The 72089-nt window shown below is 31.7% G+C and overlaps 5 protein-coding genes and 1 pseudogene across 12 annotated transcripts; 2 read left to right on the forward strand and 4 right to left on the reverse strand.

Moving 5' to 3' along the window:
- Nucleotides 1-1862: 1862 nt before the first annotated feature.
- Nucleotides 1863-7375, reverse strand: LOC123920394 (helicase sen1-like). The gene is made up of 7 exons (XM_045972657.1): nucleotides 6866-7375; nucleotides 5696-6271; nucleotides 4429-5499; nucleotides 4018-4342; nucleotides 3673-3931; nucleotides 3349-3591; nucleotides 1863-2114 (listed from the first exon to the last, which is right to left on the reverse strand). The coding sequence occupies exons 1-7, from the start codon at nucleotides 6977-6979 to the stop codon at nucleotides 2075-2077; spliced, it is 2628 nt and encodes an 875-aa protein (XP_045828613.1). The 5' UTR covers nucleotides 6980-7375; the 3' UTR covers nucleotides 1863-2074.
- A 13892-nt stretch (nucleotides 7376-21267) lies between these two features.
- Nucleotides 21268-29476, forward strand: LOC123920395 (annotated as a pseudogene).
- A 1773-nt stretch (nucleotides 29477-31249) lies between these two features.
- Nucleotides 31250-36702, reverse strand: LOC123923959 (helicase sen1-like). The gene is made up of 7 exons (XM_045976707.1): nucleotides 36610-36702; nucleotides 35418-35981; nucleotides 33620-34909; nucleotides 32808-33132; nucleotides 32081-32336; nucleotides 31627-31863; nucleotides 31250-31419 (listed from the first exon to the last, which is right to left on the reverse strand). Exons 1-7 carry the CDS (start codon nucleotides 36700-36702, stop codon nucleotides 31392-31394), a joined length of 2793 nt encoding a protein of 930 aa, XP_045832663.1. The 3' UTR covers nucleotides 31250-31391.
- A 1180-nt stretch (nucleotides 36703-37882) lies between these two features.
- Nucleotides 37883-47035, reverse strand: LOC123922564. Its single transcript, XM_045975269.1, has 6 exons — nucleotides 46646-47035; nucleotides 40285-41574; nucleotides 39649-39973; nucleotides 38784-39039; nucleotides 38370-38603; nucleotides 37883-38117 (listed from the first exon to the last, which is right to left on the reverse strand). The coding sequence occupies exons 1-6, from the start codon at nucleotides 47033-47035 to the stop codon at nucleotides 38090-38092; spliced, it is 2523 nt and encodes an 840-aa protein (XP_045831225.1). The 3' UTR covers nucleotides 37883-38089.
- Nucleotides 42351-46355, reverse strand: LOC123924727 (putative 12-oxophytodienoate reductase 4). Of its 8 annotated transcripts, XR_006814826.1 has the most exons (8): nucleotides 46006-46355; nucleotides 45363-45452; nucleotides 44722-44785; nucleotides 44497-44594; nucleotides 43870-44014; nucleotides 43211-43360; nucleotides 42677-42793; nucleotides 42521-42564 (listed from the first exon to the last, which is right to left on the reverse strand). XR_006814826.1 is itself a non-coding variant. In XM_045977692.1 (6 exons), exons 2-6 carry the CDS (start codon nucleotides 45410-45412, stop codon nucleotides 42514-42516), a joined length of 408 nt encoding a protein of 135 aa, XP_045833648.1. In that variant the 5' UTR covers nucleotides 45413-45452; nucleotides 46006-46355; the 3' UTR covers nucleotides 42351-42513. The 8 variants fall into 8 exon arrangements, 2 of the variants coding, with proteins under 2 accessions (XP_045833648.1, XP_045833649.1); XR_006814827.1 differs by lacking the exon at nucleotides 42677-42793 and having other exon boundaries at nucleotides 42351-42564; nucleotides 43211-43351; XR_006814825.1 differs by lacking the exon at nucleotides 42677-42793 and having other exon boundaries at nucleotides 42351-42564.
- Nucleotides 47036-66977: 19942 nt separating the features above from the next.
- LOC123922565 lies at nucleotides 66978-69318 on the forward strand. Its single transcript, XM_045975270.1, has 3 exons — nucleotides 66978-67368; nucleotides 67486-69194; nucleotides 69265-69318. Exons 1-3 carry the CDS (start codon nucleotides 66978-66980, stop codon nucleotides 69316-69318), a joined length of 2154 nt encoding a protein of 717 aa, XP_045831226.1.
- Nucleotides 69319-72089: the final 2771 nt, after the last annotated feature.

Genomic DNA, 72089 nt, shown 5'->3' on the forward strand with positions numbered 1-72089 from the left:
ACTGGTCGATTGGCTATCAGTATTTTCAAGTGTTTTGATTAGTGAATAGTTATCTTATATCAGTGTAATCAATTTATATCATTGAAACACATTGTTGCATGATAATATAATAATATTTAATACAAAACATAGTTACAATGTCAAAATATATGGTTAACTCTAAACTATTACTTCAACCACTTAGTTATATATATATATATATATATATATATATATATATATATATATATATATATATATATATAGGGGGCTGCTAACTTAGACCCAGTTGGGTCTAAATTAGCAAAGTGCACCTTTTCAGTTGGACCAAAATACCCATTCTTTTTAATTAATTAACCAAATTACCATCAATGGACGCGGATCCAGTGACGCGCGCGTACCGCAGGACCATGGTTACAGGCCGTTGATTTCCATCAGACAGCCAAGATCTGATCTCATCAAGACTGTCTGATCAATCAGACAGCCCAGATCATCCGAATCCATCAGATTCCAGCACGTGCACCACACTGGATTACACCCTGGAGAGAGAAGAATCTACTTTTTAAAAGCAGGACACGTGTCGCTGTCTGATTGACTGGGCGTGATTTTTTTCCATTTAATACTTTGAACTCAATTATTTCGTTGTAAATTAATTTTTTATTTTTATACCAAAATTCATAATTTTTTTTTCTCTACAAATAGAGACTTGGTTCGTTTGATTTGGACACAGAAAAAAAAAAACCCAATTTTTCACTACCTTAATCTCATTTTTCACTACCTTACATCAACTCACTGAAACCATTCTACCAGGAAAATGGTTTCAGATTACAACTCTCTGAAACCATTGTACCAGATAAATGGTTTCAGAAGCAAACACAATTAATAAATTACTCACTGAAACCATTCTACCAGTAAAATGGTTTCAGAATACAACTATGTGCAACCATTCTACAAGCTAAATGGTTTCAGAAGCAAATAACTAATAATCAACTTACTGAAACCATTCTACCAGCAAAATGATTTTAGATTACAACTCTCTGAAACCATTGTACCAGATAAATGGTTTCAGAAGCAAACACAATTAATAAATTACTCATTGAAACCATTCTACCAGTAAAATGGTTTCAGAATACAACTATGTGCAACCATTCTACCAGTAAAATGGTTTCAGAAGCAAACATTAGTTTTTAATTACCGTTTTATCTCATTTAATTAACTAAAAATAGTTTCAGGTCTCCAAAAATTTCATAAAATATACCAAAAGTTCCAGAATATTATCTACTATTTTCCTGGTATAATGGTTTCAGTGAGTTGGTTGAGTGGTGCGTGTTAAATTACAACACACAAGTAACGTATTTAGTAGACAAAAAATGAGATTAAGGTAGTGAAAAATTGCATTTTTTTTTCGGTGTCCAAATCAAACGAACCAAGTCTCTATTTGTAGACAAAAAAAAATTATGAATTTTGGTATAAAAATAAAAAATTAATTTACAACGAAATAATTGAGTTCAAAGTATTAAATGAACAAAAATCACGTCCAGCCAACCATTGTGTGACACGTGTCCTACTTATAAAAAGCAAATTTTTCTCTCTCCAGGGTGTAATCCAGTGTGGCGCACGCGCTGGAATCTGATGGATCAGGATGATCTGGGTTGTCGGATTGATCAGACAGTCTTGATGAGATCAGATCTTGGCTGTCTGATGGGAATCAACGGTCTGTAACCATGGTCCTTCGGTACGCGCGCGACACTGGATCCGCGTCTATTAATGGGTATTTTGGTTAATTAATTAAAAAGAATGGATATTTTGGTCCAATTAAAAAGGTGCACCTTGCTAACTTAGACCTAACTAGGGTCTAAGTTAGAAAACCCTATATATATATATATATATATAGAAAAGACACTAGTATTACAGTATTATTACTTGAAAGGTTCAATTACCATCTCAAAAAAGTTAACATAACAAATTTGTCAACCAAACACCTCTAAGTATGATAAAACAAAATCATAAGCTAGTTATATAAGCTAGTCATCTCTTCAAGAATTAAGTTTTTTTAGACAATTATTATGGCCAAACCCTTCAAAAGTAATTCCGTTCAATATTTCTCACGCTTCACCCACCTCGGTTTCCTTCGCCTTGCAACAAAAACAGCAAAGAAAATTCTGGGTGAGTCATTAAAATAATTTATAATATATAAATTAAATAAAAAAATTATATTGCATATTAAATTGAAGCCGTAACAAAGCGTAAAGAGTTGGTCATCAGAAAATTAAACCGCGTGTCTTAAAATAATATTTAAATTTTTCACGACTAGATCAAATTTATTGGCTTATACATTTTTTAATATATGTGATCTTTTTTTGTAAATGCTGCTATATTATTATTTTTTTTATAACAAATGCTCCAATATTAAGGAACATAAGAAGTATAACAATTCCAGAAATCAGTCATAAAAATAAAATAAAATTTATATATACTGTCTGTGTAAAATTAATTTACATATGGATCCAATAATATATTGACACATAATGTGTTTTAAAACAGAGAAAAATGAATATGTACCGACATGTTCCTTAATATTGGAGCATTTTTTCCTTAAAGGAATATGGTAGTTGTTTATTGGACGATCGTGTAAAAATATTTTACATCATCGGTGCATATCCATTAAAATCTTTAAAACACATGACGTGTCACATTCATCAAATAAATGATGTAACAACACATTATTAAATATGTGTGTAAAAGAACTTTACACTTGCACAACAATTAAACTACTCAAAAATACTAGAGACCGAATGAATGATAATTGATAGATAGACCAATAAAACCAATTAGACTAGAAAAGCCCCAAAATCTAAAACCCTAATGAACCAAACAGTGAGTTCTCCCAACCATTCCCAGCTACGTCGGTCTTGAGAATGATGGCAGAGCAGGCAGAGGAGATGGATCATACGAGCCACAGATGCGGCGAATTGAGGTGATTGGATGAAATTTTTCTAAATGTTTGCTTAAAGTGTAATTTAAAATTGCAGAGTGTTTTGTTTAAAATTGTGCTAAAATGTCATTTTGATTATTACCTAGATTAAAATTGTGGGTCAACATTATTGTAAAACTTAAGTTTGATATTGCAAGGACACAAGTTAACAAGTTTATGTTCATCAATTTAGCCTATGTTTTGTATTACGGTAGATATGTCACAATCACATGATGCACCGTGATTTTCCAAAAGTTACACACCGTAACTTTTGCAAACTTCCCATTAGTCACCGTGATTCTTGCATTCTCGCAACAAATATGATCAAACATACACTCAAAAGATTGCCCCACATTTGTAACAATAAACATAGCTATTAAATTGGTTCTACTCACCTAGAGCTAGAGGAAGTAGTTGGTGTTTCTGATTTTTCACCAATGCTTAGTTTCTTAAATGGAGATTCTATTTCTTCAAGTAGTTCGATTTCAAACAAGACATCCTTAATTGCCCTGGCTAGTTTCTTGTTTTCATTGGCATTATGGAAACAATCTCTTCTCTTAGCATCAAGAACTACATTTCTCCAAACAGAGTCACTGTTGATTAGAGTAGCCGCATTTCCTAATATCCAAAGACAATACCTGCACAAAATGAACTCAGTTTAATGTCTATCTACACAAACATTGAAACAGCATATAACAAAGTAAAAATAATGTGCATACCTAGCTCGAGTCATAGCCACATTTGCTCTTTTTCTATTTGAAAGAAAACCGACATTACCACTCTGATTAGATCTCACTGTAGATATTATTATAATGTCTTCTTCACCGCCTTGAAAGCCGTCAACAGAACGGACACTAACGGAGAAGTCAGAGTTAGAAACCTGAGTGTACTGCTTAATTTTTTCCTGGATTTCATAAACTTGAGCGTTATATGGCGATATTATTCCTATGCTAACTTTCTTCTTTGTCCTCATGAACACTGTCAGAACAAAACGAAAATACATTATTACACATATAAATGCAGCATAGTTCATACCATGTTCTTAAGAGAAAATAGAAATTAACCTTTATTGAGGCTTTTGATTATCTCAGAAATAACTCCAACCTCAACCATGTTCTTCATGCTTTGTCCATCTCCAAGTTTCTCTTTACCCTTGGTTATGTTAATGAAAGAATAAGAAGAATACATTTTTCCTTCAAGGAAAAGCCTGTTATAGCTTTTTTTCCTGACAACAAGTGCATCAGAAAGCTTTCCATCGTAGAACTCTTTGCACGGGAATAAGCTAATCGAAGGATGCATTCTGTACTGAACATTCAGCATATGCCGTTTGTATCCTAATATTACCAACCTCTCAAACATGCTTCGTCCAAATTCACACCTATCTGCAATCTACAAATGTATAATAGTTTTCAGCATATTATGCAAAATATTCAATTAATGAGAAAAATCAATAATTAAATGCAATGATCAAGTACCTTGCTTTTTACCAATGCAGGAAGTTGTCTCTCATCTCCGATTAGGATGCAATGTCGGAGACCAGACAGTTGCAACGGAATTGCTGATTCACATTCTTTAAGCTGAGCGGCTTCATCGATTACTAAAAATTGAATTGGGCTCACTTCTACTGTGTTTAGTTTAACTGAACTTGATGCTGTACACAAAATTAGGCACGCATTCGACAAGCAAAAATTTCCTACTTTAACTCTCATGTTATCTCTCTCGTCAAATACAGGAATCAAAACTGTGCCAGAAAGTGAACTTAGTATGCTAATGCACTCATCTCGTTTGACGTATAACGGTTGGAAATACGTAGGAATGCGAGATTTTGGCTTGAGTTTGACTTGCCACAAGGAAATTCCAATCGACCTTAGCAAATCAAAAGATTGAAGCATTTTCTTCACTGTTTCAAGTGAAATGAGAGATTTTGGCATGTGAGTGTATAAGGTTTTCATTAAGAACTCCAGCTTCTCTCTTTGTTCACAAAATTTGTGCCTGTATGCAAATACTGCCTTACGGGTTTTTTTCTTAGCGGATTCCTCCATTGAATTGAGCAACTGTATCATGGACTGCAAGCTATGCTTCCATCCAAATTTCGGATCAAAACACGCCATTAGATCCTGTACGCGATAATCAAGAAAGACATCTTCAAGCCCAGGATAACAATCTACTTTCATTCTCTTACCATTTCCAAACAGCACAATGTCACCTAAACCATATGTAACAAGCTCGGGTGAATCCATAACTAACTTATGCAACCGAATTGCCACTTGCAACACTGCAGTATTTGTTGGAGCACAAGTCAAAGTTCTCGTTTTTAGCTTGAGTAAAGAAAATAGCAAGCATGCTACTGTCTTTGTTTTCCCTGTCCCTGGAGGTCCCCATATAAGTTTCATATCAGCGTGATCGCAATTCATCATATCTACACCGCTCAGAACAGCATCTAATTGGGATTCATTTAGTTTCTGAGAACGAATTATCGAGTCCTCTTTGATGAAAGAAGCTTGACTATTTTCTTCCGAAAGACAATTTTGACAGTTTTCTCCACTCTGAAATGCAAAGCATTAAACAGGTTACATATTTAACTGCAAAATTATTTTGCAGGACAGAATGCACGTGTATTTCGCAGTAATTTTCTGTGCAGGAAAGGTAAACTTCGTTGATTTATTGTGTGTGTTAACATTCCATAGTATGCTATATATTAAATGAAGAAGAAACTCATTTAGAACATAAGATTATTCTTACAGTTAGATGTGGGCCCAACACTGTTTTAATTATGTTCAGGTGTTCACCCTCCGAGCGTGAATTCAGTGCATCTGAAATACGAACATTTGTTGTCAAGTTGATAAGGAAAACTGCATACAATTTCAGCTCGTTGTTCCTCCCCAAGTCATGTTCAATATCCATATTCATGGATTTGGATGACAGAACTTTGATTTTATCCGAAAATTGATTTTTTGCCCGATCAACATATGCGATATGGTAGGGACTTTTGCGCGTGTTCAAGTCATCTAAGCTTTTAGGTCTGATGTTTGTGAAAGCAATGAGATCACCAGTTGCAGGTTCATAGTTTTCACCATCTTCCACACTATCAAATGTACTCTTCAACCTTATTGTATGCTGGAACAGTTTGAATTGCTTTTGAGCTTTCATAAGTTTCAATTGCCTGCTTTTTTCAACTTTCTTGATTTCACAAAAAGGAGCTTTAGACACACCAGATAAGCTTGAAGATAAATCGGTGCGTGTTTCTTCAAACAATAGAGGAATAAAAGATGTCTTGTATTCTGTTACTGACTTAAATGTGTCTGGAATCTTATGAACCTGGGAGTACATAGGTTTATCAAATGTAAGAAGTTAGAACAATTAATGCAATAGCAGCATAATTAAACATTGAATAGAATCCATAAGTGGAAGAGATGAAAATGGTAGAACTAGAACATAGCAATTTTCAGTTCATGCAATACTAATGTACTCACTCAGGTTTTGAATATAAACAAAAAAAGAAGTTTTTGTAAGTTCATCGAAAAAGTTCCAGATACATATTTTATCCAATGAACCTAGAAAACCTTTTTGTTGCTTATATTTTAAACCGGAGGGATTACATGGCAATTTTCATATTTATAACTAGTAAGTGCATTAAATTGTCAAAAATCCAGTCAATACTATTTTCACATAGACACAAAGTAACAATATTTTGTGTACAGCCTAATTATTAAACAAAAGATAAACATACTTTAAGTAGTAGCTTAAACAAAGGCGTAAGTGGTTAGTTGCAGGATTAGTCAGTCCTTGGATAGGATACCGAATTTTCGAAAAATGTAAGAACAAGGTAGGAGTGATCTAGCATTTTTATAAAAACCATACTAGCATATGAACACTTTTTAAATTGAGTGATAAAAAGGGTGTAAAATAAACCTTGTCTTTGAAAAGATTTTCGTTGAGAACATCCTCAAGGGGCCATGAGAGTACAACATCCAAGAGCCTTCTAGGTTTATGATCATCTTCACTTGCACTAGTAAACTTCTCCATCCTTTGCTCTTTCTCAACTCTAAAGCAATCATTAAGCAAAATAACTTAGCATATATGTAAGGTAACAAAACAAAATGAAAAGAAAAAAAATGAGAGAAAAAGGTAAAGTGTATGTCTTGTTAAACAATTCAAGAACATAGTACATAATCAAAGTCAAAAGAAAAAGACTATAGAAAAAGTTAAAGGAGAAACAAACAAGATGACCAAAGTCCAAAGTGTAAAGTAACCATAAGCTAGAATACTATGAGAGGTTGGATCTTCAAGTAGTACAGTTTAGAAATTTTGGTGATGTATCTAAAGATTTAATTTTAGTGATGTGGGAAAGGGGAGAGAAATTTACTAGTAGAACATTTATGTAATTAATTAATGGTGTTTAATTATTTTAGGAAGAGGAATGGAGTACTAGTTTTAATATGGCGTTTGATTATTTGAAGGTGCTTATGTCTTCTCGACTTCTACACTCCTTTTCATTTCCATGCATGAACATATACGGGATCCTCTTGTATTTTTATTTTGTGTTTTAATGTGACGTTTTTGCATTTATATTTCCAAAAATATAGTTTTTAAAATATAAATGCAAAAACATAACATTAAATATGTCAAAATCTCTCTTATATCCCCCAATATATTAAAAAAAAAATCGATAATAGAAGAAATGAAAATCATAAAAAATAGAGAGGATCTTTACTCCATATACTTTTTCCGTGACACTTTATAAACATAATTAACATTTTAGGGTCATTACATATTTAATATATTTGGTCTAAAATTATTTATTATTATATAAATTACCAACTTAATTTGCTCTTTCTTATATAAAAGAGAAGAAAAGTTGTGAATTTAATTTTTGAATCACTTAAATATATAGTACTCATTATTAATATTATTATTTTTATGGGCCAATTACAAGAGAGAAAGGCGGACTCAGTTTTTTGGACCAGATTTGCGGTATAAAAAGCACGGAGTTACACGTTGTAACTGATCTCAGCCATTGATTTTACATCAGACAGTTGGTATTATATATAGGAGAATGTTAACTTGTGCCCTTAAGGGCACATGTTAAGAAGATAAATGTGGAAAAAATTTAATGAACTTGTAGTGTATTCAATTCTCTAAACATTAAATGTTTTCTATCATTAAATGCTCTATTTCTATTTTTAGGTAGCTTAACATGTGCCCTTAGGGCACAAGTTAACATAACCCTTATATATATACTAAAATAATCTTGGCGATTGATTATAATTGGACGATTGCTGCTCTAATTGCGTTATATGTTTCCCAGTTTCTTGACTAATTATAACTCAAAGGACAACTTATACATAGAAGTACCTTACAACTTAAGAACTCAACTCAAAGGACAACTTATACATAGAAGTATCTTACAACCGAAGGAAACAAAAAAAAGGGTTTGTCTTTTACAATGGCAGTACAAATTGAAAAGGCAATTATTGGAAAATCAAAGAGAGAAAGAAAAAGGGAACAAGTGCTGGATTAAAAGAGAGAAAGGAAAGGAAACACAAGTGCTGGAGGCGGTACAGATTAAAAGAAAGGCTTAATGCATAAGGAAATTGGTCTCATGTAATAACAATCAAAGAGTTTAATTTTGTCAATCTACCGGTTTTTTGCGCGCCTTATGCATTTCCCGTTTTACGTTTCTGCTACTTAAGTAGCGGACATTATAAACATTATATTTTTTGAAAAATGGTGTCCGCTGCTTAAGTAGCGGATGTTATAAACATAGAGTGTTTTTGGGGTGCCCGCTACCTAAGTAGCGGACGAAAGTAGCGGACGAATGTATTTTGGTAAGTTCGTAGGGCGCGCGAAAAAATGTGTAAGAAGGCAAAAGTAAATCTCATAATCAAAAGGCAACACAATGGTGCGGTGCAGTGGAGAATTCAAAACTACTTGGTCCCAACATGACTAAGTACACTTATTATTGTTTTTGACAAAGTGATCTCTTACTCCTAAGTGTTTTTTGGTGCGATGGAGAATTCAAAACTACTTAGTTTAGCGGTAGAAAAAGTCTGTGCGTTGGATATTTTCATATTAAATTTTCGTGTTATTGTAAATGCGGGTAAAAAAGAAGAGGACATATATTGAGTGCTAGAAGTTGATTGTGATGAGTTGATTATGTTTTAAAAGTGAATTTGAGAATGATTAATTTGTACAACTTGTATCTAATAACTTGAGGATTAAGATGTACATCTAATTAATCATTATTTTACTTTAGTTATCGAACATACGAACTCTACCATAATTTAGTTAAAGACGAGTTTTAAAACTACACATTGTCACAACTTATACACGCAAAGATAAAAAAAATTAACATCAAACTAAACAAGTGAAAAATGCCGTTAGACCTAAATCCAAAGTCTAAACAAGTGAAAAATGGCCATTAGACCTATAAATCTAAACAAATAAATTTTGGTGATGTATCTAAAGATTTAATTTTAGTGATGTGGGAAAGGGGAGAGAAATTTACTAGCAGAACATTTATGTAATTAATTAATGGTGTTTAATTATTTTAGCGGAAGAGGAATGAAGTACTAGTTTTAAGGGTCTTGTTAACATGTGCATATAGGGCACATGATAAAGTATCTTAATATAGAAATTTAACATTTAATGATACAAGGCATTTAATGCTTGAAAAGTTAAAATACACAAATTCTAAGACATAATTTCTATTTTTACTAACTTAACATGTGTCATATATATATATGTTAACATTCTCCTAGTTTTAATATTGCGTTTGATTATTTGAAGGTGCTTATGTTTTCCTAGGAAAAGACAAGATGCATGATGTATTGTCTTCTCGACTTCTACACTCCTTTTCATTTCCATGCATGACCATATACGGGATCCTCTTGTATTTTTATTTTCTGTATTTTAATGTGACGTTTTTGCATTTATATTTCTGAAAATATATATTATATATTTTTTATTTTTTTATTGTAAAAAAAAAAGGGTTTATCTAACATGTGCAATATTACACATGTTAAAGTAACCAAAAATAGTAACTATATAATGAAAAACAACGATTATTTATTAAAAAATCAAACATTTAATATGAAATGTGCAAGTTTCAATGCAAACTTACTATTTTTAATTTATTAACATGTGCAAAGTTGCACAAGATAGAAAAACACAAAAAAATATAGTTTTTGAAATATAAATGCAAAAGCATGACATTAAATATGTCAAAATCTCTCTTATATCCCCCAATACTCCCTCCGGTCCTATATATAAGAAACACATTAAGAAAAACACACATACCAAAGAGACTTATTTTTTTTATTAAAAATTCTAAAATGTTATGTGTTATTCCAAAACTAACCTTGGGAATGTGTTGTGTAATTAATACACAATATTGGAATATGTTGCATTTTATACAATTTAATAAGGGTATATAAGGGATTATCTATTTAATAAAGAATAAATTTAAAGAGAGTTTCTTATAAAAAGGACTAAAAAATATTTCCAAAGTGTTTCTTATATATAGGACCGGAGGGAGTATATTACAAAAAATTAATAATAGAAGAAATGAAAATCATAGAAAATAAAGAGGATTTTTACTCCATATACTTTTTTCGTGACACTTTATAAACATAATTAACATTTTAGGGTCATTATATATTTAATATATTTGGTCTAAATTTATTTATTATTATATAAATTACCAACTTAATTTGCTCTTTCTTATATAAAAGAGAAGAAAAGTTGTGAATTTAATTTTTGAATCACTTAAATATATAGTACTCATTATTAATATTATTATTTTTATGGGCCAATTACAAGAGAGAAAGGTGGACTCAGTTTTTTGGACCAGATTTGCGGTATAAAAAGCACGGAGTTACACGTTGTAACTGATCTCAGCTATTGATTTTACATCAGACAGTTGGTATTATATATATACTAAAATAATCTTGGCGATTGATTATAATTGGACGATTGCTGCTCTAATTGCGTTATATGTTTCCCTGTTTCTTGACTAATTATAACTCAAAGGACAACTTATACATAGAAGTACCTTACAACTTAAGAACTCAACTCAAAGGACAACTTATACATAGACTGATAGAAGTATCTTACAACCGAAGGAAACAAAAAAAAGGGTTTTGTCTTTTACAATGGCAGTACAAATTGAAAAGGCAATTATTGGAAAATCAAAGAGAGAAAGAAAAAGGGAACAAGTGCTGGATTAAAAGAGAGAAAGGAAAGGAAACACAAGTGCTGGAGGCGGTACAGATTAAAAGAAAGGCTTAATGCATAAGGAAATTGGTCTAATGTAATAACAATCAAAGAGTTTTCCTTTTGTCACTCTACCGGTTTTTTGCGCGCCTTATGTATTTCCCGTTTTATCTTTCTGCTACTTAAGTAGCGGACATTATAAACATTATATTTTTTGATAAATGGTGTCCGCTACTTAAGTAGCGGATGTTATAAACATAGAGTGTTTTTGGGGTGCCCGCTACCTAAGTAGCAGACGAGTGTATTTTGGTAAGTTCGTAAGGCGCGCGAAAAAATGTGTAAGAAGGCAAAAGTAAATCTCATAATAAAAAGGCAGCACAACGGTGCGGTGCAGTGGAGAATTCAAAACTACTTGGTCCCAACATGACTAAGTACACTTATTATTGTTTTTGACAAAGTGATCTCTTACTCCTAAGTGTTTTTTGGTGCGATGGAGAATTCAAAACTACTTAGTTTAGCGGTAGAAAAAGTCTGTGCGTTGGATATTTTCATATTAAATTTTCGTGTTATGGTAAATGCGGGTAAAAAAGAAGAGGGCATATATTGAGTGCTAGAAGTTGATTGTGATGAGTTGATTATGTTTTAAAAGTGAACTAGCAGGACACCCGTGCGTCCGCACGGGAGTCGCGGCGTTGCCGCTCCTCACTTGGTAAGATGAAAGGATATAATATTTGGTAAAAAAAAAATAGAAAAAGAACAATGGTAAAACAATCACAAAAAAACTTTAGGTCTCCGTATTAATTTAGGAATATAAATATAGATAATGTAAAAATTATGAAGAAAAAAAATAGGCTACCTTATTAATATATTAGTAAAAACATAGGTGTTGAAAAATCACAAAAAAAAAACTTATGTCCATGTATTAATATATGAGTATAAATATAGTCCCGTAAAAATTATTAAAAAATAGACAATCATATTAAAATGTTAGTGAAAATATAGGATAAGTCTCGCAACAGTCATCAAAATAATTAGGTCATCGTATTAAATATGAGTATAACCAGAAAAATTGTAAAAAAAATAGACAACTAAATTTTTATTTTATTTTTGTTTCAAACAACTTAATTAATATATAATTAAAAGTATAAGTCCCGTAGAAACCATACAAACAAAAAAATTTCCATATTAATATATGAGTTTAAATATAGGTCCCGCAGATGTTATAAAAGAATGGGCAAACTTATTAATATGAGTAAAACACATAGGTTCCCATGTACCAAAAAAAACCACATAGGTCCCCAGAAATCACACAAAAGATTAGGATCTCGTATTAATATATAATTATAAATATAGGTCTAAAAAAAATAGTAAAAAATTGAAAACTTCACTTAATAACATAAAATAGTAATTTATTGGGAAGTAGATTAAAAGATTAAAAAAATAGAAAGATATAATATTTGGTAAAAAAAACAGAAAAAGAACAATGGTAAAACTATCACAAAAAAACCTTATGTCTCCGTATTAATATTTGAATATAAATGATAATGTAGAAATTATGGAAAAATAGGTTACCTTATTAATATATTAGTAAAAATACAGGCCTTGTAAAAACCACAAAAAAATTAGGTCCCTGTATTAAATATATGAGTATAAATATATCCTTTTAAAATTATTAAAAAATAGGTAACCTTGTTAATATGTTAGTGAAAATATAGGTCTCACAAAAATCATCAAAATAATTAGGTCACCGTATTAAATATGAGTATAACCCGTAAAATTGTAAAACAAAATAGGCAACTTAATTAATATATAAATAAAAGTATAAGCTCCGTAGAAATCACAAAAAAAAAGTTTCCATATTAATATATGAGTATTTTATAGGTTCCGTATATGTTATAAAAAGAACGGACAAACGTATTAATCGTATTAATATGAGTAAAAAACATAGGTCCCGCATAAACCACACAGAAGATCAGGTTATCGTATATTAATATATGAGTATAAATATAAGCTCACAAAAAATAGTTAAAAACTGTAAATTTTATTAATAAGAGTAAAAACATAAGCCCTGCGTACGTGTATGATATAAACTGTTGTTGTTTTGTTTGGCACACCTTGTGCCAATCAGGACTCATTATTAATAATAAAATTCATTTTAGTATGTTAAAAAAAAATACAGGCACCGCAGAAATCACACAAAAAATTAGATCCTTCTGTTAATGCATGAGTATAAATATATGTCAAGAATGAGCAACCTTATTAATATATTAATAAAAAAAATATATGGCTCGTAAAAATGAACAAAATAATTAGGTCCTTGTATTAATATTTGATCTAGTATAACCCGTAAAATTATAAAAAAAATAAACAACTTTATTAATATATGATTAAAATTATAAGTCTCGTACAAATAAAAAAATAAAAGGTTATCTTATTAATTGATGAGTATAAATATATATAATCCTACATAAATTATTGAAGAACATGAAATCTTATTAATAAGAGAAAAAACATATGCCACTTTTTGTTTTTTCATAGCCGCCCCACAACAACAACATAGTAAACCCTACTTTTTACTTTTTATTCTTGTTCATCTTTCAAAGAGGGGTGATTTTGGATCAATTTTGATCTAAAATCACCCCTTTTTGATTGTTTTATATTTTTATTTATTTAAAGGCTTTAATGCAGTTTTGGTCTCCTTATTTTCAATTCCTTGAAGTTTTGATCCCCTATTTTAAAAACCAACCTTTTAGTCCCCCTATTTTAATTTTTCTTGAGTTTTGATCCCCACTCCATTTTAGGGTCAATTTTGATGACATGTCAAGGTCATTAATGACATGACATTGCACACTTGGCAAAAACATTATCCATGTTATCAATTTGGTATTTATCTTGTTTTATGGATTAATGTTTGTTCTTCATTTATTTTCTGCAACTCAATATTAAAAATATGATCTTCCACTCTTTGGGTTTTAGGGTTTGTTGTTGTGGATGAAACTTATTTTGAAGGAAGGGTTAATAGTAATGGAGTGAATGATGGTGTTGATAGAAACATATGACGAAGGATAGCGATGGCGTTGAAGATATGATTAAAGAGAGGGATAAAAAATATCAATCACTAATTAATATATTTAACTTTTTTTTATAGATTCTTTTAATTTTCTTAATATTTAAAATATATTTATTGAAATGGAAGAAAAAGTTTAATGACATGAATATTGTTTTGGCCAAGTATGTCATGTCATTAATAATCTTGACATGTCATCAAAATTGACCATAAAATGGAGTGGGAGACTAAAACTCAAGAAAAATTAAAATAGGGAGACCAAAACTCCATTTAAGCCTTATTTAAATAAGTGATTTTTCACACATTCTTATGTTTCATTTGAGTTTTCTTTTGTTGTTCTTGTCTGATGTTGTTTTAATCACGTCTTAGTGCAGAGTTTTTTTGTCTTGAGTTCGCGTCTTGGTACGGTGTCCGGTTTAATTCCATTGTAGTACAATGTTTGTTTTGTTCAGATTTGCTCCGATTCAGATTCAGTGCAGATTCACACGTACTCTACTTACTTGAATAAATGAATATTGTTTGTTGTTAGTCTAAAAAAAAAGAAAAACATAGGTCCCGTAGAATTCACACGAAAGATTATGTCCCCATATTAATATATGACTATAACTCGTAAAATTATAAAAAAAAAATAAACAACTTTACTAATATATGAGTAAAAATATAAGACTCGTAGATATATCCATAAAAATTAGGTTCCCGTATTAATTTGAATATAAGCCGTAAAATTATTTAAAAAAAATAGGCAACATAATATTTTAGTCCTTTTTTTTCTCCAATAATTTTCTTCCGCATAGAAAAATCTCATAAGAACGAAAGTCATATCCTTCTTATTATATCTTTCTTGTGTGATTTATTTATGGTTTTGTTTCTCTGACTCTTTGTAAACTTTTGTAGTCTACCTCGGTACGTCTTGTGTTGGAGAGGTTTTCTATGTTACTATATCTCATTTTGGTTTGTTAAAAAAAATATTAGTCCTTATATCAAAAACAAAAAATCTTTAAAAAAAAAAACTTCTAAAAAATGTCATTTATTTTTCAACTATTTTCAACTTTGTATTTAATTTTTACTGTTTTTTTTTTAAACTAAATGTATCATTCACGCGCAACTGTAGAGAATAATCCTCTTGAGGTAACTGACAATTTTTATTGTTTTTGTCTCACCATTTTTTTACGGGAGTTTTTCAGTTTTTCTCCCACCATATTCTTGTATTAAATTAATTAAATTTATTGAGTTGAACTACAAATTGAAAATTAACTTAATTAAATATTGGATTGAAGTCCATAAATCAAGTTGAGTGAATCTAAAATAATGAAACATAAACAATAAATGATAAAATTACACTAAAGAAAGGGTTGGACTCAAATAAAATATCATAAATAAATGGAAACAACACCATATACCTCTATATTGTAAAAAAAAAAAAAACCATACATTTGTTGTCTTATTTGGTATAATGCACTTATGACGTTGAAATAAAAAATTTCATTGAATCTCTCATTTTATTTGTACATGAATTTTACTCTCTTATTATAAAAAAGAAAAAATAAATAATTCATTTGTTGGTTCCAAAAATATAACAAATTAATTCATATGGCTTAGTGGTAAATTTAATAAAAAGTGTAATTAAAAGGTTAAAGGTTCGATTCCTACTAAGAAATTTTTTAGCATTTTTCTACTAACTTTTTTTAATAAAGACACAAAATAACCCTAAATTGATTATGTGTCAAAAAATGAAAAAGGGGCAAATTAGGGATTTCATATGTACCTTCTTTTCTTATATAGTAGAATTTTTAGCATTTTTCTACTAACTTTTTTTAATAAAGACACAAAATAACCCTAAATTGATTATGTGTCAAAAAATGAAAAAGGGGCAAATTAGGGATTTCATATGTACCTTCTTTTCTTATATAGTAGAATTTTACTCTCTTATTATAAAAAAGAAAAAATAAATAATTCATTTGTTGATTATATGTTGGTTCCAAAAATATAACAAATTAATTCATATGGCTTAGTGGTAAATTTAATAAAAAGTGTAACTAAAAGGTTAAAGGTTCGATTCCTACTAAGAAATTTTTTAGCATTTTTCTACTAACTTTTTTTAATAAAGACACAAAATAACCCTAAATTGATTATGTGTCAAAAAATGAAAAAGGGGCAAATTAGAGATTTCATATGTACCTTCTTTTCTTATATAGTAGATTTGAGAATGATTAATTTGTACAACTTGTATACCGGTAGAACAAGTTGCTCAACAACAAAAACTTTGTTTTTTTTTTTTGAAAAAATAATAATAATAATAATAAACTGCAAATTGTCGGTTCTTCTTCTCTACATGGTTCCATGGCTTCTTCCCTTTCGATTAGTCCATGGCTCTTTGACTCTTTCTGATTTGTATTGTGCAAGCTCATCGTCTTTCTCGCAAGGTTCAACTTAACCCATCGCGTTTTTGTTACCGCCATCGTATCGTCATTTTGTAAGCTCCGATGACCATCAATGTCTTGGTCGAGAGTTCCTGTAGTCATTTGATGAGATGGGTTCTGTATTTGTAGCAATATTTTTCAGATCTAGTTACAGATTCATCATAACTTGCATGTTTTGGAAAGTAATCTTATGTTTCAGTCAATAATGGAAATGGCAGAGAAGAAAGGAATTGAGGAGTGTATGCACAAAATCTAAACAAGGAATAATACTTTCGATCTGAATGCAACAAGTTGCATCACTTTGTGTTCCATTTGATTCAATTTTGCTGAACATGAGAGAACATGAACAATCATCGTTGAAGAAGATGAAGTTAAAATCAAAATTAAAAATTAAAAAAAAAATAGATGGTGTCCAAAATGAACAGGTAACCGGTAAAAGGAAATTAAAATGGGATGACATGGCTAATTGTGATTGGTGTGTGTTAAACGGGTGTGTTAAAGAGTGTGTCCTTAGAATAAAACATAAAACATACTCCCTCTAATGCTAAACTCTAAAAATAAAACATAAATAAAATGCTAAACAAACCCTCTAATGCTACAACATACTCCCTACTATCTTAAATATAACTACAAGTGAAAACGTATTTGACTTAAATTTAGACTAAATATATTTTCACTTTTGGTTATATTAAGACCGGAGGGATTATTAATAGGACCGATGATAGAAGTAGAAGTGGTGATGAATTTGGCTCTCAAGTAGTCTACATTTTTACTGATTTTTCTATTCTCCTTCTCTTAGTTCGGTTCAGCTGCCTCCTCTGTTTTTCCCTCCTTTCTTTCTGATTTTTTGTTCTCAATGAGAGTAATATTGTAAGCTGGATTTGTTGTTGCTTTGGCAGAAAATTGAATTTGTAGAGATAAAGAATGAATCAAGTGATTGAACCTTTTGATGGAGTAAAAAATTGGAGAAGAATTAGAAGAAATGAGGAAGTGAAAACAGGGGAAGTGAATGCAGCACTGTAGCTAGTGTAATAGGTTTTGACTCCAAATGAGAATGAAAAGAAAATAGGGTAAATAGTGTTATACCCCCTGCAAAATAGGCGAGTTTTGTGTTACCCCTGTAAAATGTTTTTTTGAGATTCCCCCTGCAATGTCAAGATTCCTTGCGTTACCCCCCGGCTCAACAAGTGGACATATGACATGGACAAATCTTGACGTGGCAGCACACGTGGAAATTAATTAATTTTTTTATTTATTTTTAAATGCCAACTCAGTAATTTTGCAGGGGTATAACACTATTTACCCAAAGAAAATAAAGATCACTGCCATAGAAAAGTAAAATTGCTATTTCACTCAATATTAAGTGTTTACATTACGTGTAAATGGAAAATAAATAAACTTGGACCTATGTCGGTATCCGGTATGGGTACTGGTACGCGGTACGATATTTTTAAAAAATTTAAGATACGTGTACGTTAATATAAAATATTAGAAAAATTATCTTTAAGTGAATTATTATTATCATGCTTTGAAGATTTAATTTTTTTTGTTCATCGTCTCAACTATTTTCATAAAAAATGAGAGATAATTGAAATATAATAAAAAATTATAACATTTTAAGAGATTTAAGAGATTTTTAAGAGATAATTGAGATTTTAAGAGATAATTGAAATTTTTTTTTGTTCATCGTCTCAACTATTTTTGTAATGGAACCACGGGGTAATAGCATGATGTGCACAACATAAAAATTTATCATTTTTTGCTTACAATTTTTTTTGTAATTTTTTAGCTAAAGATTGAAACAAGGGGTCCTTCTAATATGGACCCATCAAAAGTATTGGTCCATTATGAACATTTTTCTTTTTAGGGTCTTGTTAACATGTGCCCTAAGGGCACATGTTAAGATATACCAAAATAGAAATTCAACATTTAATGATACAAGAAATTTAATGCTTCAAAAGTCAAAATGCACAAATTAACATTTAATAATTTCTATTTTTGCTTCCTTAACATGTGCCTTAAGGGCACAAGTTAACATTCTCCTTCTTTTTAATCATTAGATTAGGTTATCCTACCAAACTTTATTATGGTCTATCAACACCAAATAAAACTCATCAACTCTATTTCATTTTGTCTTTTCTTTCCCAACCATTCTCTCGCTTTTGATGCTTCTTTCTTCAACCTATGGATTCATAGTTTTTGTTCTTCTTTTTCTTTCTCTAAACTCATGATTCATGGTTACCCAAAGGTCAATCAGAAAATAAAATATCCTGAAGATCTCCAAAAATGGTACAATTTCTTATTATTGATTTTTTATTTATTTGGGATTAAACAAAAATTAAGGTCTCTATAAACAACATTATAAACAACATTGAACATAAATTTACTAAACTAATAAGCCAAAATTTGGGGAAAATCCACAAGAAATAGTTTACTAAAACCATTGACTATGTTTGTACTCTAAATTTTGTGATTGTGTTATTGACAACACCCCCTCTTAGAAACTTCTAGGATTAGCATGTCATATCACGTAGACAATGACTCATATAACACGTTAGCATGACTTGTCACATATGCTAACGTGACATATGATTCATTGTCCACATGACAAGACATGCTGGCGTGACATGTAAGTCACTTGTCACATCTATGTTGACTTAGTTCGAGACCAAAATTGCAAGTTTTTGAAAGTTAGAGGACCCAAAGTGCTATTATGAAAGTTAAATGGTAATATCATCAATTATTTATTATCTCGTTTCACATTTTTCTCACTCTGTGGTAAATAATTGGGGATAATTTTTACAAAATAGTAAATTAATAATACTATGAAATTTTAAAAAGATAATTTTATTTTGTTATTGTTTAATAATTACTTTATCACATTAATTATAAAAAATGTGTTTTTTAATTTTATTATTTAATATAAAACGTGGGAGTTGATGTTAGAAAACCTGACCCCTATAGAGGGAGGAGATGTGGATACAAATTGCAAGCTCGTTAGGAAGTGAGTTTTTCAGAGAGGAGATCCTTTCCGGTTAATTAAATTTACCTCATGTTGAATCTCAACATTTCATTTATTTTTTGTTGTCTACCAATCATTCAAATAAATTTTTTTGGAAGGTGTGGATTAAACTTTAACCCCCTCCAATAGAATTTAAACAGGAGAAGATCCAGTCTCAATTTTTTAAAGGGATACAGGTAGGGTGGGAGAGACAAAACCCGCCCTACCCGTTTTATTACCATACATCAATTGAAGTTTAGTGTAGGTGGTGGGTGCGTCTTGTAATAATTATGTTATCCCATTAATGGTAAGAAATGTGGTTTTTTAATTTTAATATTTAATATATAATATGGGGACATCCGGAATTTTTATTTTAAAATAAATTGGATTATTATAAGAGTTTTATTTTAATGTTATATAAGAGTTAGACTAGAACTCATTTAAGTATACATCATTAAAGAGTTATTGACCGGATTTTTGTGAGTATAACTTACTTAGTAGAGACACATATTTTATATGTAGAAATTGAAGGTAATTTTTTTTGTAATCAAACTAAGAGGCTACTTAAAAAAATAAAATGTCGCGACTGTTTTATAATATAATACTATAGAATACTCTCATAACAATGATTATTAAAATAAAAAGGGAAATAAAAGTAAATATTTTAAGTAGAAAAAAATTCATTTTTAAAATTTAATTCATCGAATATATACTATACTTTTAAATTATTATTTTTTGAGTAGCATACTACTTTTAAAATTATATTAGCATGTTTGGTTTTTTTGGTTAAATATGTTTTTGGTCCGTATAGTTTCCCATAATTTTTATTTTAGTCTTTGAAGATTTTTTTAATAATTTTTAGTCTATGAAGTTTTTTTCGTCAATATTTTTACTCCTTACTTTTCATTCAGCTCGTATAAACCATTTATAACAAAACAGAGATTCATATAATGTACTAAATATGACCGCAGAAAAATTTAAAATTTCATATAATGGTATGCACGAGTTGAATGAAAAGTGTGGACTAAAAATATTGACTGAAAAAATTTTAGGGACTAAAAAGTGTGAAAAAAATCTTCATGAACTAAAATTAAAATTCTGAGAAACCATAGGGACCAATAATATATTTAACCGTTGTTTTTTTAACCATTACACACTAGACATTTTAATATTTTCAATTTTATGTATTATTATAAACACGAATACAAAAAATCATTCAATAATATAAAAATACACACGAGTTGAATGAAAAATAGAGACTAAAAATATTGACGGAAAAAATTTCAGAGACTAAAAAATATGAAAAAAATCTTCAGAAATTAAAAGAAAAATTTCGAGAAGCTATAGGGATCAAAAACATATTTAACCCTTATTTTTTTAACCATTACATCATACTTATTTTTGGTGTAAACTGAATATCCTCTACGTGCAGTTACAAAGACTAATCCTCCAGCTTTATGAGATCTAATTGTGTGGCAAGCTCCCACTAAAAGTTTTAACAATGCTGCATTATTTAAACTTGGTGACCAAGTAGTTTTTTTGAATTATTTAATTGAAAAAGAAAATAAAGTACCCTTCCCTCCCTCCCCTTTTTCTTTTACACAAAACTTAGTCTCTATAGTCTGTCCCATCACAACAACAAAAACTTAGTTTTTTTTTCTTTCAACTTTCTTTAAAATAAAGAAAGGGAGAAAGCTCATTTTGGGTTGGATCAGGAAATAATCTGGATTCTTGAGAAATGATCTTCTAGCAAGAAGCTTAGCCTCAATCTTGTAGTGTTTTTGATTCAAGTATAGTGGTAACTGGTAAGAAAATCATTCATTCCCTTTTTCCTCTTTTAGCCATGTTTTTAGTATTTTCTTTCTTTAAATTTTGTTTAAAACCGTGCTTTTTCTTAAGAGGAAAATAATATTGTTGTATATGATATTGATGAAGTTGAGATGATGTAAGAATTTTTTTTGTTAGATAGTACGATGGTTAAGAATATGAAATGTGATGTTTTTATTTTATTATTTTATGAAAGTGAATATTGATTTTGAACGTTTTACAAAAAATTGTAATTTTGAGAAAACCTCGAAATGATATTTTTTATTTATTTTTTTTATATGAGTTGTATCGATTGTATTGCATTGAACAGATCTATGATCTATCAATGTGTCGATTTTGTTCTTTTGAAAAAAATGGTTTTACTGTATATTTTTATTGTAAAAACACCTCGATTTTTTTTTTTACTGAAAAAAAAAGGTTTTTATTTTCTTGTGGAACTTTACTATTGGCCGAACTTTAAAGGATATTTTCGTCATTTTCAAAATTTGAATTTTTTCTTAAAATGTGAATTATTGGTTACGCGTTGAGACTAGCAAAAGCGCGTTCAAAAGGGCCAAACGCAGGTTTTTCATTTTTTAAGGTGTTTGGGTATTTGATGCAAAATCACTTCTAACCATCCAAAATCGATTCCAAGTGAAGCCAGGATTTCTAGCTTCCACGTTGAAGTAAATTGATTCTGTGGGTACTGTTGGATGACAGTTATAGATTTTCACTTTATTCCCGTATTACCCTTAATAATAATAGCCATAAACAAGCAAATCAAGCTTCCTCCTTCTTTCACCTCATCACCTGCAACTTGACAAATATATTTTGTTTTCCTCAAGATTCAATTTTTTTTTTAATTCTTTGGAACACACTCTCCTTAGATTTGCATATTTGGTAAAAGAGAAAGTGGGGGAGGAAGAATGGTGAACAAGCAAATCTAAGCTTCAACCAAACAACAACAAAAACACAAATGAAAAATTACAAATTTTGGCAACTTAAAAATTGAATTAAAGGGAAGAAAAATTGATGTCATCCATGGAATTAAACATCTTGCGAGAGGCGAACATTGCAAAAATATTGAGAGATGAATGTTTGCAAAAGAAATTTAGAGCAGATGGTGTGTTCTCATGAAAAAAAATTAATCACTTTCTATTTTTTTATATTAATTAAATGAGAAGTTCCAGAGAATTCTAATTTTATTTTAAAAAATTATTTTAACCGGTGAAATATTATGAAAGATGGGTCATGTCACTATATATTAAAACCCAAATTGGTAATTATACTTCTAAAAGTCATTTTAAATTAAATTATCCAAACAACATCAAATATTTAGAATCACTTTTAGTTGATGCATCCAAACATAAACCAATTCACACTCAACTCACTTTTAACTAAAATCAATTCTGTGAAACTCAATTCTACCAGAATCAATTCTTTTTACCGCAGAACCAAACACATACTAAAGTCATTAAATCGGAGTACTATGGTATGTACAAAAAAAAACTGGAATATATTTTGCGACAATTGGACAACAATTCATTGAGTTAGTCGTTTTAATTTTTTTTTTTTGGTAAGCGTCATTTTAATTTTTTGATTATCTTACCCTAGCTAGTTTTTTTTTTTTTACAAGTCTTACCCTATTTTTTTTTTTTTGACTAATGTCTTGCCCTAGTTTTTTTGACAACATCTCTTACCCTAAAAAAAATTGTGAGGGACTTGAGTAATTGAAAAGATATTCCGTAAAAAAAAAAAAAATCTTAAATATGATTTTGATTCGGACAAAAATAGGTTATTTTGATTTTATTCCCTAATGTATCTATATATATAAATCCTAGATAGTTGTGGAATTGCTTATCTAAACCTTAATCCACAAACCAATGAAAACCTTTCATTTAGCCACATCATCCACTTACATCCATTTAATGTGGGGTACTAATTGTAATTATTATTATTATTATTATTATTATTATTATTATTATTTTTTTGACAAAATTATTATTATTATTATTATTATTATTATTATTATTTTGGGTTATTATTCATTTTAAATTTTTTTGTTCATTTTATTATTTTGTGTATTTTATTGTCTTTTTTTTAAAAAAAAGTTAATGTTTTTGCTAATAATCTTTTGTCCAATCTTTGTAAATATAAGAAGTTGGTTGATTGTCAGAACTACTTTCTAATGTTAGTAAAAAAGACAAATAAAATAAAATTTACTAATGGTTGTTATGCCATGTAAGATTTTTATCATATTCGATATTTAAGTATGAGTTAAGTTTGTTTTATCTTTGCTCCAATAAGTTTCAATTTAATATAAATGTCAAATTTGATAATACAATAGTTTTTTGGTAAGAGATAATGAAATAGTTTATCCAACTCAGAATCCTCCAATGAGATTTATAATATAAATAAAAACTTATGTTTCAACATCGATTATTTTCCATGATTAATTATATGTTGTCATTTCCATAGTTATTTTGAAGAATGAGTTAAAGATATTGATAATCAATGTTAATGAAGAAGATACCAAAGTAACTTCAAATGTGATGTATAAATAAGTTTTTTAAATGTATAAACATCTATATATAAGGAACATTTGCCATACACATTTGCCATGCACATTACACTACTACAAATAATTCTAGTCACCCATATTCAAGACATTTAATACTCCCTCCGGTCCTATATAAGGAACACTTTGGAATTTTTTTTTGTCTTTTTTATAAGAAATATTTTTTAAATATATTTTTTATTAAATCGATAATGCCTTGTATACCCTTATTAAATTGTATAAAATGTAACTTATTTCAATGTTATGCATTAATTACACAGACACATTCTCAAGGTTAATTTTGGAATAACACATAACATTTTAAAAATTTTAATAAAAAAAAAGCCTCCTTGATATGTGTGTTTTTCTCAATGTGTTCCTTATATATAGGACCGGAGGAGTATAAACTTCAGTTAGGGGTATGTTGGTAAAAAAAATTATGTCATTATAAATTTGAAAAGAATCTTATAAAAATGGACAAAGAAAAAATTAAAAAAGATCTTATATTTAAGGTTGGATGTAGCGTACGTAGTATTAAGATGAGTTAGGATCCTTTTCATTTCTTATTCTTTTCATTTTCTTCATTATTATATAGCTTTGGGAATATAAATCCCAAAACATTTAAAAAATTTGGTAATGGAATAAATAGAAAGAATATAAAATAGAAATGATCCCAACTCGTATTAAGATACCCTCTCTAATCTTTATTATAAGAGAAATTTTACTTTTAAAATTTATTAAAACTAATGTATACTCCCTCCATTCTTAATTATAAGCAAGAGTTCGCTTTTTATATTCATTGAATAATTTATGTATCTGGACTATAATGTAGACCAAATAGTGAACTTTTGCTTATAATTAAGAAGGGAGGAAATGAACTAGTGCAATATAGTCCAAATAGTAGTTTTTCATTGAAACTAAAAAGTAAAATTTGTCTCGTAAAACACGAGGATAAACAAAAAGGTCTCTTTAATTTCCTTTGAGTATCCACGATTATGTGCCTCCATAATTACCTATCCTAATCATTATTACTAGCCATAGTTTAGTTCATGCATGAAAAGGAGTTATAGGAGTCGAGAAGACAATGCATCACGCATTTGTCATTTCCTATGAGCTTTCATATTTAAACACAACTTCCATTAACTATAGTTATATTTTTTGGGATAAATCACCAAAGTTAGTTAACTGTGTACTAGTCTTTAACCTTTCATATTCTGCGATAAGATTATTTTACACTTTCAGAGTCCTTATGTTCTCACTCCTCCAAGTTGCAACTAGTGATTCAAGTGACGAGGATGTTAAACGTAACAAGGTTTCTTTTATTTCCTTTCTGTTTCTTAAAAAACTGATTTAACCCTACCAAATTGGGTTATGTTATGTATATGGGACCAAAAATCGCAATAATGGTTTACTGTTTTGTTAATTAGGTGCATTTATACTGATTTTTTTTTTTTTTTTACTTAATGTTTTTGCTTTAAGGTTGAGAATTGAGATAGATCAGAAGATGGAGAAGACTAGTGATACAAGTGAAAAGGATGAACTTGACAGGCTTTTAAATATTGTACTCTCATGGTCTCTAGAGGATGTTCTGAATGAAAATCTTTACAAAAACCAGGTTTCTATCTTTTCTAACACTTACAGTCACATTAACAGGGTTCTGTTCTATAGGGAGCGGATTCTCTCCCGTGAGAGTCCCTCCACGGATGTAATCTCATTCGAGCACTGTCTGACATGGGGAGTGGATTCACTCCCGCGATAGTCCCTCTTGTTATATAATTGCAAGATAAGGCAAATAAAAGACATGCCAATTTTTCTTGTTTTTTATAGTTTTCCTCCACAAATGTAATCTCATTTGAGCACTATCTAACACTAAATGTAGACATGTCTCTGGATGGGAACTCAAAACTGTTAGCCACATTATGAGAAAATGAATTATCATTTTAAGTGTTCATAAGCATGTTACATGTACACAAAAAAAATTGTGTTGCAATGTGCAAAAAAATAGAATTTTATGGAATTGCTTGTTCCATAAAAGTACTTGGCATTTGCTAATTAGTGCAACCATTTTGTTTATATTAGTTGGCAATGGTTGTCTATCTCATGACATTTATTAGGTATACCATATGGACTACATTTTTGACAATGTAATGCACTTAGATACAAATAAATAAAAGTTATCATGTATACTGCATGAAATGAATATATAGGAGTACTTCTCTGTTCTATATGCCACTATGTTCTAACTTCTAACATTGGAAAAAACCTATTGTCTCTCAGGTTCATAAGATTCCAGAGTCGTTTCAGTCAGCAACAGATTACAAGAACTCTTTTATTCCTCTATTGTTTGAGGAAACGCGTGCTGATTTATCTTCAAGCTTGTATGGTGTGTCTCATGCTCCTTTTTGTGAAATCGCGGATGTCAATGAAAGTAGGCAGCTGACTATTCCCATTCCTGAAGCTCAGAATCAATTCATACAGTTCCATCATGTCATACGGTTGAAGAGTGAAACTGAATCTGACGAAGTTGAAAATATTGGAAATTATATCCCTGTGTCAGGAGATCTTATTGCTTTTACACACATTAGGCCTAAAGGCTTAAGTGAATTGAACACACTCAAGAGTCCCTATCGTATCGCCTATGTTAAAGAAGCAAAGAAGGCATGGAAAGAACTTCCTGATAGAATCTCAGTTCTGACATCCAAATGCATGAATATGGATGTTGAAAATGACTTGGGGAACAACAAAGAGTTATCATCCAAATGCATGAAGATGGATATTGGATATGACTTGTGGAACAACAAAGAGCTGAAACTGTATGCTGTTTACCTTATGAACATGACAACAAATGTTCGCATTTGGAATGCCTTGAATTCAATCTCAAGCGTGAAGATCATGAAAAGAATGATGGGACCAAGTCAAATTGTAAGAATAATATTTTGATCTGAATGAGTTTCTTCTTCATTTAACATAGCATACACAATAAATCAATGATGTTTACTTTTCTTACATGGGAAATTACTGCGAAATACACATGCATTATGTAACTTGTTTAGTGTTTAATGCTTTTTTGCATTTCAGAGTGGAGAACACCGTCAACTTTGCCTGTCTGAATCAGATAGTGAATCATCAGATAGTGAATCTTCTTTCATCAACGAAGAAGACATGATAATTCATTCTCAGAATCTGAATGAATCCCAACAAGATGTTGTTTCAAGCTGTGTTAGTATGATAAATTGTTCTCATGCCAGTACCAAACTTATATGGGGACCACCAGGGACAGGGAAAACAAAGACAGTTGCATGTTTGCTATTCTCTCTACTCAAGTTAAAAACCAGAACATTGACTTGTGCTCCAACTAATACTGCAATTATGCAGGTGGCAATTCGGTTGCATAGGTTAGTTATGGATTCACTTGAGCATGATACATATGGTTTGGGTGACATTGTGCTATTTGGCCATGATAAGAGGATGAAATTAAGCTCTCATACAGGCCTTGTCAATGTCTTTCTCGATAACCGTGTAGAGAATCTCATGAAATGCTTTCATCCAACCACTGGATGGAAGACTAACTTGGCAAACATGATAGTGTTGCTCGAGTCCATGGAGGAATTTGCTTGTACTAAAACATCTGATTACAAGGAGGAATTTGGTAAACAAAGAGAGAATCTAAAGTTATTGATGCAAACCTTATACACGCATATGCCAACATCTCACATTTCACCGGAAAAATTGAAAGAAATGCTTCAAGCTCTTGATTTGCTAAGATGTCTTGGAATTTCCTTGTCGCAAGCCAAATTCAAGATTCCTGCCAACTTTCAACTGTTATATGCAAAAAGAGATGAGTGCCTTAGCATACTAAGTTCGCTTTCTGAGACAATTTACCTTCCTAACTTTTACAATACAGATAACATGAGAGTTGATGTAGAATATTTTTGCTTGTCAACTGCATGTCTAATTTTGTGCACTGCATCAAGTTCTATTAAACTAAACAAAGCATGGATGAAACCAATAAAATTTTTAGTAATCGATGAAGCTGCACAGCTAAAAGAATGTGAATCAACAATTCCATTACAGTTGTCAGGTCTCTGCCATTGCATCCTAATTGGAGATGAAAGACAACTTCCTGCATTGGTAAAAAGCAAGGTACTTTATCATTGCATTTAATTGTTGATTTTTCTACGTAATTGAAGTTTTTCTCTAATAAGTTTAAAACTATTCTATATGTAGATTGCAGATCAGTGTGGTTTTGGACGAAGTCTGTTTGAAAGGCTTGTAATGTTGGGATACGAAAGGAAAATGCTTAATGTTCAGTATAGAATGCATCCTTCCATTAGCTTGTTCCCAAACAAAGAGTTCTATGATGGAAAGCTATTTGATGCTTCTGTTGTCGGGAAAGAAAGCTATAATAAGAGTTTCCTTGAAGGAGAAATGTATTCTTCTTATTCTTTTATCAACATAGCTAAGGGTAAAGAGCAATTTGGACATGGACAAAGTTTGAAGAACATGGTTGAGGTTGCTGTTATATCTGAGATAATTAAAAACCTTAATGAAGGTCAATTTCTCTTTTCTTATGAACTTTTATTTGTATTGAATTGAAGAAGAAATCTTTAGCCTGAGCATAAATTATCCACTTATATGTCTGACAATGTATTTTGTTTTGTTCTGACAGTATTTAAGAGGACAAAGAAGAAAGTTAGCATAGGAATCATATCTCCATATAATGCTCAAGTTTATGAAATCCAGGAGAAAGTTAAGCAGTACACTCGGTTTTCTTATTCCGGATTCTCTGTTAATGTTCGTTCAGTTGATGGTGTCCAAGGTGGTGAGGAAGATATTATAATAATATCTACAGTGAGATCTAATCGGAGTGGTAATGTCGGTTTTCTTTCAAATAGACAAAGAGCAAATGTAGCTATGACAAGGGCTAGGTATGTTAAATATTATTTTCATAGTTATATATATGACGCTTCTACATCTGCAGTTTATTGAAAACAAACTGAGTTGATTTTTTTGCAGATATTGCCTTTGGATATTAGGAAATGCATCTACTCTAATCAAGAGTGACTCTGTTTGGAGTAATGTAGTTCTTGATGCTAAGAAAAGGGAGTGTTTCCATAATGCTGAAGAGGACGAGAAATTGGCTCGAGTTATTAAGAAATGTCTTGTTCAATTACCGTCTAGTTGAAGAATTTGAGCCGCCATTTAAGAAACGGAATTTAGGAGGGAAAATGGGAAATCGGTAATGTCAAGTCAACTACTTCCTCCAGTTGGTTGGAACCAAATTAATCTAGTGCGATTTTGCTAATCTTTGTGTCTGTGAATTCAAACATGCACTATAATTGCAGTGTTAAGTTTCAAGTTTTAAACATTCAGTATAATTTTGCTAATCTCTCTGGTTATGTTTATCCATCTTGGTGTTGTATTATTTGTTCTTGTTGTGAACACATTTTTTGTTTAAGATTCCAAACTTAAGTTTTATCAATAATTTCCATCCAGATTTTTACATTTACATTAGGTAATAGTTTTATGCCACACATTTAAATAAGAACAATCATGAACAATTTTAAATTACAAATTAAGCAAACATTTAGAAAATTTTCATTGAATCACCTCAATTCGTCTCATCAGCAACGCATACGATCTGTCTCTTCCCACTGTCTAGACTGCCACCATTGTCAAAATCGGCGATGTAGCTGGGTCAAATTAATCACTACTATTATTTTTAAATTCTTGTGATTTATTTAAAAACCGGACCGGACGGTCCGACCGTGAACCGGTGGGGTCTCCAAGTTGGTTCGCTGATGAACCGGACATACAATTGAACCGGTCAAAACCAAAAAACCAGCAGCGGTTTTGAAAAAACCAGCCGGTCGGTCGTGTTTGGCCTAGCTTTTTTTCCTCTTCTTTTGAGCTTATGCAAACAGCTTGTGCAATATAAATTAGGTTTTATAGTATTTTATAAGTTCATACTAGTCAAAATTGTATTTTTATAAGCTATTTTATTATAAACTATCTTGAAAAACTTATAATAATACATAAAAATTAATCTAGCTGCGTTGTAACTAAAATTCCCAATCATGTTGAATTAGCAGTTATGTTCACTAACCTATATGCTTGCATCTAAACCTTTACTCACATAGGATTTTAGAATAATGCTGAAATTTCCTAGTTTAACAGCATGAGAAGCAAGGAAATTTCCTAGTTTATGCAGGCTTCAAACAAAAGGTCCAGAGAGAAACAAGAGCCAGGGACCTTTGGTTTTGGAATAATTTTAGAGCGAAAGATATTAGAACGTTCTTCAAGCTCCTCTTCTTTGAATCCAGTTGCTAACAAACCATAACATAAAAATAAAAAATAAAAAGTGAGAAAAGTAAGTTTAATAAACAAAAGAACTCTTCTATACAACATAAAACACTCACCTAACTTGACAATACTTTGAAATTCTTCGTTCTTTTTGTCATAGCAAGCAACGAGAAAAGCACCATACACTCCTAAGGTCATTCTTTATCCTCTTTAATTTCAATTTATTACTTCTAAGGTCTTTTAATTTAAGTATATTAAAAACAGGTTTTCTAAGTATAGAACATATGCAAGCCTCTTAAAGTTAATGGTTTAAGTTTTGGCTCAATCTATTTGTTTCTTAAATCTAATTAGTAAATCAATGAGACTAGAAACGATTCTATCTGTTTCTTATATAGCTACTTTCTGCACATTTTTAGTTTGTCAATATCGTATGAAAATTACAGCTACTTTCTATTTGTCAATCAGACTTGGCAGTGTTCAGATCAGATTTGGGTTAGTGCTGGAATAGTTTATATGTGATGTGTGTTCAATCAGACTTGGGATTTTTGTAATTATTAGCTCAATGGTGCTTCTAATCATATGGCTTTTTGTGGTGTAAATTATGAGTGCATGCATGCTAGCAGCTAGCTTTGCATCCATCTTCACTATCCTGCATCTAACAACACATATCGTTTGCTAAGAAGTATTTGATAGATAAACTCTTGCTGAATCTAGTATCTGTATCGTATAAGTGCCGTATGAAATATCATGGCTTCATAGCAAATTATATTCAACGTGTTTTAATATTTTGAAATTGTTGTATGATTTACCAATTTAGGTGGTCCAATTTAAGGATTTTGTTCAAATTCTTCAAGAATTTAGATTCGAATTTCGCAGGAGATATGAGAACATTGTTAATGCGTAATATGTAATTACCTTCGATCAATTTGATAGTTTCAAGTCTAAAATATGGAACACAAACATGTTAAGATACATATAATCTCAAAGGACAAAATAAACCACCATGATTGCATCATCACTACTATCTCTAGAGTTGCTTCAGAGTTCTTCACTTTTCCAGGATTATTTGTTCATCCTCGCCACAATGTCAATGGTTTCCTATGAAATACAATCATGCAAGTATTAGTTTCTGTCTTTGCCCTATAAGTTATAAAAAATATTTTGATGTAAGGACTAGATTGAATGAAGTTCTTGAAAGACCAAGTTGTTCGACGTTTACAATTTTGAGTATCAAAATGTTGATTTACTTGTTCATTATTATACAATTAATATGAATATATGAAAAGATATAATGACTTCATTTACCTAGAGAAAGTAGTTCTTTCTGGCATGTCCCTTATGCTTAGTTTATTAAATGCTGATGCAGAATCATCTAGCAGTTCAAACTCAAACAAAGCATCCTCAATAACTTGATCTAATTTCTTGTCCTCATCAGCAGCATTATGAAAGCAATTTCTTTCCTTAGCATCAAGAACAACCTTTCTCCACACAGAGTTACTATTTGTTAAAGTTGTAGCATTTCCTACAATCCAGAGGCAATATCTGCAGGAAAATAATATCAGTTTTAGATCAACATGTGCATATATAAGTTCATTGAGAATTTACAGCGAAACTTACTTAACCTAACAATTGCGGTATTCCATATTAGAACCTCCGTCACAGTTGGTGTAAGCAGAAAGTCTAACCATTTGTGTCAACCGCAATTGGTAAATTTGCATCTACGTTCATAGAACATGGAATCAACATAACAATAACATACCTAGCTCTAGTGATTGCAACATTAGCTCTTTGTCTATTGGAAAGAAAACCAACTTTTCCACTCAAATTTGATCTAACAGTGGATATTATTATGATGTCTTCTTCACCACCTTGAAAGCCATCAACAGAACGAACATTAACAGAAAAGTTAGGATTTGAAACCATGTACTGCTTCACTTTCTCTTGGATTTCATACACTTGTGCCTTGTATGGAGATATGATCCCTATGCTAACTTTGTTCTTTGTCCTCACAAACTCTGCCACACAAAAAAAGGTTACATAAATGTATGGACTTGTTAGGAAAAACAGCTTAATCATGCGAGATAAGCGCTTATCATATATGAGTGCTTATGTATTCAATTAAGTCAAGCCAAATGGACACTACATATCATATTATGGGCCTGTTTGGATTAACTTATTTCAATTTATCAATAAACATAAACATTTGTGAGACGGTTTGGTAAAACTTATAGAAATATGACATGTCCATAAGTTGGTTTCAGATTATTTTCATCACCTCGTCAAGATAGCTTATGAAATATGCTTATAGCTAGGTTGAAACTATTTTGATATTGAAACAACTTATGCATAAGCACTTATATGATAAGTATTTATGTAATAAGCGCTTAATAAAATCCTTTATAAAAAAAGGACTTGTATCATACTCTATTGCTAAAAGATTTATTAACAAACTTATTGACAGAAGAAAAAGGGAAAGAGAAAGCAACCCTTCTTAAGTCTTCCAATAATCTCAGAGATAGCAGCAGCTTCAATCACATTCTTCAAACTATGATCATGATTAGACTGCTCTTTACCCTTAGATATGTTAATGAAGGAGTAGGAGCCATACATTGTTCCTTCAAGGAAACGTTTGTTATAGCTTATTTTTGTTACAATCTGAGCATCAGAAAGTTGGTTATCATAGAACTCTTTACATGGGAACATGCTTATTGATGGATGCATCCTATATTGAACATTAAGCATATGCTTCTTGTATCCCAACATCACTAGCCTCTCAAATAAGCTTCTTCCAAATTCAGCCCTGTCAGCAATCTGACACAAAAAACATCATAATCACAAGCCTTAATAAAAATCTTGTCCAATTTAGGTGGTCATAAATAGTAATAAAGACATTTTCTCCGGATAAACGTGTATTGTACAAGTGCTTATGTTATGAACTATTTCTATAACAAAAAATAAAGAGTCAAACAAGTTGAAAATAAGCTATAGGCTGTGTTCATAAGCTTTCTCGGATAGCTTATGAAAATAACTTGAAAATACCTTATGCACAGGTGCTTATATTATATCAGTAGGAAAGCTCAAATAAGGAATTTGAATTGTATTCAGCCACAACCCCATGACTGCATCAAAACTGTCCAATCAAGGTCGGATAGTTAATGTGGCCATATGATGGTTCAAATGGAGCCAAATGCATGTAGCCATTTCAAACTGGCCCTTCATGTAAAACATTTAATTTTACCATGAAAAGAAGTACAACTACTAATCTTCAAGTAAAATGAGAAAATAATTTTCGAAGTACCTTGCTTTTGACCATTGCAGGAAGTTGTCTCTCATCACCAATGAGAATACAACGTCTGAGACCATTTAACTGCAATGGAATAGCTGATTCACATTCTTTAAGTTGAGCAGCTTCATCAATCACTAGAAACTGCACTTGTTTCATTCCTTCTTTGTACAACTTAGAAGAACTTGATGCAGTACAAAAAAGAAGGCATGCATTCTTCAAGCAAAATTGCGATATTTCATATTTTGTTGTAATATGCGGAAGATCAATAGTGTCACAAAGAAAACGAAGTGTTTGAAGAAACTCTTGTTTTTCAATGCTTAACCATCCAAACCGAGCGAAAATTCTTTCTCCGTCTTCACAATTATCATCGAAAGCTTGTTTTTGTTTGCTTTGACTCAAGGAAACTTCAAGAGATTTTAACAACTCGAGAACTCGAAATATTTTCATCGCCACCTTAATTGAAAGGAAACATGTTGGTAAATGAGTACACAACGTTGTCGCGAATGACTTCAACTTTGCTCCAAATAAACAGAATTTTTGTCTTAAAAATTGCTCCATGCTCATACCAACACTTATCTTTTTTTCATCTTTATATATATCATATTGCTCAACAATGTAACCATATTTCTTCTTCTCAAACTCCTCCAATGTCATAGGACAAAGATACTTAAAACGTCTCTTGTATGAAAAATATGCAGGCTTTACATGACCATAATTTTTATTGGCAAATTCTTCTAATGACATAACATTTTCATCATCTTTTTTGTTCTTATACAAAGCATATTGATCTTCAGGATACTTTAGTAATTTGATCATTGATTCCAAACTATTTTTCCATCCAGTCATTCGAGAAAAACATTTTAACAAATCATCAACTCTATTATCCAAAAACACTTCACCAAGACCCTTATAAGAATCTATTTTCATTCTTTTACTATTTCCAAATAGTACTATGTCACCAAGACCATATGAACCATGCTCAAGTGAATCCTTAGCTATGGTGTGAAGGCGCGACACCACCGCCAAAACTGCAGTGTTTGTTGGAGCACATGTCACTGTTCTGATTCTTAACTTGAGGAGACAGAATAGCATTGTAGCAACTGTCTTTGTTTTGCCAGTTCCTGGTGGACCCCATATGAGTTTAATAGGATCATTGTGATGACATTTCTTCATATGAACACAATTTAGAATACCATCTTTTTGAGATTCATTCAGATTCTGAGCTTTGATTATGTTTTGTACTCGGGCATAGGATTGACCGAGAATTTCCTCCGACAAGCAAGTATGACAGGTTTCTTCCCTCTGTTATATATAATAATTAAAACATGTTGCTTTTTATGATAATATCTATAGTAATAATATCATAGAAAAAGAAGTAGTAACGTTGCAATCGCTATTGTTGATATTGCGAAAAATATGTTTAATACAGCAACAATTACAGTTGCAAAAACTTCAAAAACATCACAAAGACTGAAAATAAAGACAAATAGCATACTATCAATGGCTAGTTCTATGGTGCACAAGTGGGATAAATTTGATATAGTACACAAGTTACTTTCTATCATTGAATCAAATGAGATATGACGGGACTTATTGATCCAACGGCGAAAAACCTATTTGTGCATGGTGCAAGACTAATTTACTTCCGCACATTAGACAAAATCATTATCAATTGAAGAAATCTATGCATGAATATTTCAAATTTGACAGTAAATTGATTAATACAAAAGACTATGATGAACATATAATTTCATTATTTTCTTGAGTGTAACAGAAGTCTATGGTAAAACAATAACTTGGCAATTCTTACCGCCGAATAAGGCTGCAACACTTTTTTGATTATATTCATGTTGGATCCTTCCATCTCCGAATTCAATGCTTTCCAAATACGAACATTAGTGGTCATGTTAATGAGATAAACTGCATAAAGTTTCTGTGCATTGTTCCTCCTCGAATCAAATTTACCATGCATCTCCATCTCCATGTACTTTGATAACCGTATAGGAATCTCATCAGTAAATTCATCTTTCGATCCATGAATATAAGCTATATGACAGTAATCCATTATCCTGCTCAAGTCATGCACGCTTCTCGGTCGAATATTTGTGAATGCAATGAGATCACCAACTTCAGGTTCATATTTTCCTACACCGTACACTTCATCAGTGATGTTCTTCACTGTAATGTTATAGTACAAGCTATAGGGAGGATTGAAGTCCTTGGATGTTTCCATTGTTCTGATTTCACAAAAAGAAGCTTGAGGCACACTCATCAAGCTTGAGTAAAGATCACTATGTGTTTCCTCAATCAATGCAGGAAAGAATGAATTCATGTAACCTTTTGTGGACAAGAATGTCTGTGGAATCTTCGGTACCTGCGCGAAATTGAGCATCATTTCAAGCTACCTTTACTAAGACAATGATACTTCATGATTCTGTTTGAAGAAATTTGAGGACTAGAAATATATTTGTCATATCACAACCCATTTGGTCCTGGCTTAATTTTGAGCTTATGAAAATATTTTATGCAAATAAATAAACTTTTATATTAATTCATAACAAAAATTGTATTTTTATAAGTTATTTTTTCATAAACTATCTTGAAAAGCATATAACAATACATAAAACCTTATTCAAATGACGGAGATTTCAATGGAGAAGTCGAAGAGACAGCAGAGTATCCAGCATTCAAACAATAAAAACTACAATACATTTCAATTCTACTAGATAATTTCTTAATGTATTTTCCTCAAATAGAAAAAATAATGAGCTTCTAAAACTACTGCCTCTAGTCCTAAATTTATGAAAAAATCGGGTCAACATAAATCAATGTAACTGGTCCAAAAAAATTTATTTAAATGAAAATGGGAAAAAAGTTGATAAGTTGTTAAAAAGTTGAGGCATGAAATCAAAAGAAAATTATAAAAAAAAATTTGTCTACAAATATAAGCTTTTGTCTCTTAAAAGTCTAATGTATTTTTCATTGAAAAGTGAAGAACGAACCTGGTTTTTGAAAAGATATTCATTGAGAAGATCCTCTAAAGTCCAAGAGAATACAATACTTATTAAGCTCGGATGATGAAGACATTCCTCCATTGTATTACTACAAGTTAGACCTCAAATTAAGAGTAGGAGTATTTGGAGAAGTACTCAAGATAGTGTAACAAACTAGTGTAGCCAAATCAAACTCTCTTTACTACAACAACAAACTTGTGTAGCTAGAAAGAGACTCTTTACAGAAAGTTGAACCGGCTACACTGATAGTACTCATCAAATAGAGGTAAAGAAAATTGAATTAATAGGGATTCATTTCATAGGAAATGACAAGATGCATTGTCTTCTCGACTTCTTCAACTCCTTTTCATGCATGAACTCAAATAAAATAAATGGGGCATTTAATCATAGGAAATTAGATAAAAATAAATATTAGCATATAATATGTTGTTGAATTCGTCTCGATAAGTATTTTTAAAATATCATATTTTTATAATTTTTACTATAATATAATTAAAAATATTAATCGTCAAAGTTATGCATCGGCATGCGTGAAACAGTCAACTGTGTCACTCAATTTGGGACGGAGGGAGTAGCCCGATAAGTTTAATTTCTAGCGGATAAACTTTGTAGTGCATATTTGAATTTGTAGTGTTCGGTAAAATTACCAGTTGAATAAATTTATAAAATGAATAGAAAACCATATTTTTAATGGGTCGGGATCAAATCACACTAACATGTCAAACTTAAAAATATGACACCTCCTATAATTCTTTACCGGATAATCATTTTACAAAATTGACCGTTGGATTGAAAAATATTATAACATGGATCATGAATATAAAATATAACATTAACCGGAAATCATCTGATATGTCAATGAGATACATCAAAATTAACTCATTCTTTGAATGTTCGTAAGACGTTAATTTTGATGTATCTCATTGACATATCAAATGATTTCCGATTAATGTTATATGATTTATGTTATAATATATTTTCAATCCAACGGTCGATTTTATAATACGATTAATTATCCGGTAAATAATTATCAGAGGTGTCATATAAAAAATTTGACACTTTGATGTCATTTGATTCTTACCCATTTTTAATATTAAAATATTTTTACTAAGATAAAAGAGAAAATCGGGAGAAAAAAATAAGTTATAAATTAACTTACAAAATAAACTATAAATTCGTGATTTACTATATCTTTCTTTACTCATATAAACTTAAAAACTATAAACTCAAAGTTTGACATAGTCAACATCAAGCCCCAAATAAATTAAGCGATCGGAATTTTACCCTCTCTATTTTACAATTCAGAATTTTGAATTTGGCTATTTTGAACTCTCTTATTTCTTTGTTTGTAAAGGCAGTTGCGTTTATATTTTGCGTCAAAAAAAAAAATGCTTTAGTGGTGGCATTAATTCCTAGTGCATAATAGTGTTTCAGAGTCTTCTGTCTTCACTTTTCCAATATTACATGTTCATCCTCGCCACAATGTCAATGGTTTCCTATGAAATACAATCATGCAAGTATTAGTTTCTGTCTTTGTTGCTCTATAACTTATAAAAAAATATTTTGATGTAAGGACTAGAATATTGAATGAACTTCTTTAATTTAAGAGACTAATTTACTATTTTGTAAATTTAAAAGACCAAATCGTTCGACGTTTACAATTTTGAGCATCGAAATGCTAATTTACTTGTTCATCATTATACAATTAACACGAATATATGAAGATGTAATGTAATGGTTTCATTTACCTAGAGAAAGTAGTTCTTTCTGGCATGTCCCTTATGCTTAGTTTATTAAATGCTGATGCAGAATCATCTAGTAGTTCAAACTCAAAGCATGCATCATCAATAACTTGACCTAATTTCTTGTCCTCATCAGCATTATGAAAGCAATTTCTTCCCTTAGCATCAAGAACAACCTTTCTCCACACAGAGTTACTATTAGTTAAAGTTGTAGCATTTCCTACAATCCAAAGGCAATATCTGCAAGAAAGAAATATAATCAGTTTTAAACCAACATTGGGAATTTACAGCGTAACTTATGTAGCCTACCAATTGCAGTATTACATATTAGAACCTCCGTCACAGTTGGTGTAAGCAGAAAGTCTAACCATTTGTGTCAACCGCAATTGGTAAATTTGCATATATGTTCATAGTACATACCTAGCCCTGGTGATTGCAACATTAGCTCTTTGTCTATTGGAAAGAAATCCAACTTTTCCACTCAAATTTGATCTAACAGTGGATATTATTATAATGTCTTCTTCACCACCTTGAAAGCCATCAACAGAACGAACATTAACCGAAAAGTTAGGATTTGAGACCATGTACTGCTTCACTTTCTCTTGGATTTCATACACTTGTGCCTTGTATGGAGATATGATCCCTATGCTAACTTTTTTCTTTGTCCTCACAAACTCTGCCACACAAAAAAAGGTTACATAAATGTATCGACATGTTAGGAAAAACAGCTTAATCATGCGAGATAAGCGCTTATCATGTAAGAGTGCTTATGTATAAACAATTTCTATAATAAAAGATAAACTAAAGTCAAATTGTTTTCATATAAGATGTTTTTATAGGCTGTCTTGGAGAAATTGTGGAATTATGCTGGATAAAACAGACACATATGTCATAAGCTATTTTTCATAAATGTTTATTCAAATAAGTCAATCCAAATGCACACTACATTTGTGAGACGGTTTGGTAAAGCTTATGGAAATATGTCATGTCCATAAGTTGTTTCAGCTTATTTTCATAAGCTCATGAAGATAGCTTATGAAATTTGCTTGTAGCTAGGTTTAAAAATATTTGATTTTATTTTAGCTTTTGTTATTGAAATAACAAATACATAACCACCTATATGATAAGTATTGAAATAACAAATACAAAAGCATGTATATGATAAGTATTTATATAATAAGCGCTTAATAAAATCCTTTATAAAAAAGGGCTTATATCATACTCTATTGTTAAAAATTTGATTAACAAACTTATTGACAGAAGAAAAATGGAAACAGAAAGTAACCCTTTTTAAGTCTTCCAATAATCTCAGAGATAGCAGCAGCTTCAATCACATTCTTCAAACTATGATCATGATTAGACTGCTCTTTACCCTTAGATATGTTAATGAAGGAGTAGGAGCCATACATTGTTCCTTCAAGGAAACGTTTGTTATAGCTTATTTCTGTTACAATCTGAGCATCAGAAAGTTGGTTATCATAGAACTCTTTACTTGGGAACATGCTTATAGATGGATGCATCCTATATTGAACATTAAGCATATGCTTCTTGTATCCCAACAACACTAGCCTCTCAAATAAGCTTCTTCCAAATTCAGCCCTGTCAGCAATCTGACACCAAAAATCATAATCACAAGCCTTAATAAAAATCTCACAAAAAGTTAATCTCTTGTCCCAATTTATCTGTCATGTTTGAAATATGGCATTATCGCGAAATAGAAAGTCCGATCAAGGTCGGATGGTTAATGCAGCTGTATGATGGTTCAAATGGAGGCGAATGCATGTAGTGATACTACGCACAATCCATATTCCTCAAACAAGCCATTTCAAACTGACACTTCATGAAAAACATTTTATTTTAACTAGAAAAGAAGTACAGCTACTAATCTTCAAGTAAAATAAGACAATAACTTTCTAAGTACCTTGCTTTTGACCATTGCAGGAAGTTGTCTCTCATCACCAATAAGAATACAACGTCTGAGACCATTTAATTGCAATGGAATAGTTGATTCACATTCTTTAAGTTGAGCAGCTTCATCAATCACTAGAAACTGCACTTGTTTCATTCCTTCTGTGTACAACTTAGAAGAACTTGATGCAGTACAAAAAAGAAGGCATGCATTCTTCAAGCAAAATCGTGATATGCCATATTTTGATGTAATTTGTGGAAGCTTGATAGTGTTACAAAGAAAACAAAGTGTGTGAAGAAACTCTTGTTTTTCAATGCTTAACCAACCAAACCGAGCGAAAATTCTTTCTCCGTCCTCACAATTACCATGGAAAGTTTGTGTTTGTTTGCTTTGATTCATGGAGACTTCAAGAGATTTTAACAACTCAAGAACTCTAAATATTTTCATCGCCACCTTAATCGGAAGGAAACATGTTGGTAAGTGAGTACACAACGTTTTCGCGAATGACTTCAACTTCCCTCCAAATACACAGAACTTTTGTCTTAAAAACTGCTCCATGCTCATACCAACACCTAACTTGTTTTCATCTTTATATATATCATATTGCTCAACAATATAACCATATTTCTTATTCACAAACTCCTCCAATGTCATAGGACAACGATACTTAAAACGTCTCTTGTATGAAAAATATGCAGGCTTTACATGACCATAATTTTTATTGGCAAATTCTTCTAATGACATAACATTTTCATCATCATTTTTGTTCTGATACAAAGCATATTGTTCTTCAGGATACTTTAGTAATTTGATCATTGATTCCAAACTATTTTTCCATCCAGTCATTCGAGAAAAACATTTTAACAAATCATCAACTCTGTTATCCAAAAAGACTTCACCAAGACCTTTATAAGAATCAATTTTCATTCTTTTATTATTTCCAAATAGTACTATGTCACCAAGACCATATGAACCATTCTCAAGTGAATCCTTAGCTATGATATGAAGACGTGACGCCACTGCCAAAACTGCAGTGTTTGTTGGAGCACATGTCACTGTTCTCATTCTTAACTTGAGTAGACAAAATAGCATTGAAGCAACTGTCTTTGTTTTGCCAGTTCCTGGTGGACCCCATATGAGTTTAATAGGATCATTGTGATGACACTTTTTCATATGAAGACAACTTAGAATACCATCTTTTTGAGATTCATTCAGATTCTGAGCTTTGGTTATGTTTTGTACTCGGGCATAGGATCGACCGAGAATGTCCCCCGACAAGCAAGTATGACAGTTTTCTTCCCTCTGTTATATATAATGAAAACATGTTACTTTTTATGAGAATGTCTATAGTAATAATATCATAGAACAAGAAGTAGCATGATTGCAATTGCGAAAAATATGTTTGATACAGCCACAATTACAGTTCCAAAAACATCACCAAGACTGAAAATAAAGACAAATAGTATATTATCGATTGCTAGTTCTATGGTGTACAAGTGGGATAAATTTGGCATTGTGCACAAGTTACTTTCTGCCATTGAATCAAATGAGATATGACGGGACTTATTGATCCAACTGTGAAAAGAATATTTGTGCATGGTGCAAGACTAATTTACTTCTGCACATTAGACAAAATCATTATCAATTGAAGAAGTTCCATCACTAGTACAGAAAACACTTTTTACATCTGGCCAAAACCCCATTTTACATCTGACCCCGGTCAGAGGTAGACGTACAAGAAGTAGTAAGTTTACGCTTTTTACATCTGACATTCGCCAGATGTAAAAGTGTCCCCTTTTACCTCTGTTCTCGTGTTTCAGCTGACCAATTTTTTTTTTAATTAAATTGGACCTTTTACATCTGACCAAGTCACCAGATGTGAAATAGTAACTTTATTTAATTTTTTTTTTTTTCAAAATCCTGCATTTTTTTTTATATTTTAAATCCTATTTTGTAATTAAAAAAAACCAAAATAGCATTACAATTCAACATTCAACCAAAATACCCTTACATAATATAATCAAATGTCATTAAAATTCAACATTCATCCAAAATACCAAATGTCATACAATTCAACATTCAAGCAAAATATCAAATGTCATTACAATTCAAAACATCATAATTAATATGAATCCATTGTAACATCACACAAATTAACCTAGCTAGCTCCTAAGCCTCATCGGCAACATCATAATCTACCTAAGGATTATATAGGTCAAGAAAACAAGTTGCCCAACTGTTTCACAATTCATACAGCTCCTCCTCTGTTAATGACGTCGGATCATCGAACACCTACAATATGTAAATATATATTTACTTATATATACATGACTAAAATTCATTACGTATACATGATCAACTAATTCGTATATATAAATTAACATACATTCAGGTAGTATCATACCACATAATCTAAAATCGAACAAAATGCAACACAAAGTGAGCTAAAGGCTGCTGCCTCGAGCGCCCCACGAAGGGTGTGGCGCGCCCGCACAATTGGCAGCATGCAACCTGCATAATTCTGCAGAAAAGAAACAAAGAAAATAGTTCCCTTTATGCAAAAAAATGCAGCAAACCAGCCCTTCTTTTTATGCAGAAAATTATAGCAAAACAGTCCCGTTGTTATGCAGAAAAATACATCAAACCAGTTCCAATTTTCATGCAGAAATTTACAGCAAAATAGTCTCATTTTTATGCAGATGAATATAGTAAAACAGTCCCCATTTTTATGCATTTTCACTCAGATTAAAAACTAATGCATATGCCCAATTTCGACTTATTAGTTCAACATCATTACAAGGGAAAAAGAGGATTATAACTACCATAACATTTGAGTAATTAATGTGATATATGCATAAGGATCAAAATCACTGATCTAGCTTGACAATGCAAGTAAGAATGGAAAAAGGACACTAGTAGAAAAAGTAAGAATGCATACATCAAGTGACTTGAACAACAACGTTTTCGGATGAAATAACAATCTTCAAATCTTCATATTTAACAATTCCATGTTTGTCCGCTCTTTTGATTCTACGTTCCTCTACGATCTCCAAATCTTGAATCTTCATATTTAACATGCCTTCAAGATCTACAAGTGCAGAATTAGTTTATACTATGAAAAGAATGAACAAAAAGTGCACATTTTAGATGCAAACAAGACTAGTGTTATGCTAAAAAGACCTTATGCTAAAAAGATCTGGCTTCAAGATCATCACTTTGAATCATTTATACTTTGAACCACTTAAATTCTACATTCAGGCATCATCACTTTAAATCACTTAAATTCTACATTCATATAATATTAAAAATATAAATCTCATTATATCTTCGGTTGAAGATCTCATAATTTCATTAATGGTCAGAGACCAAGCTTGTCCATTATCTTACCTGATTAGCAATGAAATTTTTAATATCTTCCTCAGTTAGTGAACTATTGGGTGATCGTACAACATAGGCAATAGGAACCTCGTGTAATTCTAAATTGACTAAGTATGAGAAAGAACATTTGGTTGAGATTTATTGCTATGAGTGAGTTGTACCCACTTATGAGAAAACTGGGTGATACTACAATACTACCAAATAGTATTATTTACTCACCCTTGCAGTATCAGAGACACCGGTAGCTTCAGTTATGAGAAGACCGCCATTAGAACAAGCTGCTCTCTGAGAGTAATAGAGGATAGCATGAGATTGAGGAACTTTGCCGTAGGATCTATTTCTTGTCAAGGGTGCTAAAACAACTCTGCAATGAAGCAACTGAGTAAATTAAGCAAAAAAACATGGTGAGTGAGTTCAAATGATGAATGAATAAATAAGAGATACGTATGAGCTAGTTTGATTTCAATGTGTCATTCCTTTACGCGACATGGGCATGGTATCAAGATTCTTTGTAGTTGAATTCAATTGCATTCCGTGCATTTATTATAATTTCGTGTAAGAGAGAGTAGATGGATTTTGATTCTCTATATTCAAAATTCCTACATGTAACTCTATTATACTCATATTTGCAACTATGCATAAAGGGAAATGCAGTAACCAGTTTTCTAATTTAATTTACTAGTTCTACATATACATAATTTGGCCAATTATTAAAGTAACAAGAGAGTACATTCAAAGGGCAACCATTACCCACATGCCATAGTAACTTTCACAATCATTCCAGGCAAAACAAAAGAAAAACAAGAAAAAGACAACTGAGATTAAGAGGATAGATAGCAAAACCACATCAGTCTATCACATGCATCATGAAGCGTCTTAGTCTTTGTAGCTACCACCTGATGTTGCAACTGAAGTTCGTTGAATAAGTCGAGGGTGTCATCAACCTGCACGAGACCCACAAATCCACATGATCATCATATCATTCAGGGTTTAGAAATTCAAATTAACATTGTAACATTATAATAAAAAAAAAAGAATGAATTGGGAGTAAAATGAAAATTTAAAACTTACTTGTTTCTTCAGCTTTTCTTGAAGCCATAGTAAAATCATGAACACCACCACTTCTTGAATAATTCTCCATGATGATCATCAACAATCAAAATAAACAATAGTCAATAGAAGAAAAACAAGAAATCCAAAAGGCCAATCTTTGTTCTGCAAAATTGATCACAGAGTGAAAAACAATGAAACCCAAAATTGCATTATTCTTCGAAGCTAAAGAATGAAAAGAGAAAATAGCCTGCATATAGTGTATTGAAGAACAAACCACCCAACACAAGATCGATAATAAGATTACTCTAGCAAACTGCATAACTTCAACTACATGCAGACATGGATAATATTATGCCTTGACACAGATGGAATGAACATCATCTTCACTTACTATAATGCTATATGATAAAACAAAACAATAATTCAAACATAAATTGATCAAAACAAGTTATGCATTGAATAAACAAGCTAAGTATGCAAAGTACTCATAGGCCTGATGGCAAACTTTAAATGGTACATAATAGAAAATCACAAACTTTAAATGAAATAAAAATTAAAAACATAACGAGGAGGAAAGCACAATATACTAAACAATGTATAATATGCCAGACTATGATCAACAGGTAGCAATTGATAGATGGACAGGGGTATTTACTTACAGCTTTCTCAACCATTCCAACCTGGTGAATGGTGCTGAGAAGGTCCCCATTTTCGAATGGTAACAAAGCTTCCACCCATACCATGGAGTCCTGTTATAGAATAATAAAATTTTAACAAGTAAATGTAAATAGTTGTAACAAATGGACTACATGATAATGGAAGATAAAAATCACAAACTTAAAATTGACATTTGAACAAGTAAATTGGTACATTATAAACATGAACCTGAAAAAAATCACAAACTTTAAATGAAATAAAAATTAAAAACATAAACAAGTTGTTGAGTGTAATTTGTGAAAATTTCATAATAGAATCCATCATCAATTTCATCTGAATAAGAATGAAAGGATTATAAAACCTAAAACTCATTAATCCAAAATCAAATTAACTCAAACACTAAGCATGCTAAAACAACACAACCACAATTTCAACTCAAAAATCAAAACAACTAAGAAAATAGAAAAATATCAACAAGTCCATTAAATAACCTAAAACAACAAAATCCTAATTAGGTCAAACTACAAAATCAAAATCCTAATTAGCTCAAACTACAAAATAACTTCTCATTCAAATTTTAATCCAAAATCAAATTAACTCAAACACTAATCATGTCAAAAAACACAAGTTTAGTGAATGTTGAACCTGAAGCTTGAACGAATCTTGAGAACCTGAAGAAGACGATGAAGTTTGGGCGAATCTGAGATGAGGAGTTCGAGAGAACGAGTGTGAGAGAGAGAGAGGCCAGGTTCGAGTGAGAGATTGTTCAATTTCGCCTGAGAATCTTAGGGTTTCATCGTGAGAGATGGTTCAATTTCGAGTGAGAGAGAGAGAGAGGACGAGTTCAATTATGAGAGATGAGAGGGAATTTGAGATCGTGATGAACGATTGAATCGAGTGAGAGAGAAGTTGAATTTAGCGTTAGATAGTTTAGGGTTCATCGTGAGAGCAGCGGGTTCACTCTGAGTTGAACGAATATGTCTTTTTTTTATTTATTTTTTTTTACTCTTAATTGACTTATATATTGTTTCCATAATTACAAGATTGCCACCGCGTTTAGTTATGCATCTGGTACATTGAAGCCAGATGTAAAAAGTCTTGTCTATTTATTTTTCACATCTGTGGACATTAAAGCCAGATGAAAAGACTACTCCATATAGCATTTTACATCTGACATATACTCGTCAGATGTAAACATGATGTGTAATATGTCATATTTGTACTAGTGCATGCATGAATGAGTCAAATTTGACAATAAATTAATTAATAACTTGGTGAGTCTTACCCCTGAATAAGGCTGTAAAACTTTTTTAATTATATTCATGTTGGATCCTTCCATCTCAGAATTCAAGGCTTTCCAAATACGAACATTAGTGGTCATGTTAACGAGATAAACTGCATAAAGTTTCTGTGCATTGTTCCTCCTCGAATCAAATTTACCATGCATCTCCATCTCCATGTACTTTGATAACAGTATAGGAATCTCATCAGTAAATTCATCTTTTGATCCACAAATATAAGCTATATGACAGTAATTTTTTATCCTGCTCAAGTCATACACACTTCTCGGCCGAATACTTGTGAATGCAATGAGATCACCAACCTCAGGTTCATATTTTCCTACACCATACACCTCATCAGTAATGTTCTTCACTGTAATCATACCATCTATCATACTAGTCTCATACCCGTGCGATGCACGGGTGTTATGCGGTATTTTATATTATAATGTTGAAAAATCATTTGTATAAATTGAAACAATAAGTATTATGAAAATTATAATAATAACATCAACAACAACAAAATAATAATAATAATAATAATAATAATAATAATAATAATAATAAAAATGATGTAAATATAAGATAGATATTAAAGATGTGTTTATACATTTCGAAAAGATTACAATGGATCCTATTGCATCTACCAAAATAAGTTGGTAATCCATAAATTGTCATGTCACTATGAAAACGGTTTGTGATCATACTCATACACTGTGGTTAGATTAGTGGTTGCACAACTATCTAGGAATTATATATAGATGTTTATACATTTAAAAAACTTATTTATACATCACATTTGAAGTTACTTTGGTATCTTCTTCATTAACATTGATTATCAATATCTTTAACTCATTCTTCAAAATAACTATGGAAATGACAACATATAATTAATCATGGAAAATAATCGATGTTGAAACATAAGTTTTTATTTATATTATAAATCTCATTGGAGGATTCTGAGTTGGATAAACTATTTCATTATCTCTTACCAAAAAACTACTGTATTATCAAATTTGACATTTATATTAAATTGAAACTTATTGGAGCAAAGATAAAACAAACTTAACTCATACTTAAATATCGAATATGATAAAAATCTTACATGGCATAACAACCATTAGTAAATTTTATTTTATTTGTCTTTTTTACTAACATTAGAAAGTAGTTCTGACAATCAACCAACTCCTTATATTTACAAAGATTGGACAAAAAAGATTATTAGCAAAAACATTAACTTTTTTTAAAAAAAAGACAATAAAATACACAAAATAATAAAATGAACAAAAAAATTTAAAATGAATAATAACCCAAAATAATAATAATAATAATAATAATTTTGTCAAAAAAAAAAAAAAAATAATAATAATAATAATTACAATTAGTACCCCACATTAAATGGATGTAAGTGGATGATGTGGCTAAATGAAAGGTTTTCATTGGTTTGTGGATTAAGGTTTAGATAAGCAATTCCACAACTATCTAGGATTTATATATATAGATACATTAGGGAATAAAATCAAAATAACCTATTTTTGTCCGAATCAAAATCATATTTAAGATTTTTTTTTTTTTTACGGAATATCTTTTCAATTACTCAAGTCCCTCACAATTTTTTTTTAGGGTAAGAGATGTTGTCAAAAAAACTAGGGCAAGACATTAGTCAAAAAAAAAAAAACTAGGGTAAGACTTGTAAAAAAAAAAAAACTAGCTAGGGTAAGATAATCAAAAAATTAAAATGACGCTTACCAAAAAAAAAAAAATTAAAACGACTAACTCAATGAATTGTTGTCCAATTGTCGCAAAATATATTCCAGTTTTTTTTGTACATACCATAGTACTCCGATTTAATGACTTTAGTATGTGTTTGGTTCTGCGATAAAAAGAATTGATTCTGGTAGAATTGAGTTTCACAGAATTGATTTTAGTTAAAAGTGAGTTGAGTGTGAATTGGTTTATGTTTGGATGCATCAACTAAAAGTGATTCTAAATATTTGATGTTGTTTAGATAATTTAATTTAAAATGACTTTTAGAAGTATAATTACCAATTTGGGTTTTAATATATAGTGACATGACCCATCTTTCATAATATTTCACCAGTTAAAATAATTTTTTAAAATAAAATTAGAATTCTCTGGAACTTCTCATTTAATTAATATAAAAAAATAGAAAGTGATTAATTTTTTTTCATGAGAACACACCATCTGCTCTAAATTTCTTTTGCAAACATTCATCTCTCAATATTTTTGCAATGTTCGCCTCTCGCAAGATGTTTAATTCCATGGATGACATCAAATTTTCTTCCCTTTAATTCAATTTTTAAGTTGCCAAAATTTGTAATTTTTCATTTGTGTTTTTGTTGTTGTTTGGTTGAAGCTTAGATTTGCTTGTTCACCATTCTTCCTCCCCCACTTTCTCTTTTACCAAATATGCAAATCTAAGGAGAGTGTGTTCCAAAGAATTAAAAAAAAAATTGAATCTTGAGGAAAACAAAATATATTTGTCAAGTTGCAGGTGATGAGGTGAAAGAAGGAGGAAGCTTGATTTGCTTGTTTATGGCTATTATTATTAAGGGTAATACGGGAATAAAGTGAAAATCTATAACTGTCATCCAACAGTACCCACAGAATCAATTTACTTCAACGTGGAAGCTAGAAATCCTGGCTTCACTTGGAATCGATTTTGGATGGTTAGAAGTGATTTTGCATCAAATACCCAAACACCTTAAAAAATGAAAAACCTGCGTTTGGCCCTTTTGAACGCGCTTTTGCTAGTCTCAACGCGTAACCAATAATTCACATTTTAAGAAAAAATTCAAATTTTGAAAATGACGAAAATATCCTTTAAAGTTCGGCCAATAGTAAAGTTCCACAAGAAAATAAAAACCTTTTTTTTTCAGTAAAAAAAAAAATCGAGGTGTTTTTACAATAAAAATATACAGTAAAACCATTTTTTTCAAAAGAACAAAATCGACACATTGATAGATCATAGATCTGTTCAATGCAATACAATCGATACAACTCATATAAAAAAAATAAATAAAAAATATCATTTCGAGGTTTTCTCAAAATTACAATTTTTTGTAAAACGTTCAAAATCAATATTCACTTTCATAAAATAATAAAATAAAAACATCACATTTCATATTCTTAACCATCGTACTATCTAACAAAAAAAATTCTTACATCATCTCAACTTCATCAATATCATATACAACAATATTATTTTCCTCTTAAGAAAAAGCACGGTTTTAAACAAAATTTAAAGAAAGAAAATACTAAAAACATGGCTAAAAGAGGAAAAAGGGAATGAATGATTTTCTTACCAGTTACCACTATACTTGAATCAAAAACACTACAAGATTGAGGCTAAGCTTCTTGCTAGAAGATCATTTCTCAAGAATCCAGATTATTTCCTGATCCAACCCAAAATGAGCTTTCTCCCTTTCTTTATTTTAAAGAAAGTTGAAAGAAAAAAAAACTAAGTTTTTGTTGTTGTGATGGGACAGACTATAGAGACTAAGTTTTGTGTAAAAGAAAAAGGGGAGGGAGGGAAGGGTACTTTATTTTCTTTTTCAATTAAATAATTCAAAAAAACTACTTGGTCACCAAGTTTAAATAATGCAGCATTGTTAAAACTTTTAGTGGGAGCTTGCCACACAATTAGATCTCATAAAGCTGGAGGATTAGTCTTTGTAACTGCACGTAGAGGATATTCAGTTTACACCAAAAATAAGTATGATGTAATGGTTAAAAAAATAAGGGTTAAATATGTTTTTGATCCCTATAGCTTCTCGAAATTTTTCTTTTAATTTCTGAAGATTTTTTTCATATTTTTTAGTCTCTGGAATTTTTTCCGTCAATATTTTTAGTCTCTATTTTTCATTCAACTCGTGTGTATTTTTATATTATTGAATGATTTTTTGTATTCGTGTTTATAATAATACATAAAATTGAAAATATTAAAATGTCTAGTGTGTAATGGTTAAAAAAACAACGGTTAAATATATTATTGGTCCCTATGGTTTCTCAGAATTTTAATTTTAGTTCATGAAGATTTTTTTCACACTTTTTAGTCCCTAAAATTTTTTCAGTCAATATTTTTAGTCCACACTTTTCATTCAACTCGTGCATACCATTATATGAAATTTTAAATTTTTCTGCGGTCATATTTAGTACATTATATGAATCTCTGTTTTGTTATAAATGGTTTATACGAGCTGAATGAAAAGTAAGGAGTAAAAATATTGACGAAAAAAACTTCATAGACTAAAAATTATTAAAAAAATCTTCAAAGACTAAAATAAAAATTATGGGAAACTATACGGACCAAAAACATATTTAACCAAAAAAACCAAACATGCTAATATAATTTTAAAAGTAGTATGCTACTCAAAAAATAATAATTTAAAAGTATAGTATATATTCGATGAATTAAATTTTAAAAATGAATTTTTTTCTACTTAAAATATTTACTTTTATTTCCCTTTTTATTTTAATAATCATTGTTATGAGAGTATTCTATAGTATTATATTATAAAACAGTCGCGACATTTTATTTTTTTAAGTAGCCTCTTAGTTTGATTACAAAAAAAATTACCTTCAATTTCTACATATAAAATATGTGTCTCTACTAAGTAAGTTATACTCACAAAAATCCGGTCAATAACTCTTTAATGATGTATACTTAAATGAGTTCTAGTCTAACTCTTATATAACATTAAAATAAAACTCTTATAATAATCCAATTTATTTTAAAATAAAAATTCCGGATGTCCCCATATTATATATTAAATATTAAAATTAAAAAACCACATTTCTTACCATTAATGGGATAACATAATTATTACAAGACGCACTTGTTGGAATATTTTATATTATTCAATTATTATATTCCAATAATTATTATGTGGGCATATATATTTATATTAATTATATTAGCTATTTATCAATTAAGAGCCTAAATTGATTAAGTGGTCAAATAAAGTTAAAAGGCTATTAGATTTCTATTTAGAATTAATTAATTAATTATTTAATTAGTTAGATATGGGCTCAAATGAGTGGATGTCAGGATGGCCCATTTCGGGATAATGGGAACCCTAATGGGCCATCACTCTATATAAGGCTATGGTCCCCAATACACCGTACGAAAGCAAACACTATCTTCTCCCCATCTGAAGAGAATCAAGGCATCAGGGTACCGGTTGAGGAAGAGCCAATTTAGCCACCATTTCTTTGTGTTTCAGGATCACTGCTGAAAAGACTCATCTCCATGGATCCAGGTATTCCTAAAGATCAACTTGTCGATCCTATGATTTTTATACATGCTTCCATGACTATTTTATTTCCGCACTAAAGTATATGTCATATAATATGTTGAGCATGTATATATATTTAATCTTTAGTGATTTAATGCTTACAATTGGTATCAGAGCAGGACATGTTTGATCCGTAGGAATACATTTTTTTTTTCCAGTCGTATTTGGTTTTATTGTTACTTGGATTGATATGGTTCTGATTACATGATATGATTGTCTGTATTATGCAAAATTGAAATATAATTGAGGATACTTATTTAATTACCTTTATATTTTATTTTTTGCGGTTCTTTTGATCCTAGTCTGGATATAGTGGTTTCAGTACTATTGCTTTTCATGAATCAAGTCTTGATTTTATTTTGGGATATATGGTAATATGTGCGTATATAATTTTTTGGGATATATGGTAATATATATATAAGACTGCGTTTTTTTTTTTTTTTTTTTTGGTCAGGTAGCCTAATGGCTTGAAATTCCACCTTTAAAGATGGATAAGTGGAGTGTCCAGGGTTCGAACCCTGGCTCCTGCATATAAAATGCTGATGTCCCAACCAATTGAGCTAAGCTCATGGGGACATATAAGACTGCGTTTATCTATTTTTTTTATTTGATATTGCGGTTTTGTATTTTAGCTTTCATATATTATGCATGCCATGAATCCGGTGTTTTGAAAGTATATGTATATCTGTTCGTATATGCTTTTCATTTGTTGCTATTAAGAGATTGCAATTAAATTGCAGTCATGACAGTGTTCAATTTTGGTCTGTATAATATATTTATTATATATATGTATATGTATAATTCTTGTTTTGGTTCTCTCTGTATACGGCTTTTATAAATTATATCCATCATGCATGTTTAATTTGAATGATTTCATTCAATATATAATAGTTGAAGGCTATATTACGTATGACTGCTTTGACATGCATGTTTTTCCAATTGATCCTATGGAAATGTGACAATTTTGTGCTTTTGGTGAATTAATGTTAAGTTTTCTTTTATTTTTCACCGAGTACTGAACTTTTGCGGCTGATTGTTTTCGGAAAAATTGATAAATTGCCATAAGTCCGATTTGTTTCTTTTGGTTTTAATTTTGAAACAAATTGACATATTTGATTTGGTTTCCAAATATGGATATCGGTTATTATTTATCTATAATTTATTTCCTTAAAGATTCAGATGATCAGTTTTCTATATTTGGCTTTATTTTCATATACGGTTGTCATGATCAATTATCTTTAATTACCGTGCTTAATTCTACAAATTAATTTGTTACCATTAAAGTAAATTATTGTCAATTATGTACTTTAAATTGTCAAAATCGGATCACATTAAACTGCTTATTTTGATCCTGTAACGGTCAGAGCAAATTTTTTTTTTTTTCTTTTTCTTTTTCGGACTGACCTTGAATTACAAAATATGAATATGAATATGAATCATTATATCCCTTTACTTTAATTAGCTACGTATTCATATTTAATTATGTCTATAACATTTTTTTGGATTTATTTTAATTTTACTATAAACTAAGATAAATTCAGTGTGTATAGTATGATTCACCTTTCCCCCACGTACTGCTTGCTTATGTACGTTGAGCACCTTTAATGTGCTTGTTTAATTGTAATAAGTAATTAACTTATTTTCATACCCCTTAAGTACAACCGGTTTTACTATACTGGTCTGCACTTTGACATGAACACAACTCTATACCCCTTAAGTACAACCGGTTTTACTATACTGGTCTGCACTTTGACATGAACACAACTCTGTGTTCATTTTTCAGCTTAAATTTTGCGAGTTCCTTTCTCGCATAATTAAGATAGTTTAATAATCACGTGATTATTAAACAAACAGATAACATACAATTTTAACATTACATTTGTTGGTAATGTTTATGTGACTTTTAAGACCTTCCCATTTAATTTATTAAATTAAAATGTCTAATAATTTTAATTGAGTTGATTGAAACAACATGTTGCAAAAGTAATCTTTGTTGCGTAAATTTGATTCAATTGAAATTATAAAAGATGTAGTGTGTAATTGTTCATGCGAGCTGTTTTAGTCGGCCAAAAGGAAGACACAGTTTGGCCGAACAATTGCAGACCTGTGATGATAAATATGTGGTAATTATTAAGTTTTTTTTTTCTCCATGTGGGTAATGGTTGGTGTCAAAGACGCACATTATCTGACAGGACTTATTACCAATATTTGATCGTTGCGTGAGAGTACCGTTTACAGTTAATTCTTGCAATCAAAGATTGGGAATTAATGGTGTGCTTGGTATCTTGTTTGGGTCTTATTTAATTTGCATATAAAGAATATTGTGCATGTCCATATGGTTATTTGATGACATGCCTACTAATGTTATTGTATGTTTATTGTTCTCTTTTCGATCCAGTTGCTGCTGCCACCGCTCCTAATTTCACTGCTCAAACCAACTCTATCTCTGTGCTAAGTGGGACTAACTTTAAGAGGCTAAAGAAAACTGCGGGAATTTTTTTCCAGAACAAGAAAACAAGGGAACAATCTAAGGAGTCCACATGTTTCTTCTGCAAGAAGGCTGGACACATGAAGAAAGATTGTTCCAAGTACGCCTCATGGCGTGAAAAGAAGGGTAATTTTCTCACTTTTGTTTGTTCTGAAATTAATTTAGTTTCTGTACCTAAGGATACTTGGTGGGTAGATTCTGGTGCTACTACTCACATTAGTATGTCCATGCAAGGCTGCCTGTGGAGCCGTCCGCCAAGTGATGCTGAAAGATTCATCTATGTGGGCGATGGCAATAAAGTTGCAGTTGAGGCTATTGGGACTTTTAGATTATTGTTAAAGACCGGTTTTCATTTGGATTTGGTTGAGACTTTTGTTGCTCCGTCTATTAGACGGAACTTAATTTCTATTTCTATTTTGGACAAATCTGGTTATACTTGTTCATTTGGAAATAATAAATTTAGTCTCTCATATGATTCAAATGTTGTTGGTTACGGTTCTTTGAATGATAATCTTTATATGCTTGATATTGAATGTCCCTATAACAAAATAATGCAAGTAGAGTCACATGGTACGAAACGAAAATTAAATGAGAATTCTGCCACTTTATGGCATAAGCGATTAGGTCATATCTCTAAACAGAGAATTCAGCGGCTTATGTCAGACGGTATTCTTGGATCCCTTGACTTGTCGGACTTTCAAGTCTGCATTCAGTGTATCAAGGGTAAGCAAACAAACAAAAGGAATTTTCATGCCGAAAGAGCTAAGGATGTCTTGGAACTAATTCATACCGATATATGTGGTCCTTTCCCTTCAGGCTCTTGGAATGGACAACGGTATTTTATTACGTTCATAGACGATTACTCGAGGTACGGCTACCTTTATTTGATTCATGAGAAATCTCAATCTCTGGACGTGTTCAAGTCATTCAAAGTTGAAGTCGAACTTCAACTTGGAAAGAAAATTAAGGCTATCAAGTCTGACCGTGGTGGTGAATACTATGGTCGGTATGATGGATCAGGGGAACAACGTCCAGGGCCCTTCGCGCTTTTCCTCGATGAGTGTGGAATTGTTCCGCAATACACAATGCCGGGAAAACCCAGCATGAATGGAGTTGCAGAACGACGAAACCGGACTCTTAAGGATATGGTAAGGAGTATGATTAGTAATTCTTCTCTACCAGAGTCATTTTGGGGAGAGGCATTAAAGACCGCAGTTTATATCCTTAATAGAGTACCTAGTAAAACAGTAGCTAAGACCCCTTATGAGCTATGGACTGGGAAAAAGCCCAGCATTAGGCACTTGCACATTTGGGGATGTCCAGTTGAAGCGAGACCCTATAGGCCTCATGAAGGTAAGTTGGACGCAAAGACAATTAGCTGCTATTTTATAGGGTATGCCGAACGCTCTTACGGGTATAAGTTTTATAACCCCATCACTAGAACAATTTTTGAAACGGGAAATGCAAGATTCCTTGAGGATGTAGAGTTTGGAGGGGAAGGAAACATAAGGAGTGTTGTCTTCGATGAAGAAACTGTTACTGACAATGATCAAGTCTTTGTACCTATTGTTGTTTCAGAAACAGATCCAGAAATTAACAATGATGTTATTCCTAACATCCCTCAAGAACAAGACAACGCTGAGTTTCTTCCTCAAGCACCACCTATAGTTCAAACTCAACAACCTCAAGGGTTGCCATTAAGAAGATCCACTAGAGAGAGGAAGTGTCCAATTTCGGACGATTATGTTATATTTCTTCAAGAACATGAGGATGGCATTGGTTTGACTGAGGATGATCCTATTAACTTTAGTCAAGCTATGCGAAGTTCAAACTCTCTTAAGTGGATTGATGCCATGAAGGATGAGATGAAATCGATGACTGACAATGATGTTTGGGATCTCGTTAAATTACCCGAAGGAAAGAAACCCATTGGTTGTAAATGGATATTTAAAACCAAAAGGGATTCAAAGGGTAACATTGAGAGATATAAAGCTCGTCTTGTCGCCAAAGGTTTTACTCAGAAGGAAGGCATTGATTATAAAGAGACTTTCTCTCCGGTTTCTTCGAAAGACTCTCTTAGGATCATAATGGCATTAGTAGCTCATTTTGATTTAGAGTTGCATCAGATGGATGTAAAGACTGCGTTTCTAAATGGAAACATTGAAGAAACGATATATATGGCGCAACCAGAAAATTTTGTGTCAGGAGACCCAAAGTCTGTGGTTTGCAAACTTAAGAAATCCATCTATGGCCTTAAACAGGCTTCCCGTCAATGGTATTACAAATTTCATCAAGTTATATCCTCATTTGGTTTTGAGGCTAATCCAGTTGATGATTGCATATACCAAAAGTTCAGTGGGAGTAAATTTGTTTTCTTGGTATTATATGTAGATGATATCCTTTTGGCAAGCAACAATATAGGCTTATTGCACGAAACCAAGAGATTTCTCACAAAGAATTTTGAGATGAAAGATCTTGGGGACGCCTCCTTTGTCTTAGGAATTCGAATACTTAGAGATCGCTCTCAAGGTATTTTGGTATTGTCACAAAGGAGCTATATTGATACTGTTTTGGATAGATTCTCCATGAAAGACAGTAAACCAGGAGACACACCCGTTGCTAGAGGAGACAAATTTAGTCTCAATCAGTGCCCCACTACGGATCTTGAAAAGAAAGAGATGCATAAAGTTCCTTACGCTTCAGCTGTGGGGAGTCTTATGTATGCTCAAGTTTGCACTCGTCCCGACTTAGCATTCATTGTAGGAGTTCTTGGCAGATATCTGAGCAACCCTGGTATGCAGCACTGGATAGCAGTAAAGCGTGTAATGCGCTACCTGAAGAGAACTAGAGACTTCGTACTCACTTATCGGAAGTCAGATAACTTGGAGATCATTGGGTATTCTGACTCTGATTATGCGGGATGCCCGGATAGCAAACGTTCCACATCTGGTTACATCTTCCTCTTGGCTGGAGGAGCCGTTTCTTGGAAGTCTGTCAAACAGTCTTTAGTGGCTCCCTCTACCATGGCGGCAGAGTTCGTGGCTTGCTTTGAGGCATCAAATCATGCAAATTGGCTGCAGAACTTTGTCACAGGCCTACGCATCATTGGGAGCATCGAGAGGCCATTGAAGATTTATTGTGACAATAGTGCAGCTGTGCTCTACTCCAACAACAATATGAGTTCCACCAAGTCGAAATTTATCGATATAAAGTATCTTGTTGTGAAAGAGAGAGTTCAGGAGAAACAACTTTTGATAGAACATATAGGGACAGACTTAATGCTAGCTGACCCACTAACCAAAGGTTTAACACCTAAGGCTTTTCATGGGCATGTTGCTCGTATGGGTCTAGGTTTTGAGATTGCCTTAGATTAGTGGGAGTCTTTTCCTTATTTGTATTATGTTCTATATTTTGGTTTCATTTTGGTACAAACATTATGTTATGTTTGATTTTCTGCAGAAATAAAACTTATTATAAGATATTATTGTTATAACAATATTAAGTTTTTGGTTATGTGCAAATATTTTAATTTTGAATTGCACCTAAGGAACTTCAGTTTGATCTCAATAAAGACTTCAGTTGGACCAGTTGGAAATAGACATGATTTAGAGATCACATTGCATGAAATTTCCATGTCACTCATCCATATCGATCTATGTCATCAAGTACATTGATGTGGTGGTCATCGGGGTTCTGTCACGTTATACGCCAGTGACGACAGCCGCGGTGGTCCCATTGTTGATGTATGAGGTGGACCAGATTGTAAAGTTGAAATCTAAAGATAAATAGCATTCGGATGCGCGCCTAAAGAACTATGATATAATTATTAACATATATTGCCCAAGTGGGAGATTGTTGGAATATTTTATATTATTCAATTATTATATTCCAATAATTATTATGTGGGCATATATATTTATATTAATTATATTAGCTATTTATCAATTAAGAGCCTAAATTGATTAAGTGGTCAAATAAAGTTAAAAGGCTATTAGATTTCTATTTAGAATTAATTAATTAATTATTTAATTAGTTAGATATGGGCTCAAATGAGTGGATGTCAGGATGGCCCATTTCGGGATAATGGGAACCCTAATGGGCCATCACCCTATATAAGGCTATGGTCCCCAATACACCGTACGAAAGCAAACACTCTCTTCTCCCCATCTGAAGAGAATCAAGGCATCAGGGTACCGGTTGAGGAAGAGCCAATTTAGCCACCATTTCTTTGTGTTTCAGGATCACTGCTGAAAAGACTCATCTCCATGGATCCAGGTATTCCTAAAGATCAACTTGTCGATCCTATGATTTTTATACATGCTTCCATGACTATTTTATTTCCGCACTAAAGTATATGTCATATAATATGTTGAGCATGTATATATATTTAATCTTTAGTGATTTAATGCTTACAATCCACCACCTACACTAAACTTCAATTGATGTATGGTAATAAAACGGGTAGGGCGGGTTTTGTCTCTCCCACCCTACCTGTATCCCTTTAAAAAATTGAGACTGGATCTTCTCCTGTTTAAATTCTATTGGAGGGGGTTAAAGTTTAATCCACACCTTCCAAAAAAATTTATTTGAATGAACGGTAGACAACAAAAAATAAATGAAATGTTGAGATTCAACATGAGGTAAATTTAACCGGAAAGGATCTCCTCTCTGAAAAACTCACTTCCTAACGAGCTTGCAATTTGTATCCACATCTCCTCCCTCTATAGGGGTCAGGTTTTCTAACATCAACTCCCACGTTTTATATTAAATAATAAAATTAAAAAACACATTTTTTATAATTAATGTGATAAAGTAATTATTAAACAATAACAAAATAAAATTATCTTTTTAAAATTTCATAGTATTATTAATTTACTATTTTGTAAAAATTATCCCCAATTATTTACCACAGAGTGAGAAAAATGTGAAACGAGATAATAAATAATTGATGATATTACCATTTAACTTTCATAATAGCACTTTGGGTCCTCTAACTTTCAAAAACTTGCAATTTTGGTCTCGAACTAAGTCAACATAGATGTGACAAGTGACTTACATGTCACGCCAGCATGTCTTGTCATGTGGACAATGAATCATATGTCACGTTAGCATATGTGACAAGTCATGCTAACGTGTTATATGAGTCATTGTCTACGTGATATGACATGCTAATCCTAGAAGTTTCTAAGAGGGGGTGTTGTCAATAACACAATCACAAAATTTAGAGTACAAACATAGTCAATGATTTTAGTAAACTATTTCTTGTGGATTTTCCCCAAATTTTGGCTTATTAGTTTAGTAAATTTATGTTCAATGTTGTTTATAATGTTGTATATAGAGACCTTAATTTTTGTTTAATCCCAAATAAATAAAAAATCAATAATAAGAAATTGTACCATTTTTGGAGATCTTCAGGATATTTTATTTTCTGATTGACCTTTGGGTAACCATGAATCATGAGTTTAGAGAAAGAAAAAGAAGAACAAAAACTATGAATCCATAGGTTGAAGAAAGAAGCATCAAAAGCGAGAGAATGGTTGGGAAAGAAAAGACAAAATGAAATAGAGTTGATGAGTTTTATTTGGTGTTGATAGACCATAATAAAGTTTGGTAGGATAACCTAATCTAATGATTAAAAAGAAGGAGAATGTTAACTTGTGCCCTTAAGGCACATGTTAAGGAAGCAAAAATAGAAATTATTAAATGTTAATTTGTGCATTTTGACTTTTGAAGCATTAAATTTCTTGTATCATTAAATGTTGAATTTCTATTTTGGTATATCTTAACATGTGCCCTTAGGGCACATGTTAACAAGACCCTAAAAAGAAAAATGTTCATAATGGACCAATACTTTTGATGGGTCCATATTAGAAGGACCCCTTGTTTCAATCTTTAGCTAAAAAATTACAAAAAAAATTGTAAGCAAAAAATGATAAATTTTTATGTTGTGCACATCATGCTATTACCCCGTGGTTCCATTACAAAAATAGTTGAGACGATGAACAAAAAAAAATTTCAATTATCTCTTAAAATCTCAATTATCTCTTAAAAATCTCTTAAATCTCTTAAAATGTTATAATTTTTTATTATATTTCAATTATCTCTCATTTTTTATGAAAATAGTTGAGACGATGAACAAAAAAAATTAAATCTTCAAAGCATGATAATAATAATTCACTTAAAGATAATTTTTCTAATATTTTATATTAACGTACACGTATCTTAAATTTTTTAAAAATATCGTACCGCGTACCAGTACCCATACCGGATACCGACATAGGTCCAAGTTTATTTATTTTCCATTTACACGTAATGTAAACACTTAATATTGAGTGAAATAGCAATTTTACTTTTCTATGGCAGTGATCTTTATTTTCTTTGGGTAAATAGTGTTATACCCCTGCAAAATAGGTGAGTTTTGCGTTATCCCCTGCAAATTTTTTTTTCGAGATTACCCCTGCAATGTCAAGATTCCTTGCGTTACCCCCTGGCTCAACAAGTGGACATATGACATGGACGAATCTTGACGTGACATGACACGTGAAAATTAATTTATTTTTTATTTATTTTTAATTGCCAACTCAGTAATTATTTATTTTTTAATTAAAAAAAATGAAAAAAAAAACTTTTTTTTTTTAAAGAAACTTTTTTTTTACGAACCGAGGTAAAAGAAAGTTGTAATAAAAAATTGCCAACTCAGTTTTGTTCTTTTTCGTCTTCACAGTTTCGTTCTTCTTCTTCGTCGTTTCTTTCTTCGAGTTCGCCGTTTCCTTCTTCTTGCTGTCCGTCGGTTTCATCTTCGTTTTTGATCCGCTCATATTCAGCGATTGTTGTTCATTTTCAATTTCAATTTGGGGGTTAGGCCAAATCTATTTTCATCGTGAATGAAACCCAACTTTCTATCTTCTTTCTTTCTATTTTCCGTAAAAAACAAAGTTGTTTCTTTCTATTATTATTAGTTATTATTATTATTATTATTATTATTATTATTATTGTATTTGCTATTATATATATATATATATATATATATATATATATATATATATATATATAATGTATTATATTTTTTTTATATAATAACAACTTTTAGTAAAAAAAAATAACAAAACTTTCTTTTAAGTAAGTTCGTAAAAATATAACAACTTTTAAGTTATTTTTTTTCTTCATTTTTTTAATTAAAAAATAAATAATTACTGAGTTGGCATTTAAAAATAAATAAAAAAATTAATTAATTTCCACGTGTGCTGCCACGTCAAGATTTGTCCATGTCATATGTCCACTTGTTGAGCCGGGGGGTAACGCAAGGAATCTTGACATTGCAGGGGGAATCTCAAAAAAACATTTTACAGGGGTAACACAAAACTCGCCTATTTTGCAGGGGGTATAACACTATTTACCCTATTTTCTTTTCATTCTCATTTGGAGTCAAAACCTATTACACTAGCTACAGTGCTGCATTCACTTCCCCTGTTTTCACTTCCTCATTTCTTCTAATTCTTCTCCAATTTTTTACTCCATCAAAAGGTTCAATCACTTGATTCATTCTTTATCTCTACAAATTCAATTTTCTGCCAAAGCAACAACAAATCCAGCTTACAATATTACTCTCATTGAGAACAAAAAATCAGAAAGAAAGGAGGGAAAAACAGAGGAGGCAGCTGAACCGAACTAAGAGAAGGAGAATAGAAAAATCAGTAAAAATGTAGACTACTTGAGAGCGAAATTCATCACCACTTCTACTTCTATCATCGGTCCTATTAATAATCCCTCCGGTCTTAATATAACCAAAAGTGAAAATATATTTAGTCTAAATTTAAGTCAAATACGTTTTCACTTGTAGTTATATTTAAGATAGTAGGGAGTATGTTGTAGCATTAGAGGGTTTGTTTAGCATTTTATTTATGTTTTATTTTTAGAGTTTAGCATTAGAGGGAGTATGTTTTATGTTTTATTCTAAGGACACACTCTTTAACACACCCGTTTAACACACACCAATCACAATTAGCCATGTCATCCCATTTTAATTTCCTTTTACCGGTTACCTGTTCATTTTGGACACCATCTATTTTTTTTTTAATTTTTAATTTTGATTTTAACTTCATCTTCTTCAACGATGATTGTTCATGTTCTCTCATGTTCAGCAAAATTGAATCAAATGGAACACAAAGTGATGCAACTTGTTGCATTCAGATCGAAAGTATTATTCCTTGTTTAGATTTTGTGCATACACTCCTCAATTCCTTTCTTCTCTGCCATTTCCATTATTGACTGAAACATAAGATTACTTTCCAAAACATGCAAGTTATGATGAATCTGTAACTAGATCTGAAAAATATTGCTACAAATACAGAACCCATCTCATCAAATGACTACAGGAACTCTCGACCAAGACATTGATGGTCATCGGAGCTTACAAAATGACGATACGATGGCGGTAACAAAAACGCGATGGGTTAAGTTGAACCTTGCGAGAAAGACGATGAGCTTGCACAATACAAATCAGAAAGAGTCAAAGAGCCATGGACTAATCGAAAGGGAAGAAGCCATGGAACCATGTAGAGAAGAAGAACCGACAATTTGCAATTTATTATTATTATTATTATTTTTTCAAAAAAAAAAACAAAGTTTTTGTTGTTGAGCAACTTGTTCTACCGGTATACAAGTTGTACAAATTAATCATTCTCAAATCTACTATATAAGAAAAGAAGGTACATATGAAATCTCTAATTTGCCCATTTTTCATTTTTTGACACATAATCAATTTAGGGTTATTTTGTGTCTTTATTAAAAAAAGTTAGTAGAAAAATGCTAAAAAATTTCTTAGTAGGAATCGAACCTTTAACCTTTTAGTTACACTTTTTATTAAATTTACCACTAAGCCATATGAATTAATTTGTTATATTTTTGGAACCAACATATAATCAACAAATGAATTATTTATTTTTTCTTTTTTATAATAAGAGAGCTCTATATAAGAAAAGAAGGTACATATGAAATCTCTAATTTGCCCCTTTTTCATTTTTTGACACATAATCAATTTAGGGTTATTTTGTGTCTTTATTAAAAAAAGTTAGTAGAAAAATGCTAAAAAATTTCTTAGTAGGAATCGAACCTTTAACCTTTTAGTTACACTTTTTATTAAATTTACCACTAAGCCATATGAATTAATTTGTTATATCTTTGGAACCAATCTACTATATAAGAAAAGAAGGTACATATGAAATCTCTAATTTGCCCCTTTTTCATTTTTTGACACATAATCAATTTAGGGTTATTTTGTGTCTTTATTAAAAAAAGTTAGTAGAAAAATGCTAAAAAATTTCTTAGTAGGAATCGAACCTTTAACCTTTTAGTTACACTTTTTATTAAATTTACCACTAAGCCATATGAATTAATTTGTTATATTTTTGGAACCAACATATAATCAACAAATGAATTATTTATTTTTTCTTTTTTATAATAAGAGAGTCTACTATATAAGAAAAGAAGGTACATATGAAATCTCTAATTTGCCCCTTTTTCATTTTTTGACACATAATCAATTTAGGGTTATTTTGTGTCTTTATTAAAAAAAGTTAGTAGAAAAATGCTAAAAAATTTCTTAGTAGGAATCAAACCTTTAACCTTTTAGTTACACTTTTTATTAAATTTACCACTAAGCCATATGAATTAATTTGTTATATTTTTGGAACCAACATATAATCAACAAATGAATTATTTATTTTTTCTTTTTTATAATAAGAGAGTAAAATTCTACTATATAAGAAAAGAAGGTACATATGAAATCCCTAATTTGCCCCTTTTTCATGGTGGGTCTTGAGGCTACGGGTTGGCTACATGTGTCAGTCTCTTATTGGGGTTAGGCCTAAGCTTGATGTTTTGGTTTTTCCTAGCTTGTAGAAAATGGGGAATTTGGATTTAACGACTCTTTTTCTCAAACACAAATAAAATGAGTGGTCATGAAGTGTGATGACAACAAAAGTTAGAGTTTAGATGGTTTTAATTTTGCTTTTGTCAATGAATTTTGGTCTTTGTTAAAAGGAGAAGCTAGAATTTTGTTTAGAACAGAAACTCTTGTACAAATTATTTGCGAGATTTACTTTTACCATCCTAACGGTTACTTGCGCGTCCTACGAATTTCTTGTTTTATTTTTTCGGTACTTAAGTAGCGGACATGTATATATATGAGTAATTTTTGAATAATTACACTTAAGTAGCAGACATGTAAAAAATGAGTAATTTTCGGTACTTAAGTACCAAAATTTTTATAACATCAGCTACTTAAGTAGCGGATATTATAAAAATTTTGGTAAGGTGTGAGATCTCAACCGGTTTAAAAACTAACGAATTTTAGCACGTTCGTCACTTAAATGTTGGGCAGTATTCCGTGACGTAACGTAGTAGACAAGGGTAGTATGGTAATTTTGTAGGGCACACCCAAGAATTAGTAGGGTGGCAACAGTAATTCTCATTATTTGCATAGGTGTTGGATTTGACATTGATTACCACTTTATCGACTTTTGCTAAGGGTGTGTTTGATAGGAAAGAAATAAAATCACGCAAACCGGTGCTTGTACTTGGACTAATTTTAAAGGTAGAAATTTGGTTGGAGTGACGGTGTTGAATGAAGTTAAGTTATTGACTTATAGCTAAGAAGACTGGTAGAGAAGTTATTGGCTTACAACTAAGTTATAAATTATTCATCCTAATTCTAATTTAATTTCTACTTCATCATCGAACGGTGAATTAGTTTAAGTGGTAAGGATTTTGGACTTCTTAAGTCGATGGTCAGAGGCTACTGCGTATTCAAATAATTCAGTTAGGAGGACATAACTCACTTTACATGTCTCATAGGTTCTCCGACCGGTATTTGATCAGTGCATTTTAATGCACATTCTTCTACTATTGTACTAGTGTATTCCTATGGTTTAATTTACTAGTTTCACTATTTTAAGGTGTTTTTATATTTAAGTTTATTTCTAACCCTATTTTATTTTCGCACTTAATTTATGAATAAATAGCACTTTGACACCCTTCCGGTCCGCAGGTCATAACTGGAGTTACAAATATCGGATTGAGGCGCGGGAAGATGCGTTGGAAAGCTGAGATCAAGAGCTACGACTTTCATGTTGAGGCCAAAACCCAGTTCGGAGCGCAAGTGTGTCAAATAATTGCGTTTATGTTCCAGACGAATTTAATTCAGCACAACTTTATATTTTTCGGCCCAATTGTTTTAAGGCCCGTTCCATGTATTATTTAAACCGAAAAAAAGGCAGCTAGGGTTATGCATTCACTGTTCACGAAATATTCAAACCCTAGAGCAGCCGTCATCTTCCATGGAGAACTAAACTTCTATTGATCCATTGGTGTAAGGAACTTTGTTCTCGAATCTTGAGGTTCGGTTTTAATAGCAAATCGTTATGTTTATGCTTATCATATATCAATTTTCTTGTCTCTCTTTTGTGTATGAGTTGATGCAATTGATGCTTAATTATTTTGTTTCACGTTCATAACATTGAGACTATTCAAATTAATTCACGCTTGTTCAAATTAATCTGAATAGGAAATTGTTATATTATTTTCGCTTGCAAAATAGGGCTGCCGAATTATTGTTATGATTTTTAACTGTGTTATTGGTGACGCTTGATCATCGCCATAGTTAGTCGAACACGCTGGTGCTTAATCAACGAATTCGTTATAAAACTGATTTTCGCTTGTTAAATTAGTTCTATAATCAGCCGAAGCATAAACTGTATGAATATTCATATAAGAACCCATGATAGATGATAAACAAAGTTGCCTAAAACCAATGGATTGATTGCTTTTATATTAATTAAATTCGTAATCTCTGTTATTGCTTCCACAAACAAAAAAACCCCAAATTGCAACCTTTAAATTCATTCTAATATTGTTAAACCGATCGTGAGTCCTTGCGAAACGACCAAGGTCACTACCTTGTACTACTTATTTTAAAATTATTTTGATCACGAAACGACGGTGATCAAATTGGCGCCGTTGCCGGGGACTCATAATTGTGTTAATAAGTATTAGAATTGCTAGAATTGCTTGTTTATTTTGTTATTGCATGTCTGCCGTACGAAAAATTAAGAGACGAATTAGGGCTGATTTTGCATCTGTTCTGCTTTTTGACCATCTCATTCCCTCAGAAAAAAATCAGGGTTCAAAGTCCCTTATTTTGAAACAAAATAAAGGGACTCCACCCTCTCAGCCCCAAATTCCTTGTTTTTCTATTTTATTTTAATTTTTTACTGATTTCGTGTTTTCAAAAAAATCCAAAAAAATTTGTGTCATCTTTATTTTAGTTAATTAGAATTTTCGTGGTATTTTTAGATTTTTTCTCATTCAGTTTGACCTGTTTTCTATTTTACTCACCTATTTTCGTTGTAGGGACATAGTTGGAATTACCGTAATTGTTGTTTATCACCTCTTGATTCTAACACTATCTCTGATTCTGAGTCTGACTACTTCCATACTTTATTTAATTCTGATTCTGAACTTGAACATCAAAACATGGCCGCTGAACAAACATTGAGGCAGCTTGCTGCTCCTGATGTTAATTACAATGGTTTATGTATCGAATATGCTGAAGTTGATGTACCTTTTGAACTAAAATCTGGTTTAATACACTTGTTGCCAAGGTTTAATGGTCTTGCAGGTGAGGACCCGCACAAGCATTTAAAGGAATTTCAGGTTGTGTGCTCCACACCATTGAGGCCCGAAGGTATCACGGAAGACCACATCAAGTTGAGAGCCTTTCCATTCTCGTTACAAGGTGCTGCTAAAGACTGGCTCTACTACCTTGAGCCAAATTCTGTTTCAACTTGGAATGATCTGAAGAAGGTCTTTCTAGAGAGATACTTTCCCGCTTCTAGAGCAGCATCAATCAGAAAAGAAATATGCGGCATTAGGCAAGGAAACGAATCATTGGCAGAGTACTGGGAAAGATTCAAACATCTAGTTTCCAGTTGTCCCCAACACCAGATCACCGAGCAATTACTCATCCAATATTTCTATGAAGGGTTGCTACCAATGGATCGAAACATTTTGGATGCTGCAAGTGGTGGAGCACTTGTTGATAAAACTCCAGCTGCTGCAAAGGCCTTGATCGAAAACATGTCACTCAACTCGCAACAGTTTACAACCAGAAATAATTCTGCAAGTGTAAATGAGATTCAGTCTTCCTCTTCCTCCATCAAGGCGCTCGAAACCAAGTTTGATGCTAGAATTGATGAACTTACTTCCTTGGTGAAAAAGTTGGCAGTTAGCAAAGCTCAACCAGCAAAAGTGTGTGCAGCAGCCCTTTACAATCAAAACAGGTACAACAATCCTGACCTCTCCACCAACAAATATCACCCTAGTTGGAGGAATCATCAAAACCTCCAATATGGGAATCAGTCACAAGCTGCAGCCCCTGCTGCCCCACCAGCCACTTCTTCACTGGAAGACCTTGTCAAGCAACTGGCACAACGAACAGATGCTAGCATTCAGAACCTGACAACGCAGATGGGACAAATGGCCAATGCAATAGGCCAACTACAAGCTCAAGGCTCGGGTAACCTTCGTGCACAAACAGTGCCGAATCCGAATGTAAATGTGAGTGCAATTACTTTGAGATCCGGAAGAGTGTCAGAACCAGCTCCAGAGAAAAAGAAGAAGAAAACCGTTGCATCATCATCTGCTCCTGAACCTCCTTCTGTTACAATTGAGACCGAACCCGAAAAAGAAAGAGTATATGTGCCACCAATTCCTTTTCCTCAAAGGGTGCAGAAAAATATCAAGAAGACAGTTGAGGAAGACAAGGAGATTTTAGATGTATTCAGAAAATGTGCGGTTAACATTCCTCTCCTCGATGCAATTAAACAGATTCCTAAATATGCAAAATTCCTGAAAGACTTGTGCACACACAAGAGGAAGTTGAAGGAAAATGAGAGAGTCAGTTTGGGACGAAATGTTTCTGCTTTCATTCAGCCCAAAACTGGTTCCTCAGCTAATGTCTCAGTTATCAGTCAGACCATGCCAGAAAAGTGTGATGATCCAGGAGTTTTTGCTATTCCCTGTTCCATTGGGGATCACAAGTTTGAAAATTGTATGCTTGATCTGGGAGCAGGTATTAATGTTATGCATACTTCTATTTATAATAACCTTGATCTTGGTCCTTTGCAGCCTACAGGTTTAATCGTGCAATTAGCAAACAGGAGCAATGCCCGCCCTGCTGGGAAGGTAGAAGATGTCCTGGTGCAAGTTAATGACTTGATTCTTCCTGCAGATTTCTACATTCTAGACATGGAGGGAGAAACTAATTCCAGCAGGGCACCCATCATTCTAGGCCGACCATTCATGAGAACGGCAAGAACAAAAGTTGATGTTTATGATGGAACCATGTCCATGGAGTTTGGCGACATTGTCGCTAAGTTTAACATTTTTTATGCCATGAAACATCCCGTGGAAGAACATTCTGTTTTTTATATGGATTTAGTTACTAACACTAACCTTTGCTCTGTTTGTGCTAAGATTGAATCTTATTTGCAGGATAATAACATTCATACAGGTGAAGTTGTTGTCAATGAGGCAGTCTGTACGGTTAAAGTTCTTGACATTCCGGCTGCCCCAACCAAACACTCCCATGATAAAGAAAAGACTACGCACTTCCATGATAAGATGATTTCCAAAAAGAAATTTTCTGTTGGCCAAAAAGTCTTGCTGTTTAAGTCTCGCCTGAAAGATATGGTTGGTAAGTTTCGATCCAAGTGGATTGGCCCCTTTGTCGTGACTAATGTTTTTCCTTCTGGTGCTATAGAAATTAAAAGTACAGGTACTGGCAAGGTTTTCAAAGCAAAAGGACAGCGGTTGAAGCTGCTCCATAAAAGTGTGGAAGGGCTTCCACCAAAACCACCAGACATAGAAGCACCAGCACCAGCCGCTACACCTTAGCCCCTCGGTTGTGTTCCTTCCTTTACTCTCACTTTATGTTTAGATTACATTGCGGACACTGTCTGGTTTAAGTGTGGGGGAGGGACATTTTACATTTACATTTTTGTGTTTTTTTAAAAAAATAAATAATAATAATAATAAAATAAATCATCATGAGTAGTCACATGTTCTAAGGCTAGGGCAGATAGCTGTAGGGTCAGTGAAATTTTTGGAGTTTTTTTGTTTTGATACTTGACATGATAGTCTTTGCAACTTAATGCACAACTGCTTGAACACTGTCAAACTTAGTAATGTCTAGATAAATCTCTGAAATATTTATTCTTTAGACTAAGTTCTCTAATTTGAATATAATGGAGGTATGATTAGAACTAAGTGTGGGGGAAAGGCTAGAGTAACAGATAGACCGATCATTGCTATTAATTGAGAAAAAGGGAAACTGTTTAAGAGCTAAAACTAATGAATATAATAAGTTCCTGTGCCCGAAACTGGAGGAACAAGTGCTGTGTAGGATGCTCTACTCTGAGTAACAGGTTGGACTTATTACAAGTAAGATCCCGTCAGGTGAAAAGGTGGAGTAGTACCTAAAGCTTAAAAACAATAAATAATAATAAACTATAATAAAGCTTGAAGGTAGTTGCCCCTGAGTTGATGTTGAAAAGCTTTTGATCTCTTGAAAAGAAATAGCCCCCCCTAGTCTGAAATTCTGGTTAAATCCAAAATTATAGGAAAAGAATGACAACTTAGCATCTAGAATGGTAGTTTCAGAGAGGGATCTTGACATTACTTTGGTTGACAGTGAGAGACAGTACACACACACGCAAGATTATTATTGAAAGTTGATAGATAAGAATTGTGCCAATCTTTGAATTTTGACCCAAGGTTTGAAGCTTGAAACCTGGAATATGTTGACTGCTTGTGATTTGTTTTTAAATTTTTCATTTGAGTTTTGCTCGGAGTGCAAAAGTTCAAGTGTGGGGAATTTGATCAGTGCATTTTAATGCACATTCTTCTACTATTGTACTAGTGTATTCCTATGGTTTAATTTACTAGTTTCACTATTTTAAGGTGTTTTTATATTTAAGTTTATTTCTAACCCTATTTTATTTTCGCACTTAATTTATGAATAAATAGCACTTTGACACCCTTCCGGTCCGCAGGTCATAACTGGAGTTACAAATATCGGATTGAGGCGCGGGAAGATGCGTTGGAAAGCTAAGATCAAGAGCTACGACTTTCATGTTGAGGCCAAAACCCAGTTCGGAGCGCAAGTGTGTCAAATAATTGCGTTTATGTTCCAGACGAATTTAATTCAGCACAACTTTATATTTTTCGGCCCAATTGTTTTAAGGCCCGTTCCATGTATTATTTAAACCGAAAAAAAGGCAGCTAGGGTTATGCATTCACTGTTCACGAAATATTCAAACCCTAGAGCAGCCGTCATCTTCCATGGAGAACTAAACTTCTATTGATCCATTGGTGTAAGGAACTTTGTTCTCGAATCTTGAGGTTCGGTTTTAATAGCAAATCGTTATGTTTATGCTTATCATATATCAATTTTCTTGTCTCTCTTTTGTGTATGAGTTGATGCAATTGATGCTTAATTATTTTGTTTCACGTTCATAACATTGAGACTATTCAAATTAATTCACGCTTGTTCAAATTAATCTGAATAGGAAATTGTTATATTATTTTCGCTTGCAAAATAGGGCTGCCGAATTATTGTTATGATTTTTAACTGTGTTATCGGTGACGCTTGATCATCGCCATAGTTAGTCGAACACGCTGGTGCTTAATCAACGAATTCGTTATAAAACTGATTTTCGCTTGTTAAATTAGTTCTATAATCAGCCGAAGCATAAACTGTATGAATATTCATATAAGAACCCATGATAGATGATAAACAAAGTTGCCTAAAACCAATGGATTGATTGCTTTTATATTAATTAAATTCGTAATCTCTGTTATTGCTTCCACAAACAAAAAAACCCCAAATTGCAACCTTTAAATTCATTCTAATATTGTTAAACCGATCGTGAGTCCTTGCGAAACGACCAAGGTCACTACCTTGTACTACTTATTTTAAAATTATTTTGATCACGAAACGACGGTGATCAGTATTAATCACCGCTAACCGCGATGGAAATTTCTTATCTATATAATGGTAAAAAAAAACTTCTGCATACTTCTTTGAGAAAACAAAAAACACATACAAAAGTAACGTTAAACTTTAGGTTCATAACATAATATTCTGTAGGAAAAAAAAATCAATTTAACTTGCATTAGGGAATTTAACTTCAATTTTTTCAAAAAACAAATAGACGATCTATATAATATAAATTTTCAATCGAACAGTTATGACAAAGTCTATATAATATAAATTTTAGAAATTATAATATAAAAATTAAATATGTTTTTTGGGGACAATTTGATCAAGATCAGAAATTTCATGACTGTGTGAATTCAGGAATAAACTAGCATGAATTTCAAGTAGAATAGAATAGAACACTGAGTTGGAGATAAGTTGAGACAAGTTATAAACCGTCACAAATTTTGATTCATCCAAACAACTCCTTAGGTTAAATTCTTTTCCTAAGAGAATACACGAGCCTCATGCTTCACCACCTTGGTTTCATTATCCTGAAATCAAAACAATACAAATACTTACCAACAAACAAAGAGATCAAAATCAGA

This window comes from Trifolium pratense, linkage group LG4 (assembly GCF_020283565.1).
Source record: "Trifolium pratense cultivar HEN17-A07 linkage group LG4, ARS_RC_1.1, whole genome shotgun sequence".
In the NCBI taxonomy this organism is placed as follows: Eukaryota; Viridiplantae; Streptophyta; class Magnoliopsida; order Fabales; family Fabaceae; genus Trifolium; species Trifolium pratense.

What these genes read in the sequence shown, in the direction of transcription:
- LOC123920394 (XM_045972657.1), bottom strand. Translation starts at nt 6,979, where the DNA reads ATGGAGAAGTTTACTAGTGCAAGTGAAGATGATCATAAACCTAGAAGG. An exon ending in TGTTGGGCCCACATCTAACT is followed by an intron (nt 5,500 to 5,695) that starts GTAAGAATAATC and finishes TTTGCATTTCAG; the next exon opens with AGTGGAGAAAACTGTCAAAA. An exon ending in GTGGCTATGACTCGAGCTAG is followed by an intron (nt 3,592 to 3,672) that starts GTATGCACATTA and finishes CATTTTGTGCAG; the next exon opens with GTATTGTCTTTGGATATTAG.
- LOC123923959 (XM_045976707.1), bottom strand. Translation starts at nt 36,702, where the DNA reads ATGGAGGAATGTCTTCATCATCCGAGCTTAATAAGTATTGTATTCTCT. An exon ending in AATATCTTTTCAAAAACCAG is followed by an intron (nt 35,982 to 36,609) that starts GTTCGTTCTTCA and finishes AATTTCGCGCAG; the next exon opens with GTACCGAAGATTCCACAGAC. An exon ending in TATTGGAAGACTTAAGAAGG is followed by an intron (nt 32,337 to 32,807) that starts GTTGCTTTCTCT and finishes TTTGTGTGGCAG; the next exon opens with AGTTTGTGAGGACAAAGAAC.
- LOC123924727 (XM_045977692.1), bottom strand. Translation starts at nt 45,412, where the DNA reads ATGGGGACCTTCTCAGCACCATTCACCAGGTTGGAATGGTTGAGAAAG. An exon ending in GATGCATGTGATAGACTGAT is followed by an intron (nt 44,015 to 44,496) that starts GTGGTTTTGCTA and finishes GCTTCATTGCAG; the next exon opens with AGTTGTTTTAGCACCCTTGA. An exon ending in GTGTCTCTGATACTGCAAGG is followed by an intron (nt 42,565 to 43,869) that starts GTGAGTAAATAA and finishes TACATATTGTAG; the next exon opens with GTGTTCGATGATCCGACGTC.
- LOC123922564 (XM_045975269.1), bottom strand. Translation starts at nt 47,035, where the DNA reads ATGATAGATGGTATGATTACAGTGAAGAACATTACTGATGAGGTGTAT. An exon ending in CTGCAATGGTCAAAAGCAAG is followed by an intron (nt 39,974 to 40,284) that starts GTACTTAGAAAG and finishes TTTTGGTGTCAG; the next exon opens with ATTGCTGACAGGGCTGAATT. An exon ending in GTTGCAATCACCAGGGCTAG is followed by an intron (nt 38,604 to 38,783) that starts GTATGTACTATG and finishes TCTTTCTTGCAG; the next exon opens with ATATTGCCTTTGGATTGTAG.
- LOC123922565 (XM_045975270.1), top strand. Translation starts at nt 66,978, where the DNA reads ATGGCCGCTGAACAAACATTGAGGCAGCTTGCTGCTCCTGATGTTAAT. An exon ending in AATCAGAAAAGAAATATGCG is followed by an intron (nt 67,369 to 67,485) that starts GCATTAGGCAAG and finishes ATTTCTATGAAG; the next exon opens with GGTTGCTACCAATGGATCGA. An exon ending in AGTCTCGCCTGAAAGATATG is followed by an intron (nt 69,195 to 69,264) that starts GTTGGTAAGTTT and finishes CTGGTGCTATAG; the next exon opens with AAATTAAAAGTACAGGTACT.